Source organism: Ovis aries, chromosome 3, assembly GCF_016772045.2.
Source record: "Ovis aries strain OAR_USU_Benz2616 breed Rambouillet chromosome 3, ARS-UI_Ramb_v3.0, whole genome shotgun sequence".
Taxonomy (NCBI): domain Eukaryota; kingdom Metazoa; phylum Chordata; class Mammalia; order Artiodactyla; family Bovidae; genus Ovis; species Ovis aries.
In genome coordinates, this window is record NC_056056.1 from 15,584,466 (window position 1) to 15,656,554 (window position 72,089).

Here is a 72,089-nt window from a genome sequence, read left to right on the forward strand (position 1 = left end):
CTGGCGTCCTCATCCGGCCGAGGGCTCACCCCGCACCTCAGAGGGCTCACCCCACACCTGCTGGAACTGGGATGCCCACAGCCATGCTTGTGGCCCCGACCTCACAAGGACCCGATGCTCGGGGCTTAATGCTCTGCTCTTCTTGCCCTGAAATTCTTACCTATTTTTCTGGGAATGTGAGCTTTGAGAGACAAGTTGGTCCAGCAGAGCATCTGCCAGGGTCTTGGAGCCTTGGCTCAGGTGTGTCCTACTTCAGCCACTTTTGAAGCGCTTGAGAAAGGCTCCTGGCTGTCTGACCCTGACCCCTGGCTCACTGGACCCAGCCTGGCTCCCCCACAGCCCCGGTCCAGACTTCACTGCTCCGGGAGCCCAGGGAGGGTCACAGGTGGGAGCCGTCCCACCTGGGGGCTGCCCCGCTCACTGCTTTTGGAGGCAACTTGCCAGTCATGCACCCTGACCCATCACAGAAGGCAGGGGGCAGGTACAGTCCCTTGAGGGGCACAGAGCGTGAGACCACACTGCCGGGGATCGGAGGTGGTGGGAGACAGCCTGCTGTCTGTGAACCCCAGGTGGCAGAGTGGAGGTCTCAGGCACCCCCAGAGTCTGCCCTCACCTCACAAAATGCCCACTCCTAAAGGAAGAACAGCATTAAATTACAAATGAAGAATTCCACATCAGGTCAAGAGAGAGCTACCAGAAAACAAAGAAAATATATTTTAGTACCTCTAATTTCTCAGTTTTTTCCTGTTTTAAACAGCCGTCCCACTTTTATTTTACACTGGGATATTTAAACTAGCTACCTCCTTCCCTATGCTACACTACAAAAGACCTTTAAAGTCACTGGGTTTATCTCTTCTTCCACATTTTGAACAGTTCTGTCATGCAGAGCCACATTGGATGAGTCAAATCACTTAGTAAGCACTTTTCCCCCGGGTTTTCTCTTTTCCAGGTAAAGATGTTCACTTCTTAAAATGTCGTCATCTTAAGGTGACCGTAGACCACCATGACAAGCTCTTTGGATAGGACATCTCAACCAGTTTAGGTCATGCCAAGTTATTTTCACACTGGTATGAAAATGTAGGGAGAAAGTAAAACTTAAAGACAGATGGAGTTCAAGGTAACTCTTCCTGGGAGTGAAAAGTCACAGACACCAAGATTTGAACATGAAAGAGAGAAAAATGTCTTCAGGACACATCCTGTCCCCAGAGCAGCTTGTGCGTGCATGGCCCGGGGTGGGGGTGGGGGTGAGCTGTCTCCTGGGACAGCTGCTGATGAGGGGCATCCTGGAGAGGAAGGCCCCTTTGGTGCTGGACTCAGTGGCCTTATAACTCTGAGGTCTAGAAATAAGTGCAATTACTGTGAAATTACATTTACATGAGTAGACATATTTAACTAGAGTGAAATATATCCTCCGGCCTTTTAATCACTAACATATCTAATACTTGGAAACTCCGCTGTGTCTATATCCCCAAATGATTACGTAAAGCTAGTTCAAAGACATAGATGAACAATAGGGAAAAGGCACTATTAAAACCTCTGCAGATCTGAGCTGGGGTTGCAGGGAAGATTCAGTTAGTTATGAGCAGAAGCTAAAGAAGGAGCAACAGGAAAAGTTAGAGAAAGACACCTTATAACCATTAAGTGGGCTCCCAGGTGGCTCTAGTGGTAAAGAACCTGCCCGCCGATGCAGGAGACGTAAGAGACTCAGATTTGATCCCTGGGTCAGGAAGATCCCCTGGAGGAGGGAATGGCAACCCACTCCAGTATTCTTGCCTGAAGAATCCCATGGACAGAGGGCCCTGATTGGCTACAGTCTATAGGGTCGCAAAGAGTTGGACACGACTGAAGCAACTTAGCACACATGCACACAACCATCAAGTATCTCATTAATTCTGTTAAGTATCAACACTCGTATATTACTCCATGGTTGGTGAATTCTGAAAATAAGTACTTCTCTTCTGCCCTCTCCTTCACCAACAGAAATATCCATTTCATCCTCAGACTTACATTTTCTTAGCAAAAAGCCAAGACTATACAAAAGTGATCACTTTTCTGGCAATGCATGCTTACAATAAGAGAAAGTTAGAAAGGAAGTCAGATCTGCCTGCTTGAGGTTGCTAAAATCCACTTCACGTTGATTAATGCACCGAAATTACCCAAGACCGGCTCACTAGGGAACATCTGTCATAGAGCCAAGGTAAGTGAGACCTTTCAGGACCTGCTAGATGCCAAATACGCAAACTAAAATTGCTATAGGGTTCAACAGTGCTGGAGATCTTTGCTTTTAATTTCTTCAAGAAGTTTCTTTGGGAGCAAAGTACATGAAATTTTGCTAATAGAGACCCTTCCTTCGAGGGTAGCCCATGATATGGCATTCCGTTACTTTGATGTCTCCCCATGTATGCTCCAAGGTTTGATCTGATAACGACTTTGCACCCATTATCATGCAAATTCCACATATGGAACAGCACGCTAAGAGAGACACAAAGCTGTCTGTGTCAAAAGGCTTGAATAAACGCTAAGTGTCATTAGCAGGGTCTCTCCTTCTTCCCAGTCAATTCCCAGAACCCTGATTTCTTTTCAATCTTTCTTCAAAAATGATCTCATCCTGATCTAATGATGCTGATTCACAGACACGGTGAGGTAATGCACTTAAGATAATGCATCATCTCCATGGCTCACACAAGTGTGAATATTAAGCAGAATTTCAGTACAGCATTAACTTTTACTGTAACAAGAAACTGCAAACCAATATCACAGTGCAGCCACCAGCACAATGCCACACTGACAAGATGGCATTAGGAAATATCAGAGAAAATGCCTTTTCTTCATATTATAGAATGTCAACTAATTTTATAGCTTCCTCATTTAGAAGAGAGAGGGTAAATAACAGTTTTTAAATAGTAAATTAAAATGGTTTTTTATATAAAAAGCAATGTGTAAATCTTCGTAACCCAGTGATAAACTAGGCATTATATTTTTTTTTTTCAGGCTACCCTTTTCGAAGCACAAAGAGTTTGAATTTATGGATAAATGTATCAAAACCATCTTTGAAACATCTGACTATAGAATGAATTTTTACTGGTCCTAGTAATAGACACCAGACTCTCAGAGAAGTCTTTTACACTTTATAGCTGCATGCAGGTCAGATTGTGTGTATTCGTGGCACAAAGGGATATTTCTCCTTCAATTTTATATGTATAACTATTATACTCAATGTGCTTTCTCAAAATATGTGAACATGGATTGCAATGAAAAGAATAGAGATTGGGAAAAGTGTAGGTAAATGGAATTGCAGACGTCAGAACTCAGGTGGGGTCTTGGAGTCATCTTCTCTAGCATCCCTCTTTCATGGGTGATGAAATTAAGACCTAGAGATGATAAATGATGAGAAGTTGCAATCATGTGTTTGATCCCCTCACATACTAACTGTAGGGCACAATTAGTGATAGGGTTATGCTGATGAATGCAGCTTGGTTCTCATTCTCAAATAGCTTTCAGTGTAGCAGGAAACTCCAATATGTAAACAACCGATTATACTGGAGACAGAAAACACAAGTGCTATGAGTGAAGTGTCATGGGACAGCAGGAAGAGCAACTCACGGCGAAGGGGAGAGAGACAGAAATTTGGAGGTTCAGTGGAAACTGAGAGCCTGAGTGGAACGGCGATGATGGGAGAAGGCAAACAAGAGCACAGGGTGGACCGAGGTCCCAGCATGCAAGACACAGAGAAAAGATGGCCTTGGGCACATGCCACGGAGGGGCATGGTGGAGAGTAAAGTGGCCAAGAGTGAAAAGTCACCAGGTGGCAAAATCTTTTCAACCAGTTTGGTTAGAAGAGTTGTTAGGAGCACAGCAGAGCCTGCCAGGTATTTCAAAGCTGTTTACTAGTCTGGAGGGGGCTTTCACGAATTTTTGTATAATAAGACGGTTTCACTGGTAAAACAGGAAAAAAGCCAAGATGTAGAGGGTGCTCCACCATCACAAAGAATAGCATACTGATGCAGATACTGTGGCCACCTGATGCGAAGAGCTGCCTCATTGGAAAAGACCCTGATGCTGGGAAAGATTGAAGGCGGAGGAGAAGGGGATGACAGAGGATGAGATGGTTGAATGGCATCACCGACACAATGGACATGAGTTTGAGTAAAATCTGAGAGTTGGTGATGGAGTAGGAGGCCTGGCATGCTGCGCCTGGTCTGTGGGGTCACAAAAAGTTGGGCATGACTGAGCAACTGAACTGAACTGAACTGAAAGATACTTATTTTTTGTTACACTTTCTAGATTACCAATCAAGATCATGCATAGCATTTCATTTGACCTTCTCATTTTCTCTGGGAGTGGAACAAGTATTATTTTAATTGTAAAGATAAACAAACTGTGCCTTTATGAGTTTTCTGACTTGATTAGAAGCAGGTTTTGTAGACCAAGTCCAGTGATCTTTCCAATATATATTAAATCTCAAAAATTATGTATATTTATGCATTTATTTATTTGCATGATAGTGATAGTCATTCACTTGTGTCCAGCTCTGCAACCCCATGGACCAATAGCCTGCCAGGGTTCCTCTGTCCATGGAATTACCCAGGCAAGAATACTGGAGTGGGCTGCCATTACCTTCCTTGCATAAAGGTGCACCCAGAAGGTCAGAGTGAAGTTTGAAATGGCTGAGAACCTAGAGCTGTCCGAGAGAAGAGTCTCCAGGCTGATGAGCATTGCTTTCCCTCTGCAGGGGGCTCTCCTCTCCCACCCTGCACCCTTCACTTAGCCCTGGAAGCCTGGCTTTCATCCTGTGCTTTCAGCAACTGATAACCCCCTGGAGATCAGATCCAGGGGCCTTTTCTCTGTTCCCACCCCTTTGATCTCCGCAGCCTTTAAAGCTAGTCACATCTCCATTTCCTCTTCTTGAGGCGGGGCTGGTTCCTTCGCTTTCAGAGCTGAGTTGGCCGATTTGCATCCAACATCCCACTTCCCTGGGTGGTGGTTTAGCCACTCAGTCAAGTCCGACTTTTGCAACCCCACGGACTATATAGCTCACCAGGCTCCTCTGCCCTTGAGATTTCCCAGGCCAGAAAACTGGAGTGGGTTGCTGTTTCCTCCTCCAGGGGATCTTCCTGACCCAGGGATCAAACCCAGGTCTCCTGTATTGCAGGCAGATTCTTTACCAACTGAGGCACCATCTGCCCTTTGGTCCCCCTCATGGACGACACAACCTCTGACCAGGGCTTACCCGTGAGTCTGACTTTCCTGAGGATGTGAGCTTCTCTCTCTCTCCTGTTCTGAAAACTCTCCTTGGTGGATATCATTCATTCATTCATTAGTTCATTCACTTATTACCTACTCGTTTCATGCAATGGCACCCCACTCCAGTGCTCTTGCCTGGAAAATCCCATGGACGGAAGAGCCTGGTAGGCTGCAGTCCCTGGGGTCGCAAAGAGTGGGACACGACTAAGTGACTTCCCTTTCAGTTTTCACTTTCCTGCGCTGGAGAAGGAAATGGCAACCCACTCCAGTGTTCTTGCCTGGAGAATCCCAGGGACGGGGGAGCCTGGTGGGCTGCCGTCTATGGGGTCGCATAGAGTCGGACACGACTGAAGTGACTTAGCATAGCATTCATGTAAATAGCTCCTCTGTGAATTTCTAGATTGACAAGGAATAAATGCGGGATGTATCACCACTTTTTTTTTTTTATGGAATAAACTTCTCTTTGCAACTGCTGAAAACAAGCAAACCAAGGAAAAAAACAAGCAAAAACCTTCTATAGTGTATTTTAAAGCTTTAAAGCATATATTAAGTGTTTTAAAATATGTATAAGATATTGTAAATATTAAATGTATAAAAACTTATATAACCTTTCAGACATTCTCTTCAAAATGTAATTCTGCCCCACCCCCTACAGTCTCCAACCCCTTTCTCTGCTTCTCTTTTTTCCAAAGAATTAATTATGTCTGATGTCTATCCACTACTTGTTTACGTTATGTTATTGCTTGTCTCTCTGCCTTTGAATATAAACAACCCAAGGGCAGGAATTTCATCTGCTTTGTGCATTGTTATATCTCTGGTACCTTGAACTGCAACTAGTATTTTATGGATTCTCAGGAAGTATATGAATGAAAGAACAAATTTCATTTGGTTGAAAGAACAAACTGACTTTGAGGAACATCCAGCCAGTGGACTTTTCTACCAGCCGGGGCAGGATCAGTTTCACTGTCAGACCTGCTGAACTCCCCTGTTCTTCAGCAAATCCAATGGAATGAAGTTTATGGGAGGAGAAATGCCAGCACCGTGGAAGCAGCAGGAAAGGACTGTGGTGCTAAGTCTCCGCGATGTTGGGAGGAGAAACGGCACGCTGGACTCTGGGACTCTCTGTTCATCTCATTCCCCAATGAAGTAAAGGAAAGGCCAAAGCTAACTGTGCTCAGCTTCCCAAAGACAAACCCACTTCAGGGCACCTGGCAATGACCTTGGAAAGTGCTTCTCAAAGCATCAAGCGTCAGGGAGGGTTCCTTCCCTGGTGCTCCAACCAGATTTGGGTCTTCAAACAGCCTCATAAAGGCAACAGCCACATTGATTATTATTCTCTGTTGCGAAGTATTCCCACATGATTATGTTTAAAAAAGAACCCACAATTACCCAAAATTTCCTGAAAGGGTAGCTGAGCTGTAGAAAACAAAAAATTTTCACCTTTCTACAAGGAACTAACATGACTTTTTCTTTGTAGTATACTAGATGACTTTTTTTTTTTTCAAACCAGCATGTAGAATTGACCCAAGTATTGTCTGTCTAGATATTATATCCTTGTAAAACAATTCCAAATGATAACCATTTGACAGAGGGGCCTATCAAAATAGATTCCTGTCTCTCTCAAACATGCTGCTGCTGCTGCTGCTGCTGGTAAGACGCTTCAGTCATGTCCAACTCTGTGCGACCCCATAGACGGCAGCCCACCAGGCTCCCCCATCCCTGAGGTTCTCCAGGCAAGAACACTGGCGTGGGTTGCCATTTCCTTCTCCAATGCATGGAAGTGAAAAGTGGAAGTAAAGTCGCTCAGTCGTATCCAACCCTTAGCAACCCCGTGGACTGAAGCCTACCAGGCTCCTCCATCCATGGGAGTTTCCAGGCAACAGTACTGGAGTGGGGTGCCATTGCCTTCTCCATCTCTCAATCATAGTTAAGCACAAACGCAACACTTGATTAATGATTGCTTTTTTTAAAAGCAGCTCTCAAATCAGATAGGATAGGACCTTTATCATAGACACTCAGTGTTAAACAGCTGGTCTTCTGCTGTGATTGTCCTGGTGCCAATGAACTGTCAGGGCAAGGAGTGACTGAATATTGGCTTCGTTGGTTCCCTGCATCAGGGAGGGAGAAGAGGAGACACATGGGGTGCTGGCAGTCAGCCAGCCTTGACATTCACTCTCTCATCAAAGGAAGGACCCCAGTTAATTTATTAAGGCGCCCCTGATGTAACTAACCTGGGGACTTAAGAACTAAGCAAGTTCCTCCTCCAAGTCAACTCCAACATTTGCTGCAGAAAAGAACTCCCAACAAGATGATGAACCTTCTCTGGGAGCTTACAGAGACGTGATGTCTGGCTCACCCACAAATATCAATGTGTTCTTGACCTTGCTGGAAGATGAAAATAAATTAGCTAACCACAGCACAGCCGGCAGGACTCGGGGAAAAGTGAAGAAGCCTGTCTCTATGTGGACATAGAAGGAGAGAGTGATGGTGGGAATATGTCCAAGAAAAAGCCAAAGAGATCACTGTAGCTTCGTTAAGAAAATAATTTATACTCAATACTTTTCAAATAATGAAATAGACATCTTTTCCTTAAACTTCACCTCAGAGAAACTATTAATTAAATCACAATGGTGCATAAGAGGAGAAAAATAAAATTACAAATAAATGGCTCTCGTTTCTTGTTTTATTCTTAACGGACCTACTGTGTGGAATACATTTTGGTTGGAAAGACTTGTCCTCCTTACTGGCTACCTACAAAGAACAAAATGAAAGTGTCTCTGAGTTTCCCGTGTGGGACTGTAATCATGGTCTTCTTCCTTTTACCTTATTTGTATTTTTTTTTTTCTGTAAAGAAGAAAAAGCTCCAATGGAGACATATCAAGGGGATGTGAGGAGTGTTCAGAGGATGTCAATAGTGAGAGAGAAGGCAGAATGTGGTTCACTCCTTTCCGTTAGAGGGGAGGGGTGAGTTCTGGGCAGTATCAGGAGAGTGTTAGGGTCAAGACCTAGGACTGCCTGCGTCCAGACCCCCTCACTGGTCCTCTCTGAGTGACACATGAGAAATCCGAGCCCTCTTGCTTCAGTGCTGGGTTGGAGCGCTCGCTCATCTGGGACCCAGAGTCACGGATGAGATCTGTGACTTCTCTGACCACTAATCTAAGAAGGAAAACAAGGGTGGGTGGATGGGGAGGTTTGGAGTGACAGGTGCACACTGCTGATACTTTGTATGAAATGGATCACTAATGAGAACCTATTGAATAGCATAGGAAACCCAGTGCCCTACGGTGACCTCAATGGGAAAGAAACCAAGAAAGAGGGGACAGATGTACATGTGGGGCTCTCCCGGTGGCTTAGCAGTAAAGAGTCCACCTACAGTGCAGGAGCCGTGGGAGACGCGGGTTTGATCCCTGGGTGGGGAAGATGCCCCGAACTGAGCACTCACATAGGGATATATATTCACTTTGCTGTACGATGAAAACTGACACGACGTTGTTAAGCAACTATCCTTCAATAAAAATTAATTTAAAGTGAGGAAGAACAGGAACACAGAGGGGCTGGCCTCCCTCGTGGTGGCCGGTGTGCAGGAAGGAACCGACGCGAAGAGTTCTCGCCCGCTCTTCCCCACGTAAGGTACTCAGCTCCTACCACGTGTGCGCTGAGCTGGACCACAGAGGATGCTGTGAGCCTGGGGCTGACCGGGTACCAGAGGCTGAACTCAGACAGGCAGGGTAGTTAGGGGAGACACGAGCTCTCGTGCTTTGCTTTCTGTGAGGTGCAAGTCGTTGGAGGAAGAGGAGAGACAGGGTCAGACTTGGTTTTCAAAGGATCCCACGGCTGCCCCGCTGGGACTCAGTGGACGGTGAATCAGGACCGAAGGCGGGTGCTCGGGATGCTGACAGAGCAACCCAGCTGGGAGACAGCGGTGCCCGGGACCTGAGCGCTAGTCCCTTCCCCTCCCAGCTCATCTGCAGACACCTTGGTGGTTCCTCTCTTCTGCCTGCACAGTTTTCGCCCCTTACCCCTCCTTTTCCTCAATATCCACCCTTTTCTTCTGTTCTCTTGGTCAGCCTACCAGCCTGCATCCATGGTAGAGCATTTACTCTTGTACTTCTTATCGAGGCATTTACTTTTATTTTTAAATATAGCTCATTTTTTATGCCCGAAAAACTTGGTGCTGTTAATTTCCCTTAAACATTTATCCACATCACTGGCTCAGTGGACCTGAGTCTGAGCAGACTCTGAGAGCTAGTGAAGGACATGGAAGCCTGGCATGGGGCAGTTCATAGGGTCGCAAAGAGTCCGACACAACTTAGTGACTGAATTACAAAAGCAACAGTGGCGTGTGTGTGTGTATGTCTGTGTGTGTGCACTTAGTCACAGCTGACTCTCTCAGACTCCAAGGACTGTACCTCGCCAGGCTCCTCGGTCCTGGAATTTCTCAGGCAAGAATACTGGAGTGGGTTGTCATTTCCTTCTCCAGGGGATCTTCCCAACCCAGGGATCAAACCTGCATGTCCTGCACTGCAGGAAGTTTCTTTGCCTTTGCACCATCGAGGAATATATATTTGTAATGCATGTAATGTATATTTGATAAGCTATATATATATATATGATAAACCATATATATATATATATATATATATAAACCATATGTGTGTGTTCTAAGTCTCTTCAGTCATGTCTGACTCTTTGTGACCCTATGGACTATAGACCACCAGGCTTCTCTGTCCATGGGATTTTCCAGGCAAGAATACTGGAGCAGGTTGTCATGCCCTCTTCCAGCGCATCTTCCCAACCCAGGGATTGAACCTATGTCTCTTATGTCTCCTGAACTGGCAGGTGAATCCTTTACCACTGGTGCCACCTGGGAAGCCCATATAAACTACATATATATGTACAATATATGTATATACATATGCATATATACACATATATTATATGTATATGTAATGTGTATTTATGTGTGCGCATATATATACATATATGTATGTATGTGTGTATATATATGTATATATGTATAATTGTCTTCTAGACATGAAAGGGCCCTTGTGAGGTGAAATATAGTTTTAAAATATACAGAAATTCTTATTCTATATGTGAATTTAGATGCCCATATAGAGAGATTATACTTTCATATTATTATTTTTTGTTTTTAAGTGAGTGGAAGCAGTGAAATTATTCTGAAGGTAAAAATTGCAATTCTCGAGGTTACATATATTTTCTCTCAGCTTATTCTCTCGTCTTTCCTTGTTCATTCTTTCCTTTCCTTACTTAATGAGCACATTTAACATGGATTACATCTCAGATATTATGCAAAGTTTGATGGATCAAAAATCGATATTAATAGATTCACCCCATGCCCTCAAGGAGTTTACAGATGAATGAGGAAGACACTTAAAAACTGTAAACCTTTGTAGCAGCGCAGAAATGTACAAAGGTATGCAGTGTGTTTGAACAGGTGTGGCCAGATAATTTCTCAAATAAAACTTAAATGACCAAGTGACAGAGAGCAGGGAAAAGTGGTATTATGTACATAGTCCTAAACCAGGCTCTTTATAGAACACATTCAAACATCAGGAATTGACTTTTTAAGTTACCAAATTGTGCATAGCTCAGTCTTGACAAAATAAACCCCAAGTTGTTCACTGCGGCCTTCAGATGCATTTCTTTTTATTTCTGATATTTTTGAACCTCTGGAAGCCTCATATAGCCTGACTTAAACGTTACTAAATATGTAACAGAAGTAGAAATAATGGTTTTCATCCAACAGTGAGTTACTGATTCCCTTTACCTCATTTTGATATTGTTTCTAAGCCTACATAATTCCTGCCCAAAGGGAAAAGGATGTAAATTCATGTGCATTCCAAACAAGCATGAGTTGCTCTCAAATTGTAAATCTGGTCCTTTTTAAACCCTCTCACTCCTATCAAGTAAACAAGCCCAAATCCTTCATATTGCAAAGCACTGTAAAATTAAAACATGAGAAAGGCCTAAAGTTGGTCCAGGTTGCAAGTAGAACTTCATTGCTCTGTTCTTACAACATGTAATTCACTGGAGCTTGGACTTCAGCGATACTGTGTCAGATGGTGGGAGAGGAAAGACGTTAGTTCCAGTTTCAGAATTAAAGCCGTAGAACCAGCTCCATGGGAATGGTCTCAATGTCTCTCTCAACTCTGGTTGTTCTCCGGGAAGAAGATGTAACCAGAGCATCACTGGCCTCATTTTCAGAGGTGGGGTCCACACGTTCTTCTCAGTTTGCCTGATACTGCTAGTGCTGCTAAGTCACTTCAGTCGTGTCCAACTCTGTGCGACACCATAGACGGCAGCCCACCAGGCTCCCCCGTCCCTGGGATTCTCCAGGCAAGAACACTGGAGTGGGTTGCCATTTCCCTCTCCAATGCATGAAAGTGAAAAGTGAAAGTGAAGTTGCTCAGTCGTGTCCGACTCTTTGCAACCCCATGGACTGCAGCCTATCAGGCTCCTCCATCCATGGGATTTTCCAGGCAAGAGTACTGGAGTGGAGTGCCATCGCCTTCTCTGTCTCAGTTTGCCTACCTGACGTGTATCCTATGTCTGCCTGCCCCAAGCCCATGAGTTCCTGGACCCTAAGAAGGTCAGTTTAATAGTTTACACCTGGCTTCCCTGGAAAGAGAGCCCCTACCTGCCCAGTGAGGGGACCTCAGTTCTATGCCGTCTGCTGGTTTCTGGTGGCCTGATAGCCAGGGAGACCCTCAAGTGGTTTCAGTTACTGGCTCCTCCATCACCCTCTCCTTCCAGGTGTGGACCTCACGGATGCTACCTTTGGGGCAGCATGTGCCCTTTTCACCCACATTGGCTGCCTAAGTCAACATCCTGCCTACTGCTTCCAGAGCACCGTCTCCGTCTTCAGTCTCGATCACCAATCACCAGCATGTTCACCCTCCCAGGCCCCCAGTCCCCTGCATTTACGATCACTGGTGTTGCAGATCCCATGTTTGGGTTACACATAAGGTGACACTGAAACTCCCCTGGTCGCTGGTGGCTCTGAAGCATCACCATCACCTGACTCTAGAAGCATCTGGAATGGGGTCAGTGTTAGAGTTAAGGATGGAGCCCACCTGCCAGGAGTCTGAATTCTTGGTGCCATAGTCCTAGCTACCTTCGAGCAGCTTCCTCAGAGACAGAGCTGAGGCTTGGTATTCTTGCGCAAATTGTGATTTACAGGGGAAGCTTTCCCAGGAGAGGGAGTGCATAGAAAACAACAAATGAAACTAGAGAAAGAGGTAGCATCTGATGAGTTTATATTCAGGGTGATTCTGCAGGGAACCGAGCTGCACCAAGGAAATCGATGGTATTTTATCGTTAGGCAACAGAATCTGGGCTTGTGCTTTTCAGTCACTGATGGTCTTTGAGCGTGGGATCACCGGCCATGTATCTACAGGCTAGCTTGCCAATACTCTTGGACACCAGTTGGTAGAGGAGCTCTGGGCAGAGCACCAGCAGCTCATTATATAGACTTTCTACCACCACAGGCGCCTCTAGGGCCTGGTATAGGGCACATTTACGCCCAGCTCCCACTCCACTAGGCAGAAATAGCATGTAATTTCCACTTTAATATGACTGTTTGGTTAGGCTCTCTCTCATTCAGTTCAGTTCAGTTCAGTTCAGTCGCTCAGTTGTGTCAGACTCTTTGCGACCCCATGAATCGCAGCACGCCAGGCCTCCCTGTCCATCACCAACTTCCGGAGTTCACCCAAACGCATGTCCATTAAGTCAGTGATGCCATCCAGCCATCTCATCCTCTGTCGTCCCCTTCTCCTCCTGCTCCCAATCCCTCCCAGCATCAGAGTCTTTTCCAATGAGTCAACTCTTCTCATGAGGTGGCCAAAGTACTGGAGTTTCAGCTTTAGCATCAGTCCTTCCAGAGAAATCCCAGGGCTGATCTCCTACACAATGGACTGGTTGGATCTCCTTGCAGTCCAAGGGACTCTCAAGAGTCTTCTCCAACACCACAGTTCAGAAGCATCAATTCTTCGGCACTCAGCTTTCTTCACAGTCCAACTCTGACATCCGTACATGACCCCCAGAAAAACCATAGCCTTGACTAGATGGACCTTTGTTGGCAAAGTAATGTCTCTGTATTTGAATATGCTATCTAGGTTGGTCATAACTTTCCTTCCAAAGAGTAAGTGTCTTTTAATTTCATGGCTGCAGTCACCATCAGCCGTGATTTCGGAGCCCCAAAAACTAAAGTCTGACACTGTTTCCACTGTTTCCCCATCTATTTCCCGTGAAGTGATGGGACCAGATGCCATGATCTTCGTTTTCTGAATGTTGAGCTTTAAGCCAACTTTGTCACTCTCCTCTTTCACTTTCATCAAGAGGCTGTTAAGTTCCTCTTCACTTTCTGCCATAAGGGTGGTGTCATCTGCATATCTGAGGTTATTGATATCTCTCCCGGCAATCTTGATTCCAGCTTGTGCTTCTTTCAGCCCAGCATTTCTCATGATGTACTCTGCATATAAGTTAAATAAGCAGGGTGACAATATACAGCCTTGACATAATCCTTTTCCTGTTTATCTCATCTTATATCTGTGCAATAGCATTTTTATGTCTCTGCCAGTACATTGGAATGGTGCTTTTTAGTCAATTTGCATTCACAGGCTGGTTTTGATTTTTATCCCATGGGAAACCCATGGTCCCACACAAACCAAGGGATGTATTAGCACTGCTAATTTACAAGGAGGTCTTAAATCCAAGGAAGGAGTCAAAAAGTGTCAGATGCTCACTTCTTTGCATATGTAGAAAGGTCTGAATTGTAATATAATTGCTATTTCTATACAAAATATACAAATAAATGATGACAATTAGTAGCTAACTACCAGAGGTTTTACTGATATTTGCAGGGTGACATGGCAGAGGCTTACTTTTAAAAGTAAAGTAGGCTGACCTACTATAGTTGACTTCTGATAGAAACCGACCACACATGACCAACCTAGAGTAAGTGCCCTGGCAGAGTCTCGAGCCTCTTACCAACTTGACTTCCTCTGCTTCCTGAGCCCAAAGCACGACAGTGTCCCCACCCCATCTGACCACTTTTCTCAGAGTCTAGAGAGACCATGTGACCAAGCTCTAAGGAATGTGATGTGAGCTGCGTCATTTCCGGTGTGTTTGTTCACACTTTAATTGTCTTCCAGGCCATACTCCTGGGCACACTGAAGGTTGCAGGGCCCATATCATCCTAGATTCTGGGATGGCAAGTGTGCCCACCTTGTACTCTTTTTTGAGTGAGAAAGAAACTTTATGCTTGAGCCAATATCCCCGTATCACTCATCATAGTATTAATAATAGAAATGAGATAGCACACTCAAATTTGGGTAACTTAAGGATAGTCTATTGGAAAGGGACCAAAGACATTGGTCTGGGCAGGATGGTGACACCCTGGGGTAGCTCAAGTCTGGGGACAGACTTTTTTTTTGGGGGGGGGGGGGTCCAAAATCACTGCAGATAGTGATTGCAGCCATGAAATTAAAAGACGCTTACTCCTTGGAAGAAAAGTTATGACCAACCTAGACAGCATATTCAAAAGCAGAGACATTACTTTGCCAGCAAAGGTCCGTCTAGTCAAAGCTATCGTTTTTCCAGTCATGTATGGATGTGAACATTGGACTACAAAGAAAGCCAAGCGCCAAAGAACTGATGCTTTTGGACTGTGGTATTGGAGAAGACTCTTGAGAGTCCCTTGGACTGCAAGGAGATCCAACCAGTCCATCCTAAAGGAGATCAGTTCTGAATATTCATTGGAAGGACTGATGCTGAAGTTGAAACTCCAATACTTTGGCCACTTGATGTGAAGAACGGACTCACTGGAAAAGACCCTGATGCTGGGAAAGATTGAGAGTGGGAGGAGAAGGGGATGACAGAGAATGAGCTGGTTGGTTGGCATCACCGACTCTATGCACATGAGTTTGAGTAAGGTCTGGTGGTTGGTGATGGACGGGGAAGCCTGGTGTTCTGCAATCCATGGGGCTGCAAAGAGTTGGACCCGACTGAACAAAACTGTCAGTCACTGTTGTGACTGAACTGAACTGAGATGATGCAATTCGCAACCAGCTTTCTGGTTAGATGATAGGGGGAAAACCCAAGGAAAAGGGAAGAGTAAGGGCAGAGTACAGGGGAAACTGACACCTTAAGTTAACATGAGTGATGACTTTAGGGCCCTTTCTGCTCTCATGACCCACTGTGGCCAAATAAGCCTGGGGTCATGGCCTACACCCCTTGTCCTGGGACCTAATACCTATGGAAGCCTGCTTTGGTTTACTCTAACACTCACATTCTGAAAGAATAAACATCATTTGTTTGTTTGATTTTCATAATAAAGTGTGAGAATGTGTAGCCAGTGAATGTGATTTAAACGGTACATTCTGCTGTGGCTACCCACAGAGGAAGATACCTAGATGGTCTTGTGTATGTGTGTGTACATATATGAGTATTAAATTGTAGAAAATATATATGTACCTATATATATATATATATATATATATATATATATATATTTAATGGCCCAGTTTATAGGTTGGTAGCTTCTCTTTTTTTAATGGAAAGGACAAACATGATTCTCAGTGGGCTTTGGAGTATGGCATACATTCTATATTTTGAACCATCTAAAATACTATCCCAAAGACACGACTGAGCGACTGAACTGACTGACTGACTGGCAGAGGTCTGAAAGGATAAGGAGAGAAGAGGCTGTTGGAAACCAAGAAGAAGGCCTGGAGCCAGTTTCCTAACAGAAGTGATGTCCTGTTAAGGATATGACTAACCCAGGATGACTCCCCAGAGAGGGACCTGGAGCATGATACCTGGACCTCCATCTACTCCTTCCCTCTGGTCCCCCAGGGGCTCCCTGTTATGGGAAAATCAAAAAGGGGGCTGGGGGACTTGAGATTTATAAGTCAGTCTCCCAGAGCTAAGGCAGGGTTGAAGAGGAAATCTTCGGCAAATGGAATACATCAAAAAAGGTACTTTGGGATCTGTTTGCTACATAATTTTTTCCACCCTAACCAATACAGACTTTAAGAAATGGAGTGAGGAAGAAGTACAGAATATCCCAGATGCTGAAAGGGATTAGCTCACATGAATATTCAATGAGAGGAAGCTAACAATCTCATGGAAATTTTTTTTACTGTTAGCAATTCTATCTATTACTGTGTCAAATCTAATTTCCTACATCTTCTATCCACTGGGCATCTACTCTATGAGGTTACGTAGAATACATTGAAACCCTCAGGCACAATAGTCCGGCAAACATTTGAAAGCCGTTGTCATATTCCTCTCCACTGTTGTTTTTTTTTTTTTTTTTTTCTCTCTACTGGACCCCAGACCCTCAGTTCCTTTACATCAGTCTTCTGAATCCAGGATTCATGTTGGCTGTCTCCTCTGCATGGTCACTAGTTGAGGGTGCTCTTTATAAACTGAGCTGCCAAGAGCTGAAGGAAGTACTCCTGGGATGACATTTATTTTACATACAAAGAACCTAGTTCCAGAATTAATCCCTTAATTAAATAACGAAAGACTCATGTTTTTATTTTTATTCTTTTATTTTTTTAATTTTTTTTATGTTTTTAAAGTCATCATGTCATAGAGCAGATCAGATGGACTTTGATAACCATGACATCCTCTAAGTCAGAAATCAGCAATATTCTTCTGTAAAGAACCATATAGTAAATATTTTAGGTTATGTGAACCAGACAGTCTCTGAGGAAACCACTCCACTCTGTGTCTGGTAGACAAGCAACCACAGACCAGATGGAAATGCCTGTGTGAGGCTGGCTTCCAACACCATATTTATAAGAACCAGCCAGGCCACTGGGCAGGCTTGACCCACTGACCAGAGTATGCTGACGACTGTTCTAGGTCAGAAGTTTTCAAACTTGGCTCCATCCTAGAATCTCTGAGGAAGATTTTAAAATCCTCATCCCCAAGTCACACTCATATCAATTCAACCATTTTATCTCTGGGGGGCTGGGGGTGGGCTGGCTGGGGCAGTAAGTCCAGGCTCCTTGTCCACTCATCTAGTCTGGGTGATGGTTTCGGTTCCCTATCAGCCTCCTCTGATCCCCCAGAGAGCAGCTGGGACACCTCGTTGCAGCCTGGTGAGGGGCAAGAGTGGGCATCTGCTCAGAGTTTACTGCTGTTGCTGGGATCGAACCGCACAGCGTCCTGTTCTGTTTGCCTGGAATGAAGCAGGTACCGTCTAAAGATCTGGTGTCGGGCTCAGCTGTCCCTTTCCTGGTTCTTTGGCTAGAGACAGAACACCTGGTCTTTCTGCTGCTGTTGTCGTTTTGTTTTCTGCTGTTTTGTTTCTTTGTCTTCGCTCCTTGGCATCTGTTCAGATCAGTTCAGTTCAGTCGCTCAGTCGTGTCCGACTCTTCAAGACCCCATGAATCGCAGCACGCCAGGCCTCCCTGTCCTTCACCAACTCCCAGAGTGCACTCAGATTCGCATCCATTGAGTCAGTGATGCCATCCAGCCATCTCATCCTCTGTTGTCCCCTTCTCCTCCTGCCCCCAAACCTTCCCAGCATCAAAGTCTTTTCCAATGAGTAAACTCTTCACATGAGGTGGCCAAAGTACTGGAGGTTCAGCTTTAGCATCATTCCTTCCAAAGAAGTCCCAGGGCTAATCTCCTTTAGGATGGACTGGTTGGATCTCCTTGCAGTCCAAGGGACTCTCAAGAGTCTTCTCCAACATCACAGTTCAAAAGCATCTATTCTTTGGCGCTCACTCAGCCTTCTTTACAGTCCAACTCTCACATCCATACATGACCACAGGAAAAACCATAGCCTTGACTAGATGGACTTTTGTTGGCAAAGTAATGTCTCTGCTTTTGAATATGCTGTCTAGGTTGGTCATAACTTTTCTTCCAAGGAGTAAGCGTCTTTTAATTTGATGGCTGCAGTCACCATCTGCAGTGATTTTGGAGCCCCCAAAAATCAAGTCTGACACTGTTTCCACTGTTTCTCCATCTATTTCCCATGGAGTGATGGGACTGGATGCCATGATCTTCATTTTCTGAATGTTGAGCTTTAAGCCAACTTTTTCACTCTTGTCTTTCACTTTCATCATGAGACTTTTGAGTTCCTCTTCACTTTCTGCCATAAGAGTGGTGTCATCTACCTATCTGAGGGTACTGATATTTCTCCGGGAAATCTTGATTCCAGCTTGTGTTTCTTCCAGTCCAGCGTTTCTCATGATGTACTCTGCGTATAAGTTAAATAAGCAGGGTGACAATATACAGCCTTGATACAGTCCTTTTCCTATTTGGAACCAGTCTGTTGTTCCATGTCCTGTTCTAGCTGTTGCTTCCTGACCTGCATACAGATTTCTCAAGAGGCAGGTTAGGTGGTCTGGTATTCCCATCTCTCTCAGAATTTTCCACAGTTTATTGTGATCCACACAGTTAAAGGCTTTGGCATAGTCAATAAAGCAGAAATAGATGTTTTTCTGGAACTCTCTTGCTTTTTCCATGATCCAGCGGATGTTGGCAATTTGATCTCTGGTTCCTCTGCCTTTTCTAAAACCAGCTTGAACATCAGGAATTTCACAGTTCACGTATTGCTGAAGCCTGGCTTGGAGAATTTTGAGCATTACTTTACTAGCGTGTGAGATGAGTGCAATTGTTTGGTAGTTTGAGCATTCTTTGGCATTGCCTTTCTTTGGGATTGGAATGAAAACTGACATTTTCCAGTCCTGTGGCCACTGCTGAGTTTTCCAAACTTGCTGGCATATTGAGTGTAGCACTTTCACAGCATCATCTTTCAGGATTTGAAACAGCTCAACTGGAATTCCATCACCTCCACTAGCTTTGTTCGTTGATGCTTTCTAAGGCCCACTTGACTTCACATTCCAGGATATCTGGCTCTAGATGAGTGATCACACCACCGTGATTATCTGGGTCATGAAGATCTTTTTGTACAGTTCTTCTGTGTATTCTTGCCACCTCTTCTTAATATCTTCTGTTTCTGTTAGGTCCAAACCATTTCTGTCCTTTATTGTGCCCATCTTTGCATGAAATGTTCCCTTGGTATCTCTAATTTTCTTGAAGAGATCTCTAGTCTTTCCCATTCTGTTGTTTTCCTCTATTTCTTTGTATTGATCACTGAAGGAGGCTTTCTTATCTCTTCTTGCTATTCTTTGGAACTCTGCATTCAGATGCTTATATCTTTGCTTTTCTTCTTTGCTTTTCGCTTCTCTTCTTTTCACAGCTATTCGTAAGGCCTCCCCAGACAGCCATTTTGCTAAGTTGCCACAAAGTCTCCAGCTCCACATCTGGAATATACAGGCCTAACCAGGACACTCTCCACCCTTAGTTCCAAGTCTTCTCACTGGTCTGCCTTCTCTTTTCAGAAGGAAACATTTTTCAGAGTTGCTAGTGTTTGTCTTATTTAGCTTGATCAGGATTTTAGTGTCATATAGTGGGAGGAATAGGGAAACTGCCTCCATTTTCTGAGGTTGTTTTTGAATATTAAATGCTGGTAGGCTGTTTCCTTTCCATCATGTACCTTAACCATTTAAGTTTTACCTGAGAATAAGGCCGAGTCGACCTCAGGTAGGCAGCTTACCTTGGGAAGTGGTTAGGAACCACATTAGATGTCATCCTTTCCTCGGGAGACTTAAGGAGTGTTGCTTAAATTTGTGAAAGTCATTCCTGGAGACCCAGATATTCTGTGGAACCTGCTGTTGGAAGTTCCAAGCTCATCCTGCAGGTGAAGATCTTCAAGTTGACCCTGTGTTCACAGATACAGAATATATTCATTGCATCTTATTCCTCAGAATCGCATTCTCTAATCAAAGGGGTCTCCAGATGTGCTTTCCAGACCCACAGCAGCTCCTTGCTAAAAATGCAATTCTTTGGGCCTGCCAAGAACTATAGAACTGGGAATCTCATTTGAGGAAATTTGGGTTTCTCTGATGCCTCAAATGGTAAAGAATCTGCCTGCAGTCAAGACCTGGTTTTGATCCCTGGGTCAGGAAGATCCCCTGGAGGCAGAAATGGCAATCCAGTCCAGTATTCTTGCCTGGAAAATTCCAAGGATAGAGGAGCCAGGTGGGCTACAGTCCATAGGACCACAAAGATTCAGACACAGCTGAGTGACTAACACACACATCCTGGTGGTTCAGTGATTAAGACTCTGTGCTTCCAATGCTGGAGGGTAGGTTTGACCCCTGGTTAGGGAACTGAGATCCCACTTGCTATGCAGGGTAGCCAAAAAAACACTGAAACCCCACTTGAGAATCCCTGTCCTGATCTATCAATACTAACGCTATAAACTATTAACAGAATTTAGACTCTTATTCTTGCCTGGAGAATTCCATGGACAGAGGAGCCTGGCAGGCTACAGTCCATGGGGTCACAGTCAGCCATGACTCAGTGACTACATGCGTGTGCACACACACACACAGAGACTCATTTTATGTCCTGGATATCTTTATTCAGTGGTTCTCAATTTTTTCTGTCCACTGGAATCACATAAGAACTTCAAAGCAAGCAGGACTGCCCTTGTCACCCCTGGAGACTGTGAGTTAACTGGTCCGAGCGTAGCCTGCTTTTCAGAAACCTTAAAATGTCCTAAGAAGGATGAGATGGTTGGATGGCATCACCAACTCAATTGAAATGAGTTTGAGCAAACTTCAGGAGATAGTGGAGGACAGGGAAGCTTGGTGAACTGCAGTCTGTGGGGTTGCAAAGAGTTGGACATAACTGAGCGACTGAACAATAACAAGATACAGTAAATAATTATCACACTTGTGCAAAACCTTTCATCCCCTCTTAAACAGGAGCACCATCTTGTTTTACCATCAGTTAATTAGTGAGTGCTACATTCCAATCAAGCAGATCTGGTGGACATAGAAACCCCGTTTTTATAAGAATTTCAAGTCATTTGGAACAGCTGTGTTTAGAAATAACTGCCTTGCACCCCCAAAGAACATGAGATAGAAATATCTTGAGCAGAGAGAAAACCATTGACTTCTACATGTCATAGGGGATGTTTCTACAAAATCCAGAGATTCTGGGTCATCTCAGTTTGAGATAGATTCCTTCATCACAACCTCCTGGAACTTCCTTCAATTCGCCTCTGTGTCTGTGACCTTGTTTTCCAGGACGTGTTTCTCAGAAGGCTTGTAGCTGCAGAAGCCTTTCTGAAAACAAAGCTTTGTGTCAACTCGGCTACTTTTTGTCTAGGCTTTTGGGAAACTCTGGTGATCCCCCAGGAGTTGGTAATGAGAATTAATTTGCACCAGCCTCACATCAAGACTCATTCTCTTCTGCAAACACGATATTTCATTTACCTTCCCCACTACCTTCACCACAGTGCTTACCAGAGGATACCTCGTGAACACGATAACACTATAAAAACATGTCTAAACACCCAAATAAATCCCAGATGGATTAAAGATGGAAACGCTAAAAGCAAGAAACTGAAGCATATAAGCCTCAGAAATAATGCTTTAATCTTGAGGTTAGGGATCTGGCAAAACCCCAGTATCAATATCTTCATGCTCTCCACTGGAGCCTGTCACATTCCGCAGAGAAGACTGGCTCTCGTGCCTGCCTGCCTGCCTGCCTGGTGGGAACCAGCGGGAAGGGTTCCCAGGACATCAGCATCCAGGCTCCTATGTTCCCTGGTTACCCAGCCATCAGGGTGGATCCAATCTGGCAGGAAGGCAGGAAGTTGTGACACTTGTGTGATGAGACCCCTGGGCTCCTGCACGTGGGGGATTTCAAGTGGTCCTGATGCACAGGCAGAGAGAGTAGCCCTGATCCAACTGTCTTAACCTGCTCTCAGCCCTTCTTCTTGATTTCTGCCCCTGAATTTGCCCGCATTCCTCAGTGCCCAGGGCTGCCAGCTATGGAGATGGTCATGGTCAAGATGACTTTCCCAGGCTCCTCACTGTGGACTCAGGACACCACTCTTTTGAGTCCTGAGGTCTTTTTCAACTTCTCAACTTGTTTCCAGCTCCTGAATATTGTTCCCCTTGGACTCAATCAATGCCCTGGTGTATCTATAACCAGCTTTTACTCTAGTTTTCATAGTGTTTGGCAAGGGAGCAAAAAGGAGATGCGTGTATTCCTGTGGTCATTTTTACCTGGAGAAGATAATCTCATTTTTAATGTTTTATAATAGGGAATAAGTGCAACTGTCCTAGGAAAAGAATCAAGAGTACGCATTTAGAAAGAAAGAGAGAAGCCTTCTAAGTACGTCAGATTAGAGGGGTGTGGTCACCAAAGAGAACCGATCCTCTTGAATATCCACCTGGCTCAGAAGGAGGTTACCCTGCTGCTAAGCTGCTCAGGGAGGAAAACAGGTGCTGTTCCTATGAGATAGATTTCCTTTGCTCCCAGGGAGGACCACCCTTCAGTGTGACAGTGGGGGAGTTGGAGGGGGGGGCTCCTCCCTCCTCCAGCACCTGGCAAAAAATAATAAATAAATAAGTTCTCTTGCAAAGAAAATTCTAGATTTCCTCAGTCACACCCTACTCTTTTAAAATCTATCTTGTCAGAAAAAATTCCTCCTTCTGTTTAAGTAAAAGTATTCATGCACAAACTCAAGGCATCTAGTTTGCTCAGCAGCCAGTGTCTTCTCTTTATATATATAGTCTGTTGATTACATAAAGCCTGTTATTAGGTCTCTGCATTGTCTCTCTGATAAATGAAGAGTAAATATCCTTAATACATCCTGGTTCTTACTTCCAGGTTTTGCTTCATCTCGATTTTTTTTCCCCGCTCAACCTCCCCAAGCTGTCTGTGCCACTTCTTAAGTTGGTAATGCCTTACCTATGCTAAGGTCGCAGGCATAAGCTGACCCACCAGGCTATCCGCCACTCACATTCACCACATATTTATTGCTATTTTTGCATCTTAACTTATTGTTGCCCCAGGTATTGTTAATGAGTATTTATTTTTTTCAGCTTTCGAAACATAATTTAATGATTTTTTTGAATTATAGATAGCTTAAAAGAAAAGAGAACGGGGTTCTTTATATCAAAGAAAAAGAGGGTTAAAGCATCAACAATATTCCTGACAAAACCCACACTCTTGCTCTATCAATTCATAGAGTTCTGTGAACTAATTCTTGTTCTGCTTCATCTTGGGTTAGAAATCTCATAAAGCCATCAGTTTCTCTACGAGACTTCTAGAATTCCTGACTCAGTGTGGTAGCACGGTGAGCTAATAAGTGTTTCTTTTATCACCCATTATGACTTTCAGATGTTTTGCACCAGACTTGCTCACCATTCATCCTTTGGCTAATGTTTATATCTTTTCTTTCTCCCTTAATTGTACAACTGCAGCCTCAGAGGAGCAGTTTTTTTTCAAAACTAAACTGGTAGTGGTTTATAAACCATTTTTAAATTTTATATTTTGTTTAACATATATTATATATAATATATATGTTTAATATTTTATATTATATAAAATATAATGTTTATTATAAACAAAATATAGTTTTATTTCCTTAGTTTGTAATAAATTTCAACTGTATTTATGTAGCATTACCAAATCAAACATTGGTTGGTAGGGAGAGAGTGAACTGGTTAGATTTTCCTTCTTTTTAATCAGAAGCTCTAAAGAACATGTCTCAGGGCTCTGGGCACCAGGAGACCTGCCATGATTGAGAGCATCACAGAAGACAAAGCTGTTTTGACTTCACTGAAAAAAGTCTGACAGAGGCTGCTTCTATGTAGCCCTGGTAAGAAATATTAGAATAAAACTTGGGTAGTTACTAATAATAATTTAAATTCAGTTAATAAAGCTGTTATATAATACCTGTTGATCTAGTTATTTAAATAGTTGATCTATTTTGTCTTGACGTACAATTGTAGTATAAATTAAATAAAATACATAATGATGTGTATCAGTAGGTTGATCATAATATTTATTATCCAGCTTAACATTCTTTGAGAGTGAAAGAATATGCTATCAATAGTTACACAGGGTCAACTGGAATAAACCAGGACTATCTTGGGAGAATGGCAACAATTGGCCATGCTTTTATGAAGAGTGTTATTGTTGAAGAAAGCACAATTGACTGAATTGTGTTCTAAACGCCCCAAGACTGACTTGGCCATGGAGCAGGAAAATCACATCAACTTTCCCTTACTTTGTAATGAACGGCTGTTCTTTAAGTCTGAGAATAACACGGAGCAGAGAAGGACACTTTTCTGCTTGGCTATGTTGCAACCATTAGAAGCATCACTGCGGAGCAGGAGGTAGTTTGTGGATGGTTTTGCTTCTTCTATCAGGATCTTGTGAGGAGACGTAGCCTGACAAGGCTGCTCCTCCATTTAGCTGGAGCTCCTTCCCCACGGCCACTGCACAGTGCTCCAAATGCATGAGGCAAGGAGAATGTTGAATTCAGTGATGAAAAATTAAGCAAGCACTCATCATTTTGACGATAAGCTAGTTTTGAACTTGAATGAATTCTTTTTCTCCTCTGAGCCTCAACTACTTCATCTGCAAATTAAACTGGTTTGTTAAAATGTGTCTGCAGTGCAATTTGAGGGAGATAATCCATGTATTCTTGACACATAGTACATAATTCATATAATGTACAATTGTAAATAATCATACATTTGCATTCCAAGTTTAAGATAATGTATTGATTTAATCGTGATCATTTCTTTGGAAGATAGAAGTAGCAGTCATTTTGGTTTCACACATTATGTCTATTACTCTTTCTTGTGAATAGCTCAGTCCTGTCTTGATTCACAATTTCTTAGAAAAACTTAAATTAAAAAAAAAAACCCTATACGGTCCTAAAGTCTCTTATGCACTTTTTCAAGTTCTGAACAACTGATTGTCTTTTATGAAATCAGTTTCTCAGTACTTAAAACAGCTTTCTGTTAGGCTGATCTAAATCACATCTAGAATCAAAAATTATAAAATTAAAAAAAAATACAGGTTACTAAGCAGTAGCTTGCCTTTTAAAAGGTTTGGAATATTGAAGTACCCAGAGTTCAATTAGAAAATAAGGAATCAAAAGATGCTACAAATCTCATCAGAAAACAAAAACCTGGAAAGGATGTTAGAGTATATGAAAGTGAAATGTAAAATGTATCCTAAAAGACAAGTTTCCTGTTTCAACTCATCCTGCAGTTCATATTTTGTCAGTCTGACAACAATTTGTAATCAAGCTGATTGTAATTGACCAAATGAGATTAATAAGTGAATGAAGACATACCTTATGGTTTGATCTCTACTTTGATATGAAATAATGAGGTTAGAAAATTTGCAACTCTGATTGTATTTAACTTTGATCTATCTCGATTGGTATGTGGGGTATAAGGGGAAATTATAAGGATGCACTGAAGGTTAAGTTTTTTCACAGATAGCTGCCCCTACGTATTTCATATTTCTAAAATTTCCTAGAGAATATCTTTGGTCTTTCAAGGTGCAACAGGGCCATTTTTTCCAGAAATCAGGCAAAGTCAAACAACAGTTTCATTGTTTTGTTCATACCCTATGTGTATTCTCAGACCTGTTGGAGGTCTTTGTTCTGAAAGTCTTTTGCACATGGGGCGCTGTTTCTCCTTGCTGCTGATAAGGGAACCAAGATGCAGAGAGAACTGCCTGAGACTCCATAGGGTGGAGCTCCTCACAGACGGATGTCTTGTCAATCCAAGTCCTGTACACTCTCTGCTAAACCAGTGATTTTTCACACTGCGTTCCTGAGTTTTAAGGACTCTTCAAATCATGACAGGTGCAATGGGATGGAGGGAGACAAGTGCCTTCAGCCATGCTGGTTCCATGTCCCCCTGGCAGACTCGCAAGCACACACGTCTACCCACATACCCAGACTGCGAGAGAAGGGAGGTCAGCGCGATTCCAGGGGATCAATCCCAGGCCACCCTGTGCCCTGTGGAGCATCTTCTCAGAGAGCTAGGCCTCTTCACCATACCCTGCCACCACCGCCTCCCTGAGCCTCCAGGGCCACACGTGGGGCCCAGCTCTGCCAGGGCAACTCAGGGTCAGTGCTTTCTTTTCCACAGAATAAGGAAGAAGGGGAAATGTAAGAACCAAGGGGGACATCAGTTTCCCACCTTCTCAGCCTCATTAACGCTGAACAGCTAAAGCCTGGGCTGCAGCACCGAGGGGTGGGCGGGTATGGGCGGGTGTGGGCGGGTATGGGCGGGTGTGGGCGGGCGTGGCAGGTGTGACAGGTAGAGGTGTTCCTGCGGAGCATCTCAAGTTGCCTCTTAGTGACACACGGGGCTGAGGTGGGTTGTTTGGGGGTCAGCAGAGGCTGGGCTGCAGCAGGAAAAGAGAAGGAAACACTAGAAGCCAGGCTGGTCTGATTCTGGCCATGGGAAGCTGTGAACAGTTTCAGCCTCTCCGTCTGGCTTCCTGACCTGATTCTGTAACAGTGTTGACTTCCCTTCTAGGAAGCCACGCGCCGTAGAAGCAGCCCTGGCCATTCTTCACTGACCCCCGAGGAGCTCCCAAGGCGGGAGAGGATCAGGTTGAACAGGATGGTTGAGTTTACCTTTGTTTTCAGAGTAGACCAAGGCCTCGGCAGCACAGGAGGGCCAGGATATAAGCCAAAGGGATTTGCTCAGCTGGTAAAGAATCCGCCTGCAATGCAGGAGACCCCTGTTCGATCCCAGGGTTAGGAAGATGCCCTGTTGAAGGGTACAGCTACCCGTTTCAGTTTTCTTACCCGGAGAATTTCACAGACAGAGGAGCCTGGCAGGCTAGAGAGTCCATGGGATCACAAAGAATAGGACACGACTGAACGACTTTCATTTTCACTTTTCTCACAAAAGAAAAAAAAGACCTGTACAAAGAGCCCTAAAACTAATGTTGCACTGAGACTACATCACCTCATGCAGGACAGAAAGGGAATGTAACCAACTAGCTTGGAATATATGTGAAAGTGAAAGTGTTAGCCACTCAATTGTGCCCAACTCTTTGCAAGACCATGGACTATATCCCGCCAGGCTCCTCTGTCCATGGGATTCTCCAGGCAAGGATACCGGAGTGAGTTGCCATGCTCTCCTCCAGGGCATTTCCCAACCCAGGTCTCCCACACTGCAGGCAGATTCTTTACCCTCTGAGCCATATGTAACTGTTCCACAATCTGCAAGAGCATCCCAGAGGGCACGCAGTGAAGGAAGGGATCCTAGAATAAGATGTTTAACTCGGAAAATTCAGGATCATGGTTCCTTAATGGTCGATAGTCCTCACATTGACAAGTGGCTGCTGCTGCTGCTGCTGCTACTAAGTCGCTTCAGTCGTGTCCAACTCTGTGCAACCCCACAGCGGGCAGCCCACCAGGCTCCCTTGTCCCTGGGATTCTCCAGGCAAGAATACTGGAGTGGGTTGCGATTTCCTTCCCCAATGCATGAAAGTGAAAAGTGAAAGTGAAGTCGCTCAGTCGTGTCCAACTCCTAGCGACCCCATGGACTGCAGCCTACCAGGCTCCTCCATCCATGGGATTTTCCAGGCAAGAGTACTGGAGTGGGGTGCCATTGCCTTCTGTGTGACAAGTGGCATCTGGGTCAATTTCTGACAGACAGATCAGGTAGAAACCAGTGGTTGGGTGTCGTGTGTGTCTCCTAGTGCGGGTCATGCTGGAGAAGAAACTAGGGAATTCACAGCACTGGGAACGAAGTGTGTGTGCTAGTGGTCCCGGGTATATTTTTGTTCCCCAGTGAGGCCCCTGCAGAGCAGAGCAGCAAGCATAACTCTCACACAAATGCACACGCCCCAACACCTCTCCTAAATCTCGAGTCACCTAAGGATGAGAAAACACATTTTCATAGATTCTCTTTCAGGAATTTTTTCTCTTCTCACAATTGCCATTCCCAACTTGTATGAATTTTAATGCATTTAATAAATATAAGTAAGTAAGCTGTCAGTGTATACCAGTGCGCATACCTGCGCTGTTAATAGGTTTAACGAGAGGTAGTCAAAGAGGTCCAGTACATTTGACAAGGTGAAATCATTAAAAAATAGGAATTAGTATGTTATTTATATATATATATATTTATTTATGTGCAGCTCTGTTTATAGTAAATATTTTGCAGTGATAACTCATTTGAGAATTATTTTAAGTTAACTAAAACAAATTAGAGAATTCTTATTGGACCATCGGTAGAATTGGTTGGAAAAATGCAACCTAATAAGTCACCTTTAGACGAGTAAGAGGTTCTTTTGGAGCTAACTAGCTGTCAGATTTCCCTGGCTAAACCTTTGCAATTGACAATATGCTTTTAAGTGTTGAGGTGATACTAAGACCTAGTCAATGAGTCATGGTGCTACTAGAAATTTTAAATTACTTTTATATTCATTATATATTTATTTTGTTTCTCTATGTATTTAGTATATATTTGACACTTTGCCAAAAACCTTTAAAAATAAGACAGTTTTTCCACAAAATATGAATAACAGTTTTATTTAGAAAAGCTTCTTGATATCTAGGCTTATGATTTGATGATTATTTTTACAGAAAGTAAACAATCTTACTTTTAATTGTGGACATTTTAGATCTAATGTATATCTGTCTAGAGTGTATTTAAAAATGAATAGATTTGAATAATTAATGGAAAATACACCATTTTTGTCTTCAACTTGTTGAACATTTAAAATGCATATTTAGAGCTTTCAATACTATTCAGATGGATGTTCTTATTGTGCTTATTTGTAACATTTTTAAAAAAAAACAGAACTACTCATTAAGTGCTATTTCACAGAAAAATGAAAAATTAAGCAAAATAGTATTGATAATAGTTGAAAACTGTCGCTTGTGCATAAGCACAAAGATACAGCCTTCAAATGACTGTTGCTTTCCATCCATTTGAAGCAAACAACCCCTCACGTGAACACAAGACATACGCATATAAAACAGATGCTTAAAAATATATTTTGGTGACTGCAGATGCCTTTGTGTCTACTTTCCATTCAGGTGTCTAATCTTTATGGAAGTATCATTGTCTAGTTTTTAATAGAATGCCAGTATCTTAATGGCAATTTTCATATTCTCCAATACAATTCTACATTAAGTCTTTCTATGCATTTGTAGATAGATACCGTGCAATGCCATTTAGGAAACACCAAAAAGTCCTCTGTCCATTTGCACATCTAGTTCCCTGAATGTCAGTCATAGACCCCGGGGAGGTTTTGAATGAGTAACATTGACCTGATTTGAAGACATCTAAAAATCTGTTTTCTTACTGGCCACACATATGGGCACTGCTGGCTTGGGGTCGGGTCTTTGCTGCCTCCTAGGCCTCACTAGAATGGTCGGTGGTCTGTTAAGCATTACCATGGGAAAGTGTAGTGGCTTTTTTGAAGCTGTTGTGATCTGTTGGGTCAAAGCGTGCTTCATCGATGAGACAATTTTGCTTTATTTTACAGTCAGGCAGGTCTGTGGATCAGGCGAGACACCCAAAGCCTAATGAAATATTTAAGAAAGGGCTTTCTCCATGCCAACACCAATCAGTCTTACCAACCAAATGGCTGAGGCAGCTGTACATGTTGGGATTGGGAAGGTAAGAAACAGATAATAAGACAGAACGACAAAATCATGCAAACAGAGCATTTCAGATGAAAGAAATGGGTAGACTGTGGATGGGTAATAACCCTGTGAGTGTGGGGCTTACAGAGGTATTAGTGATACAGCTTTAACCATCAGGGGATGAGCTGGGTGAGAGGAAGTGAGGTGTGTATACAAGCACACGTACAAGTCTTCGCTTTTTGGTGGAGAAATATTTGCATGGACCCTGAGACTTAGGGAACCTGAAGATCTGTTCAAAAATACACCTTTCTGAACCATTGCATTTGTGCAGCAATTTCTAAAGGAGAAAAAAAAATATATAGTTTGACAAGCCCATCTTTGTGAAAACCACTGCCAAGCAGGAAGGGCCGAGAAGGTGATTCTCTAGTTTATACTCACCGTGTTCTCTGAAGAGAGACCAAGCCCCATCCGCCATCTTCTCTCTCTGCTCAGATGCTTCCCCTGACATTCAACCTGCTCCTTGACCTCAGGAGCCAGGATTCAGACTCAGAAACAGGCAGAGGGACCACAAAGACACCTATTACCCACGGGGAGGAGGAAGTGAGTGCAAGGGTGGGCTGGCTCTCCCTGTGATTTCTGGGCTTTGAGAGAGCAGCAAGCTGGATCTCTCCAAGGCAAAGAGATGACCACGCTAGCAAGGGTTTCTGGCTTTCTTCCCGTAAAATGGAAATGAGACATGGTCCGATCCTCAGGCTCTGGCTTTCTGAAAAGCCTGTACCCTTGGCCACCCGCCCCTCCCCCCGGGTGCCCCCGCGCCCATCTCCTCTACCATCACTCTGCATTCATTCTAGCCCAGCCGTCTTATGATAAAAGAAGGATGCCACGCAGGGTACATTCAGGCGGATTGTCAATGTATCCGTACACATTCTCAGTCTCTGCTCAGTGTTCCATGACAACAAGGTGAGACGGCAGAGGTTATCCGAACAGCTGCTGCCTAAGCTGGAAATTCCAGGCATTGAGCACCATCTGTCTATACGTTCACAGATGTATAGAAGAGCCATCTATCAGCCTGCAGCCCACAGCTGCGTCCCCACCGGGCTGCTTCCTTCCCGGCGAGGAACAATGAGAGCTAGTTCTTCACTTTGTGTCACACAGAATGGCTGATTTGATTAAGTCCCCAACTCTCATTATGCTAGGTAGGGGTGTAGAATTTCAATGATAATCCATAATGCATGACCAGTTTGTCACCATGGCAACATAAATTCAAGGTTACTAGCTCAGATGCATAATTGGGTGTGCATTGAGTGCTGAAGGAGGGCTGTTAAAATTCTTGTCATAGAAAAGTAACATCCATCATACTGTCTGAAATTGCAAAGTACTCATAATCAGACAGAAAAATCCTTGGAGAAAAATGTTAATAAAATAACTATTACAGCCTAATAAAATTATTAAGTTTAACCACTGTGGTTTTCAAAGTATTTCAGTTAAGAAGAATGGAGTAGACATCTCATTAAACATTGAAGACTTAGGTTTCACCTCCCCCACCAATATTTGCATTGAAATATGGATCTAAAGAATTTTTCGTCTCAGTGTGATTGATTGATCAAAATAAATCCCACATAATAAAATATACCACCACACATATTTATTTCATTTTTGTATTTCATATTGGATTTTTCTTAGCTGTGAGAATATTTCCTTAATAAAATGCTCTGGGGGAAAACTAAATCTACTTCTCTGCTCTAAAATGTTCAGAATTAAATTATGTATGTTATTTGCTGTATTTCCCAAAGTAGATACATGGAAACGAAGGTGGAGACAAAATGAGAAAGAGTCAGAAAGAGATAAGAATGCGTTACATTATCAGCCCATCCCACCATGGGTTCATTTTGGTATTTATAATTATTCATCATAGAATTTTTGCTCAAATGTAAGGGCCAATAAAAATCCAATGCAAAATAAAATGTGTACTCTGTAAAAGGATTCCATCTTGGACCAGAATGATTATGGTAATGACTTGTTTTGGTGTCTGCCTTTGCCAATGAAGTAGAACCAGGCAGAGTTATAAATGAGCCTTGCATAAATGGCTGAGAATTAAGCAGAGTGTTATTGGAGGGACACAGCATGGCTCACTGAAGGTCCGCCCTCAGTTTCTTTGATGGAGTGTAACCAATGCCTCCCCATGTTGTTGCCTCTTTGGATTTTAATTTGAGATGCTTTGCTCTGTAGGGTTATTGACTAGGATTTTTCATAAAACATAGCCCGTTTTAAATATATTTTCTCCTTTCACTATATGACCCAGTAGTGGATACATTTCTGAAACACCAATCTATTCTTTGTTAATGAGATTTAGCTCTCCGTTAATTCTATTGAAGAATGTAAGGTTCATTGACTTAAGCGATAAGAGAATCCTGCCAAATAAAATCAGACATGGCCACACCAGCCTGGAAACACTGCTGTGCTTCTGCTTAGACCTCTCAGGAAGAGAGACTGCTTGACCCTGCATTCATCTTCATATTGCATTTCATGCTTTCTTCTCCAGCGACACTCCAGGATATGCCCAAAGTCACTTCTTTTCCTGGATATCAAATCTGCCATCATTATAGAATAACTAAAATATTAGGTAAAGGCACAAACAAAACTAGTTTTCAGGCAACTGACATTACACTGTATATATCATTTACCTTCTAGAATTTCTAGTGCTGTCCTCAATTTTCTACAAAGCCAAGTGAGATTAGATGACGTTTTAAAGTGAAAACCAGAGATTTATTCTTTAAATGAAGATCACATCCCCAGGACCTTTGCAATGCTTTAAAGTCAAAAATAAGAGAAAAGCAAGAATCAAAATCAGATGACCTAATTCAGAATATAGGTGTAATTTTATATATTTTTTTGCATTGTGTTTAATCATCCTAATGGCTGTGTCCTTTGGAATTTTTTTTTAATGGAAGATACTTTGTGAGGGGCAATTTCATTTGAAATATGAAGGGGTTTTATTCTGAAAGAGCTTGCTTACAAAAGTCACATCTGGAAGTATGTTCAGCCTCAACTGCACACATGTAAGTCCAATTAACATCACGAAAGCTCAGGAAAATATCCCCTGCCAGCCAGCTGAGGGGGAGGGGCGGTGGACTGAAGAAAGAGGTTTGTGTCTCTGATTTAAATACAAGTGACTTTGTGGAGAACACACAGCTTGGGCTCAAATGAACACCCATTGTGGAGATCACTGAGTCTGCAGACAGCAGAGTTTCTGATTTGATGTTCAGGGAAGCGCCGTCGTAATCAGGAGCAAATACTGATCTCGGATGTTTGGACCAGAAGGAAGTCTCTGCAAACTGTTAGGGTGTGAGTCAAATTTAGTTTTTAAATCCTCTAAGGCAATTTATAACTTTATTATTTGAAGAGTTTGGCTTTAGTAGAATGAAAGAAACAAACTGATCAGCACTAATATGTACTGATTCAAAACATCCTATTGACTATTATTCAAAATTCTCTATGCCGTATATACTCATTATAAGAAAAAAAACACTTTTAATTAAACCAAAAGCGTAACCATCAGTAATGTGAATTTTGTCATAACCAACATTGCATTTTCAGTTATTCTTTTAAAAAACTGAATGACCATCCACGTTTTTGTTCATAGAATTAGAGACAGTGGAGATATTACAATATGAGTGACTCAGGTTCATTGAGTCTCAAAATTTTCATCAGAAAATCTAGTTTCCAGATTGCAAACATGCTGCAGTTAATTTTCATTTTTAACAAACTATAGTTTGATTTTAGTCAATCATTCCAAGCCTGAAAAGATTATGAAATGAACATATGATAAATATCTATGAATAATAATGTATCAAACCTTTAAATAAATTGTGAGACAGGAAGATAAAAATTCTTCCTGTGTTCACATTCAGGAGGAATTCTAATGCTCTAATTCTAATTAACACCAGTTAAGTAAAAGGTACATATTAGCTGAAAAGAGTGAGCAAATAAATGTATTGCTCGTGAAATCCACTATACACACACCCCAAGTCAGGCCTTCAACCTTCTCATCATTTCCTTCTGCATTTGATTGTTGTTTTTAATCACATCATACTCTGAGGCTTTTCCATTCATTGGTTAGCTTTACAAAATTCAGAAAAACTAACACCCAATATAGTTGAATATACTTGCTCTGAAAACCTGTTAAATGTGTGAAGTATATTTTTTATACATATGATGAAGACTGTTAGCAAGTTGCTTTCTGTGAGATATACTTTAGTAATATGATATTTTAAAACTTTTGGAAGCCATTATCTATAGCACTTCCAGAGGATGTGTTATATTCAAGTTAACAAAAAAATGTATCCCCCAGTGTACATGCACAGATGAGTATGTGCATAATTTATCTATGCATCTATGCATGATCCATTCATGTATGCAAATCTTAGAGTACCACTGCTGCTTCTCCTTTATCCTCATGGCATATACGAACACTTGCATTTGTTTTCTTGACTCTGTGGTAATTAGATACAAAGTTACATGTAGCAATCTGAGGACTAGCTCTGATCCATACATATCTCCATTTCTTTCAAGTTACAGTTGAGAACAAATACCAGTCGACCCTGATCTTTCCTTTTTTGTGTGGCATTTAGCATGATCTCTATGACACGGTGGGCTTCCTTGGTGGCTCAGCTGATAAAGAATCCACCTGCAGTGCAGGAGACCCCAGTTCAATTCCTGGGTGCGGAGGATCCCCTGGAGAAGGGATCTCCAGGACTGGAGAATACTACCCACTCCGGTATTCTTCGCTTCCCTGGTGGCTCAGATGGTAAAAATTCCCCCTACAATGCGGGAGACCTGAGTTGGATCTCTGGGTTGGGAAAGTCCCCTGGAGGAGAGCATGGCAACCCACTCCATTATTCTGGAGAATACTGGAGAATCCCATGGATAGAGCAATCTGAAGGGCTACAGTCCATAGGGTTGCAGGGAGTCAGACATGACTGAAGCGACTTAGAACACAATGTATGCCTCAGAATAACAAAGTGCACTTAACTGCCATCTTAAACAATTAAGTGCCTATTCATTCAGATAAATGCCAACCAAAAATCGAATTTTTTTCTTTGGCAGTGCCACACGGCTTGTGGGATCTTAGTTCACAGACTAGGGATTGAACTTGCGCTCCCTGCTGTCGAGCCATGGAGTCTTAGCCACTGGACCACCAGGGAAATCTCCAAAATTTGATTTTCTAATTCAATTTTTTGAAATCACAAAACACTACCAATACATGTGGTATTCTTACTAGACCATATTATGGAAATATACCAAAATTGGTGATTAGTACATATCCAATAAGAGCCGATTATATCTGTAAAAGTATAGTAACTTTGTGATAAAAGGGGAAACAGGCCATAGACAGAAAGACCTATTCCATATCTATTCCATAACTTCAGACAATTACCATACAATAGAATCATTATTTAAAATCGTGATGAATATGACTTCTTTCCAATGTTAAAAGGCAGTAAGTGTCTTGCACACATTTAATTCATAAAACTTTTGATATAAAATGGATGCAAAGTTTATCTGCATCAGTCATACATCAAAAACTTTAACCAATTATTTCAAAACTTTCAAAACTGATCCTTTGATTTATGTATGAACATTTATAGTGATGAATAACTTACCATTCCTTAAGGAAAGTCAAGATTATTTTATTTCTAACCTGGAATCTTCCAAACTTTTTGTTAATCAGCTGAACTTCTACACCTTGGTACCACAGAGAAGAGAAGTAAATAACTCGTACTCTACTATTCTCATGTTTGAGGAAAATGCCACTTTCACTTCTTAAAATAAAAAAATAAAGTGCTTTTCTAACATCATTTTCAGTTTTGGCTTTTTTTTCTAATTTCTTTAAAATTTCTTTTTTAGAATTTCTTAAATAAGTGTGATAGGCAATTTTATATGTCAACTGAGCTAGGCAACTGTGCCCAGTTTTGGTCAAACACTAGTCTAGATATTGCTGTGAAGGTACTTTTAAAATATGATTAATATATATAATTCATAGGCTTCAAATAAAGCAGATTACTCTCCAAAAAAAAATAAAAATAAAAAAATAAAACAGTTTCTTCAAACATCCCTCATTTGACTTGTAAGTCATATAGATGTGTTTTTAGGGTTCAGTTCAGCTCAGTTGCTCAGTCGTGTCTGACTTTTTGCGACCCCATGAACCACAGCACGCCAGGCCTCCCTGTCCATCATCAACTCCCAGAGTCCACCCAAACCCATGTCCATCGAGTCAGTGATGCCATCCAACCATCCCATCCTCTGTTGTCCCCTTCTCCTACTGCCCTCAATCTTTCCCAGCATTAGGGTCTTTCCAAATGATTCAGCTCTTCACATCAGGTGGCCAAAGGATTGGAGTTTCAGCTTCAACATCAGTCTTTCCAATGATAGTCAGGACTGATTTCCTTTAGGATGGAATGGTTGGATCTCCTTGCAGTCCAAGGGACTCTCAAGAGTCTTCTCCAACAGCACAGTTCAAAAGCATCAATTCTTCTGTGCTCAGTTTTCTTTATAGTCCAACTCTCACATTCATATGACTACTGGAAAAAGCATAGCCTTGACTAAACAGACCTTTGTTGACAAAGTAATCTCTGCTTTTTAATATGCTGTCTAGGTTGGTCATAACATTCCTTCCAAGAAGTGAGTGTCTTTTAATTTCATGGCTGCAATCACCATCTGCAGTGATTTGGGAGCCCAAAAAAATAAAGTCAGGCACTATTTCTACTGTTTCCCCATCTATTTGCCATGAAGTGATGGGACCGGATGCCATGATCTTAGTTTTCTGAATGTTGAGCTTTAAACCAACTTTTTCACTCTCCTCTTTCACTTTCATCAAGAGGCTCTTTAGTTCTTCTTTACTTTCTTCTTAGTGTCATCTGCATATCTGAGGTTTTTAAGGTATGTACATTAAAAACAGCCATCAATCAAAGTACAGAACTGTATATGGAGATGCTATAATGTTAGACTTCATGTCCACTCACAGATACATGTCCTCTTATTTGAGTTTAGGCACCAGATCACCCACGTCTTTCTTCTAACAAGGACCCCAAAACCTCTGCTGGAACTCTCTCCTGCTCTCTGTGTTTGCTCAGTGAGGGTGGAGATCATAACCAAATTACCATGGAATATTTAACACCCATTACAATGCCTGGAATACAGTAGCATTCTGTAAATATTAATAACTAAATAAAAAGTGATTGAATTATGTGATTTGTTTTATAGTACCATGATTCCATCATTGAAAATGTTTCCAAAATATGGCTCTTCCATTTCTCCTTAAGCCTTTACTTTCTCTCTTTATTTATAAGGTCTTCCCATGACACTGCTGCAGTAGAGATCCCAGGATACTCCAACAATGATGCAGTCTGCATTGGTGCCCCTCCTCACTGCATTCTAATACAAAAATGGAGCTCAAATCTGCAAATAACTAAATGGAACAATAGGGTGTTTTGGTTTTTTCTTTAACATTTCCCAGAATCATGTAGAAAACCAGAAGAGAAATATTACACGATAAGTTGAGAAACCTTACCTATTCAGGTGTCCTGTGGTTTTTGAAATGTTTCCGATTAGAGAAAGAGAATTAGCAATCCTTTTCAGAGCAAGCCCATGGAGTAGTCTAAGGCATCAGACTCATACTTTTAATCTGAAATAGCTTCTTTCTGTTGGGTCACATGCGCGGAAACCACAAGGCAGCTAAAGACCAGAAAACCTCTGTCAAGTGTTTCTCTGACCGACTTCACATCCAGTGTCAACTAGGGTTCAGATCCCACGTGAGGTGATGGAGGGACATGAGGTTCAATCCTGCAGGAATCCACAGTGAAGGTGGGGATACAAAAGGTAAACAGTGGCTACAAGATACAGCCCCTATGTTAAGGACAAAAAGAACAAGGAAGATGGTTTTCCCTGGTGAGGTAACAGCAAGCTCTAAGATATTTTCATTTCAGAAACGCTTATGCAAAGATTTTCACCAAGTACATCCCAAAGACTTTTAAATCTTGAAAAAAGATGGTATTGATCAAGTTGGTGTATTGGTTAGCCACTAAGTCGTATCCAGTTCTTTGCAACTCCGTGGACTGTAGCCCACCAGGCTCCACTGTTCATGGGATTTCCCAGGCAAGAATACTCCAGTGAGTTAACATTTCCTCATCCAGGGGATCTTTCTGACTGAGGGATCAAACCTGGGCCTTCTGCTTGGCAGGCAGATTCTTTACCACTGAGCCACAAGCCTGGTGGACTACAGTCCATGAGGTCCCAAAAGAGTTGGACAAGACTTAGCAGCTAAACAACAGCAAAATGTAGTTAGTGTAAAATTGACCAAGATGACCTCTAAATTCCCTTTCTATTTCAACAATCTCAAAATGTTAATGACCTGCCCATGAACAGAACAGCAGGGACTTTCCTGCATGTGGTACAATAGTCTTACTGCCCCATTGGTCTCATTTACACATTGGTTTATTGTTAAACATTTGAGTCTAAGAGCATCATTCAAAAAACTAGAAATGTTTGCAGCTTTCCCCAAAGCTGTGATTGAGGAAATAAATCTAAATAAACTATTATCTCTTTTTGTTTTGCTCCTAAGAAAATATTTATAACTAACCTCTAGTAGTAATATGAAATGCACATACTCCCAGGATTCAGAATTTGTGTTGTTCTAGTTTATCTGTATAATGAAAGGGTTTGTGTCTATCAAATAACTGGTTTTAATTTTTTTTTCCTAATCAGTGAAGTCCCTGAAAGTGTATGGTGTTCTGCAAACAATTTTTGCTAGGGAAAGACTATGGAAATCGTATATTTTTATTCTAATGCTCAATTGCTCTCAGTTCATAGTGAGATGAATTGGTGTAGAGTCATATTTAGATTTTCTTTACAGGTTATTAATAATAGCCTACATAATTAACAGCCATGATTTGAACTAATCTACCACCTCATGTTATCTCAGCTTTTTTTAATCCTATTTGTTCTAACCACATCCTGGTGAGAAATGGTGATCACTAATTAAGAAACTGAAAGGAAAGAGAGTTACCTTAACCAAGTTGGTCAACATCAGTAATGAGGCTGATGTTTAACTCCAGGTCCTGTCAAACGGTTCTCTTCCCATGAAGAACATGCTACCCACGAAAGATGCATTATTTGCTTACACCATCACCTCTTTTCATAGGTGGAGGTTGGCCTCCACAAGAGATGCTAAGTTCTAAGATACCTCATTCTGAGAGGACTTCTCCTGTGATCTCACATGAACCGATGACGGCAGAAATCACAGTGTTTACATAGCTATGTCCCGATTAACAATGCGTGCCTGCTGCCTTTTCCTATAGAGTACTATCATTTCCTATAGAATACCCAAGGCTTGAGTACTGTAAATAGAGATCAGTCACTCAGTCAGTTGCCACCATGTGCCTATGGAAGCAGAGAGGGACTTTGTGCAGTGGAAAGAGGATTGCCCTTCCAGTCTGGGCACCCTGGGCATCAGAACCTTGACCAAGGGTCAGCTCCTTTTTGTTCCTCTCTGCAACGGTTCTTAAAATGACTCCATTTCTCACTAGGTTTATAATGCATATACAATAGCGTGTCAGTGGAGAAGTGAAGTTTCACAATGTCCTTAGTAACAAGAAGTCATAAATGCATAGACTATAATGAACGACGTGCCGCTAGAACTTGACTGTGATTCTGGCGTTAGTGTAAACTAAGGTGTGGTTGTCACTTCTCAAAGTTGAATCTAAAATAAATTTTTCAGCCAGTTCCTTGCAGAGTTTTCTTTTCTCCTATGAAACCATTTTGAGTACTTCCATGATTTTCTACATAATGACCTAGTTCCCATTTCCTGGCAATTTCCTTGTCTAAGGACAAGTACAAACTGGACGAAACTGTCAATTTCTTTGTAAGCAATTGTTGGGAGGATGGCTTTTAAAGTGCAAAGTCTGTGTTAAACATGTTTTGGCAAATTCACTTACACATCATTTTCTAGGTGCAGTTTGACCTGGAGGATACCGGAGTGGGATTTCCTTCTGGATCAGTAAGACGTCCCAGGAATCTGTCTGTTTTTTACACTGCAAGGGCATATATATCATGTGCTTTCTGGGGAAATGGGAGACAAATTCCAGGCTGACTTCTCACTCAAAATCTACAAAGTGAATCAGATAAAGGACTGAATATCATCCTAAAAATGGTGGGTTTTAATTATTGAGGTGGAAGAATCTCCTTAAACGGAAAACAAAATCCAGGACCAATAAAGAAAGAAGCTGAACTGACTGCCAAACTAAAAAAAGAAAAAGAGAGAGAGAGACAGATTGAGAGGTAGTATGTAAAACATACAGAAGAGATGGCACTTAATATGCATTGAATTTATTTTTATTTATTTATTTTTTTAAATATGCATTGAATTTAAAACACACCTAAAACTGAGTGGTGACCACTTTCATTAAAGGGCTAATGACCAAAGTATGAGAGTTCAGCCCTGGTTCCCGACCTGGGACTTGAGGCTAAATAAGAGCTCCTGTCAACCTGCTGAAGGATACTTCTTTCCATACCCAAATGCATTTTGTCACTGACCCTCGCAATAATTCTGCCTTGATTCTTTTGAATTTAGGGAAGACAGATGGTTTTCTCAAGGCCAAATAGCCAGTAGATCACATAATAGGGAGGGGCTCAAATCCAGCATTTCTGATGTTAAATCCAGAGTTTATGCCCTTGTGCTGAACAGCAGAAGTCTTGTCATTTCTAACATCTTGCTCAAAGTTCTACCAGATTTGCTGTCATGCCTGAGAGTTCGGTGGTTTCAAAATCAATGTTCTTTCAAAATATTTCTAGCTATGTGTGCATGCTAGACTTTAGTCACTTCAGTCACTTCAGTCGTATCTGACTCTCCCCAGTCCTATGGACTGTAGCCCCCCAGGCTTTTCTGTCCTTGGGATTCTCCGAACAAGAATACTGGAGTAGGTAGCCATGCTCTCTTCTAGGGGATCTTATGGACCCAGGAACTGAACCCAGGTCTCCTGAACTGCAGGCAGATTCTTTGCCTTCTGAGCCACCAGGGAAACCCTCGATGGTTCACTCGATAAAACGTACTTCTCTCCTTTTAGGCTGTGCATTGCTTCTATCCACTGGAGTAACAGGAGATGAACTTCAAGCAGAACTTGGAGTGAGTTTCTCAGGTACTATTACTCTCTCTGGCAAGATCACTAAGCAGAAAAAAATGGAAAAGGAGTATATCCTGGCATTGTTGGTGTATTCTGTTGGGAAGTAGGCCGATTTTGCCAGACATGCACTGTGGAGGTAAGCATTCCTTCCTAAATACAGAAAGTAGCTTAGACTCAAGTGGCAGTCACAGTCTAGACATGACTCTTCACTGTCAGAGATGAGCCTTCCCGCCTCCATTGTAAGCCAAGATGTTTTTATCAAAATACAGAGTCCTTTAGTCAAATCAGATTAGATTCTCAATTTTGAGTCAACTGATAATTACTTCCATTTGCATTCTCAGTCCTTAGTAGTGAAAATGTAGCTTTTGCAACTCTCTGAATTTAACCAGTTATCCCTTCTTTTCATAAGATTTGGTGCTGATCCGTATGGCCAATAAATTTGCACCAAAGTATAAGCTTTTCTTTATATATGTATAGGAATGAGTCCCCACCTTCCCAAAATGAAAGGATTGAGTCTGAAAGAGAACCATAAATTCTTATTTGTACAACTAAAATTACAAACATCCACTCCATTAACTTAATAGCATTCACTTTTACAGTGGAAAATAACTAAAACAAGCAATCGAACTTCATTTAGCCAAGGGGCCAAGTCCTTCAAATTCAAGGCAAATGGACAGCTTTTCTCTGTCAATGGGCTATAGCACATCCTAGCACCCATTTGCAAGCGAAAAGAATATTCTGCAGAGTCTAAAGTCCTGAAAGTCTCAAATCCATTCCTACATGATCAAGTGGAACACAGCCTTGCGCTTCCCTGGAAAACGCAGCTTTTATTTCAAAATAAAACTGAAATCCAGTGTTTCAAAAACTCTACCTCTCAGTCAGTATTAAAGCATCACCCATGAACTGTGCATAGTCAGAAATAATCTTCTAGGAAGCTGGAGTGCTCTTGTACATGAACTTTCACCTCGACTGAATCCACCTCAACAGGCAAATGTGTTCAGAGCACCTTCCCAGTGCTGAGGACAAGGATACATTCCAATATGAGAATGATCCAGAATGTTTTACTTCTATGTGAAGTGCGATGACAGCCCACTTTTGGATATTTATTTGAGCACAGAGAAAATTCAAGTTTATTAATTTTATCTTGTTTCAGAAAAATGTGACGTGAATCACTTTGGAATCACAAGGAATATGAATTTAACAACATAATATTACAAATGTCCTTATGCTGCTTTCTCGATGCATCTCCGCCTGTATCTATACCTTCATCTGAGTCCACACACAGACGTAGAGATAGCATGCACATCACGTTGCCTGCCTGTGAGAAGTAAAACTGGCATTTTTAAGGTCCTGAAAACAAAGCTAATGTTTCATATTTTCTCCCATAAGAATTCTGATGTGTAAAAAACAGGTTTCTGCAGAAAAGGTATCATGTACTTTAAAAAAAAAATTGTGAAATAATATATGGATGTAAGGACATAGTTTGACAAATCATTGTAAACCTCCATTCCCCATCTCTAGATCCTTTTGGAGAATTTCCTTCATAGCATCTATAAATAATTACAGTTTTGTTTCTTCCTTTTGAACTATTTATTTTCCAGTTCTTGTACCTTTTTTATTTACGTAACACACTAGATAGTATTGACTTAGGATGTTTAATGAGCTGGATAGCTGCTCCATATTGTACTGAACAGAATGGTGATGGAGTACAGGTCTTTTTCTGTTAGAATCTAAAGGGAGCCACTAACATCTCACTGTTAAATAAGATATCTGCTGCTGCTTTGTAGCACACTTTTTACTAGTAAAGAAAATATTTTTCTAATCTTAATCTGCCAAGTGATGTTTATGAGTGGATTTCAAATTTCATTGAATGCCTTTATGCATCTATTCCAGTGAATGTATTAGTGTTCTCCTTTAATAACCATTTTTTAAAAAAAATTGAAACACATTGACAGATTTTCTAAAGATAGACCAATCTTGAATTTTGTTGTAAATTCAAAAGGGACATGTTTTAGAGTTTAGATTTAGCTGGTTAATATCCTTTTAAAGATTTTTTTTTAAAGCTGTATTTATCAGAGACGTGGCATGTGCTTTTATCTCCTTTACCTTCTTAAACAGATTAATTAGTTCAAAAAATAAATTCTAGAAGCAATGTATATAGTTGAAACTATATTAAATATTTAGGGAAAGCTTGGTTGCAAAATCATCTGGATTTAAAATTTGCTTAGCAAAATGGACTTTCTGTTTGTGCTTCAGAAATTTTGTTCCTTTTAGTAAGGCTTACTCACATTTTCTATGCTAAGAAGAGGGCAGTTTGGGTGAGTTAGATTTTTCTAGGATATTTTGTCCATAACAAGTGCATTGTCTATTCTGTTGGCTTACAGTTGTTTATAATTCACTTTATTATTTTTCTGATGGCTGCCTGGTCTATAGAGGCTGATTGTTTTCATCCATGATATTAGTTATTTGAGACTTCTTTTTTCTATTCTCCACCAATCTCACCAGAAATTTATCAATTTTGGTCATTTTAAAGAACCAGTGTTTGGATTTGTTTATCTCTGAATGTGTTTTCAACTTTAATAACCTCTGTTCTGGTTTTAATTTTTTGTGTTTTCCTCTACTTTCTTCCTTGTTTGGGTTTATTTTGCCAGGTCTTTTTCTTTTAAATTTTTGAGATAGATGTTTAGTACATTGATTTATATATTTTTATTTACATATTTAACATTATGAAGTTTTATCTAAATACTGCTGGAGTTGTATCCCATAAGCTCTGATATATAGAATTTTTATTATAATCCAATTCAAAATATTTTATTTTCATTATAATTTCCACTTTGATCAATGGGTTACTTAGAAGCATCTTTCTTAATTTACAAACACAAGCATATTTTGTTACATGTTCTTTGTTATTTATTTTCAACTTAATTGTATGGTTGTCAAAAACATACTCTGTATAACTTGAAACTTTTGAAATGTATTGAGAGTTGCTTTATGGACTAGGATGCATTCAATTATGGAAAAATATTCCTAAGCATGCTGTCAAAAACTAGGCATTCTACGGTTGAGTTTGGTTTTTTCCCTTCCTTCCTCCCTTTTTCTTTCACTCTTTCTCTCTTTCTCCATTACATTAGATTTCTTTGTTTAAATCTCTATCTCCTTCCTGAACTTTTATCTGCTTATTCTTTCAATTATTGAGAGTGGAATTGCAAAATCTCCCACAGTGATTATGAATTATTCTGTTTTCTCCTCTGATTGTGTCAGGTTGTTTTTTCTCTTTTCATGTTTTAAGGTCATAAAATTGCATGAAGCCGATGAATTGTTGTATCTTCCTAGTTAATTGCAACCTTTATCAGTTGAAACTTTCATTACTACCTCTCTATTTCTAGTGATGCTTTGTCATAAAGCCAATTTTATCTGATAATAAAATAGTTACACAGATTTCTTTTGGTTGGTATTTCCTTGGTATATCTTTGTTTCTGACCCTTCATTTTAGCCTTATATTTTACATATACATTATGTTTTAGGTATTATTTCTCATAAATTGCATATAGCTTGAATTTTATTATGGTCACTTCATTTGTACTTTTAACTAGAGTCTCTAGTTTTTAGTTCTTGCATTTAATTGAAATGTTTGGTTTTTACTAAATTTATCAGACATGATTTATCTCAAGTAATGAGAAATTTGAGTTAAGCAGAAAAAAAAATCTGTACAGGATTTTTTACAATATTCATTCACTGCTGACTTTCTTTTTGAAGAACCGAGACAAATAAATTGAAATATGGTGTAGAAAAGGGCAACTCTAGTGAAATCACTGTTCATAGTTGACTCAGGTGAAATAACTGCTTACAGGAAATGTCTTCCTAGAATAGAATATATCAGCCCTTACCCTCCTCAGGCTTTCATAGTTAGGAGATGATAGATAAATGAAGTTGAATGAGACACTAAATTATATTAGGAACAATAAATATTTTAATCAAAACATCAGCAATTGAAAAGCATAGTTTTAAAGGAGGCAGGAGAAGCCATTTCTATCTAACAATGTGCAGCCGGAAGAAGAAAACACAAAACAAGTAACACAGCCATTCCAGATAAACAGTCAATTGCTGTGTAGCTGAATGGGTGTGCCTGGGGGACAGGAAGTAATTCAGCACAGACTTCATACACCGAGTCGATTTCACAAGCCCTCAATTGACAATTGGTCTCTTAAAGCTTCAAGTTGTTCAATGTCTGGACACTATGCCAGCTTGCGTTAATTTCCACTCCGACTGCAAAAACTAAAAATGAGGTCTCTTAATTTTTGCGGTCAGTGATAGAAACTGATAGAGCTTGAGAACATTCATCCAATATGTGAGCCGGAATTATTTCATGATTCAAGAGAATCTAAAATATGTAGTCATCACCAGAATTTTTTTTTTTCTGAAAACATTTTTCAAACCAATAGGGAAAAAAAAAAAAAGTGTAGTTTATTCTGAGAGTAAACCCAGGGCCATGGGAAGTCTCACAAACAGTTTCATTATTTCACAGGAGAGGCTAGATGAATGTGACACTGGGTACTCTGCTATTGGTGATACTACTGATAATCCAATACACAACATTCTTTAATGACTGTTCCCAGACCAGTATTTCAGGATCTATTTAAATGCTTTCTTCATACCTAAAGCCAACCAAGCACACACACACAGACACACAGACACACACACACACACACACACTTTTTGAAAAGCCCAACTTATATCTCTTTGGAAAATATCACCAAAGTCTAACCTTGCAACACTTAATTTTATTTTTGAGCAAATCCTAAATATATGCACTTAATTGTAGTTCCCAAATATTAAGCCAGACTAATAATAGCACATTTGTTTAAGCAGCAGACATTCACCAGACTCTTAGGTGTAAAACAGACGTTTGTTCAGATGAGGAATGGTGAAATACCAAGGTTATAATAAAAATTCTAATAATATTATTACAAACACTTCCCAGGTGGCTCAAGTGATAAAGAATCTGCCTGCCAATCAAGGAGACACAGGAGAGGCGGGTTCAATCTCTAGGCTGGGAAGATGCCCTGGAGAAGGAAATGGCAACCCACTCCAGTATTCTTATCTGGAGAAACCAATGGACAGAGCAGCCTGGTGGGCTACATTCCATCGGGTTGCAAGTAGTCAGACATGACTTAGTGATGGAGCACAAATGCATTATTATAAACATTTTTATGTTTTAGCCAAATCATCACAGTTTCACTTAGGAAAGAATGGTAAAATCCAGTGAAGCTAGGCCACATGAGAAAAAAATTTTTAAAAGTTTAAAATGACTTTAATGCTGCGGTCGACTGAATTTCTGTATTATAAATATGCATTCTTTAAATATTTATTTATTGACTTATGCCCCACCACAGGGTATACAAGATCTTAGTTCCCCCATAAGGGATTGAACCTATACCCCTTGCAGTGGGAACACGAAAGTTTAACCACTGGAAGGACAAGGAATTCCCCTTATCAATATGCATTTTGATTTTGGTCAGTGCCTGTAAGTTGAGAACTTCTAAAGTTAGTTTCTCCCTGAGAAAAAAATTCCTGAGATGTCACTTTCAAATCTAAACCTTGTGCTTTGTACAAGTTTGTGTGTGTGTATGTGTTTGCATGCACGAATTCAAAATCATATACGTTTAAATTCTTTTACTCCTCCCCAAAGAAGTTTGGAAATCGTCATAGTACTACAAATACCAGATTCAAGTCTAAAAATATACATTGGATTTAAAGCTAATAAATAATAGCTCCCAGAAGAATTTAAGCCAGATTTGTTTAATTTTATGTCACATAAATTTGAAGATAAAATAGCACTACCTCTTTCCTGCTCTTGTGTAATGTAATCTGGGCTAGCCTTGCATATTTTTATTCTGGAAACATTAATCAGTTACCTATACCATTATGAAAGGCACTCAGAGCGTTTTGCAGAATTTTCAGTAGCTACCATACATCTCTCGCCAAGAATTTTGCCAGCAGTTTGATTTGATGATTTCTGTTGCCATCGATAAGAAATCTAGCTGAAATTAGCTTAGAAACAAGTGAAAAAGAGTCCTGGGGGGACGGGACCCTAGTCTTCAACAACATAAACAGGGCAGAGCTCTCCCCAACTCTCAGCACTATTGCATTTGAGTGAAGATCTGAAGTCCCGTCCCCGCAAAGAAGCTGGAGCAAGTCTCCTGTGTCCCCACTGCATGTTCTGAAAAGAACAAGAGTTCACTGTCCAGGGGGCAATACTGGGGTGGAGTCTCACTGGCCCTGAGAGGCTGGATTTGATCTTGTGTTTCTGTCTGGACACTATGCTTGGTGAGGGAGCTAAACATGTTCATTAGCACAAATGCCCTATCTCTACAACCTGATATTTGCATTGATTGATGGTAAGAGAAGGATTGCTTCCTGGGGACTTTTGTGCATGGTTATTTCAGGAGGAGTGGTGGGGTGATGCTATGCGGCCAAAAGAATATATCATCCAGGGTCAAGTCCAGCTTTTTGCAGCTGCTGCTTCCCATCCATTTGCATCCAGCAAAATGCCCTGTTCTTGTGAAACACACCATGTCCTAAGTTATGACCAAGTTTTACCACCCTGTTAATTCACTCTGGGTCAAGACTAAGGATCCCTGCAGTTCTTGAGGGTAGTCTTAACCCAGATTCTCATGTTTGGTGCTAGTTGTGGTTTAGTCATTCAGTTGAGTCTGGCTCTTTGCAACCTATGGACTGTAGCCCACCAGGCTCCTCTGTCCATGGGATTTCCCAGGCAAGAATCCTGGAGTGGGTTGGCATTTCCTTCTCCAGGGAATCTTCCTGACCCAGGGATTGAAGCTGGATCTCCTGCATTGCAGGAGGATTCTTTACCAACTGAGCCACCAGGGAAGACTTGTTTGGTGATCTATGGCTAAAGGATGAATTAAACAACTCCCAATGCACCTGATACACAAAAATAGAACCAGGCTTACTGTGCGGGGCCAAGGGAACACTTCCCTTTGGAGAACAAAAACAAAGCTCAGAGGTAACCGTTCCACAAGAGAACTCACCTCCTGATGGAAGGCAGGACCGGGGTTCCATGGGCCACATTTCCTCATCAGTCTTTTTGGCTGGTCTGATTTTGTTCTCTGGGAGAATCACCTTTGTCTATTATCTTCCAGGGCTACACATCTGGGGAGATGTCCTTTATGGAGCTATTTAATTTTAGCATTATCTTTTATTTTTACACAGGGCAGAGGTCTGTGGATTGTCTTAGGGGTGACCTTATTTTATATTGGAGTATAGATCTTGTTTTACACTGGGATATAGTTGATTGACGATATTGTGTTCATTTCAAGTGTACAGAAGAATGATTCTGTTATATATATACATGTATTATTCTTTTTCAAATTATTTTCCCATTTAGGTTATTATTAAGCCAAGTCCCTCTGCTGTACAGTAGGTCCTTGTCGGTTATCCCTTTTAAATATAGCAGTGTGTACCTGTCAGTCCCAAACTCCCTAACTCTCCCTCCTTTTAGCCATTCTAGGAGTTACCCAGTTATGCACCTCTTTAAAGCAACTTACAAGCCCCTAACCCATTTTTAAAATCAAATCATTTAGTTTTCTATTGAGTTACAAAAGTTTTTCTTTTTTTAATATTTTTTGGAGATTAGCCTCTTATCAGATGTAGGGTTTGTAAGTATTTTCGCCTGTTTTATAGGTTGGCTTCTCAATTTGTTCATTTTTTTCTTTGTTATACAGAAGCTGTTTAGTTTGATATTGTCCCATTTGTTCTTTTTCGGTTTTGTTGCTGGACTAAACTTTAATAACATTTTGTTTTACACAATATATCCCAAAATACTGCCACTACAACATATATAATACAATACAGAAGTTACTAATGAGTTAATCTACATTCTTGTTTTTCTATTAAGTCTTTCAAGTCTAATGTATGTTTCATACTTATAGCACATCCCCTTTTGGACTCAACCATTTTAAGTGCCCAGTCTTTGTGTCTAGTGGTACCATACTGGAAAACACAGATAAGCGATGGGAGCTAAGAAGGATTTCAAGCAAAAGAAAGAAATGTGGTCAGATTTCAGTTTCATCTATTCTCTCTGATGCTCTGTAGAGTATGAATTCATTGAAGAGGGTCATTAAAATCAGCAGAAGCAGATAATTTAAATTACAAGCTTTAAGGAAATTGCCTGGTAGTCCAGTGGTGAGGACTCCATGCTTCCCCTGCACAGAGAACTAGTTTGATCTCTGTTTGGGGATCTAAGATCCCACAAACCGCATGGTGCGGCACTAAAAAAAATTAAAAATAATGAAATGTATTGTAAGAACTAAACGACAGCCTTCAAGAGTAGAGGATTTGTGCTTTGTAGCAATTTTTCCCCAGTTGCTTATATGTGCTGCACATGAGAAATGCTTTATTTATCCCTCCTTTTTATGGCTGAGGTTACAGTGGAGAGGACCTCAGAAAAGAATCTGTACAACATTGAGCTTAACCATGTCTGTTTAGAGCCGGTGGGCAGAGTTCTATGTACAGAAGCGTTCCAAGGAGACCACAGACTAGACTGTATGTATTGTGAACTTTCCACTAAGAGAGACCTTTTCCCACATATAGACACTCAGATCACTCCGCAGCATTTAACTGGTAGTGGCCAGTTCAAGGGATCAACCAGTTTGCCTCTTATGCTCAGGAACCTTGACTACTTACCTCTTTCTCTTCAGGATTTCCTGTAGCATTTCCTGTAGCTCATCACAGTTTCATGGCAAAAAGAAGGGGGAAAAGTGGAAACACTGATAGGCTTTACTTTCTTGGGCTCCAAAATCACTGTGGATGGTGACTGCAGCCATGAAATTAAAAGACCCTTGACCCTTGGAAAGAAATCTATGGCCAAACCAGACAATTTATTAAAGAGTAGAGACATCACTTTGCCGACAAAGGTCCATACAGGCAAAACTATGACTTTTCGGAACTCGTGAACAGATGTGAGAGTTGGACCATAAAGAAAGTTGAACACCAAAGAATTGATGCTTTCAAACTTTGGTGCTGGAGAAGACTCTTGAGAGTCCCTTGGACTGCAAGGAGATCCAATCAATCAATTATAAAGGACCTCAACCCTGAATATTCATTGGAAGGACTGATGCTGAAGCTAAAACTCCAATGCTTTGGCTATCCTATGTGAAGAATGGGCTCATTTGAAAAGACCCTGATGCAGGGAAAGGTTGAGTACAAGAGGAGATGGAGGCGACAGAGGATGAGATGGGTGGATGGCATCACTGACTCAATGAATATAAATTTGAGCAAACTCTGGAAGATGGTGAAGGACAGGGAAGCCTGCTGTGTTGCACTTCATGGTATTGCAGAGCTGGACATGACTAAGCGACTGAGCGGAAATAGCAACCCACTCCAGTGTTCTTGCCTGGAGAATCCCAGGGACAGGGGAGCCTGGTGGGCTATCATTTATGGGGTCACACAGAGTTGGACACGACTGAAGCGACTTAGCAGCAGCAGCAGAGCAACTGAGCAACAACAATAAAGCACTGTTTACAACAGCCGCACCATGAAAGCAACCTAAGTGTCCATCCACAGATGAATGGATAAAGAAGACGTAGTACATATAGACAATGGAATATTACTCAACCATATAAAGGAACAAAATAGGTCATTTGCAGAGATGTGAATGGACCTAGAGTCTGTCATACAGAGTGAAGTAGGTCAGAAAGAGAAAAACAAACACAGTATATTAATGCATGTGTGTGGAACTTAGAAAAATGATACAGATGAACCTATTTATAGGAACAGAGACACACAGTGAACAGATATGTGGACACAGTGAGGGAAGGAAAGGGTGGGACAAATTAGCTCCGCAGCTTCTTAACTGTGTGGCATTCGGAACATGTCTTTCCTTCTCTTATTCTTTGTTTTAAACCTAGGAAACACTGTAATGATGCTCTCTTTGCCTGGTCCTCAGAGTAAAAAGTGAGATATCTAAAGTATCAAAATAGTGCTTGGCAAAGTGTAGGTGCCAAATACTATTATCAATTGTAGCATGGATAGTAGTCCTAGTGGAAAATCTAATGAGTTAGAGATGCTTATGGAAAATTTTCTTTAAGATGTAATCTCTCAGTGAAAAATCCCTTTACCATTCAAAGATTGATATTGACTTGGAAAAGAAGAGAGTAAGAGAAATTGTAAATGGTTTAAATGACATCACATAATACAGAAAACAAATTGAAAAAAAAAAAAACCCAAATGTTGCTACATGATGTCAATGCATGTGTGAAAATATCAAGAGATTAGTGACCTGGTTTTAGAAATCATTTGGAAGCAAATACAAATGAAAACACAAAATACAACACCGTGAAGAACATGGCAAACCCATTATTTTTCCCTTCCAACCAGATGGCATGGCTTGGCCCCTCCCCCGCCCCCAAGTCCTGACCAAGGTCCCTATGACATCATCACCCCGAGGGATGGCCTGCCGTTTGTTTATCGATTCTGCTGCAACCTGTCACCACACAGCATGATGGCACATGGTCAGAGAAACACTCTGGCCCTTTTCTTTCCATAGGCACAATGTTGGTGAAAAAAAATGCATTCTTCTGTTTGCTGCTGAAAATGTCGCTGTGAATTCTGACAGGTCAATGCATTGTAAGAAAAACCTCTGAGCTCTCGCAGAGCTTCTTCTGAGACAAAGTGCTTCCAGGATGTTGCTCTCTGCTCACAGGCTTTGCATTCTTATCTTTCAGGCTTCTGATCAGTTTTCCAAATCTTTGTTGTAAATAGAGTTTTGCAGGTGAAACTGAGGTTCCTTAGATGGAGGTGGATTCGCTCTCTCTTTTACATGACATGATGGGAAGTTTGAGTCAAGCAGTTGTCCTGGAGCTGAAAACCAGGGGAAGAGCCAGGGACCCAAGGGTGGCCTCTCCTGCAGACAAACATCTCAGCTCCCCTCCCTGCCTCCAGTGCAGTTACAACCCTAAGGAGCCGTGTGGTCAGGAACAGATGACTCGGACAAGGAAATCTCTCTCTTTGTGTATCCTTGTCTTTCTCATGTTCTGTCATTGTTTTTCACAGTATCTGCAATAACTTCCCACCACCACCCCCCACCTCCACAAGAGTTGACAGTGACAGATGTGAAGTCTTTCACGTTCTCATTCAAATGTCACGCTGTAGCATGCCATTACACCGTGGAATGAAACCCAACATGAACCACGACAAGCGGCAGCCTCACGGACTGCGCTGTCTCTGTGGTTCCTTCCCTCCAGGTGCAGAGATCTATGCACTATGTGAATAGGACCAAAGGGCTCCCAAATAAGTGTGATGTTTCATCACCATCCTAAATGGAACCAGGTCACTCAGAGTCCATCCCACCTTGTTGGGATCTTTGGGGAGTGTTTTTCTGACCCAGGATACTGGAGTTTTTATGAACAACAGAGAAGATGACACAGTCTTTAACATCAGTGTTTTTCAGTTTAGCGACTTGAACAACATAGTCCTTTTCTTTAAGGAGAATTTTTTTTTGAGGTGCACAATGACCTAAATTCTGGTATGAAAATGTTAAGGGCTTTCTCCTTTGCTTGCCATAACTGCTGAGGTGAGAGAGAATATCAGACACAAAAATATATGCCTACAGTGGATGAGATGGATCTAATTAACCAGACTCTTGACTGACCATGGGCTTCCCAGGTGGCTCAGTGGTAAAGAATCCACCTGTCAATGCAGGAGATGTGGGTTTGATCCCTGTGTGGGAAAGGTCCCCTGGAAAAAGAAAGGGCAACCCATTCCAGTATTCTTGCCTGGGAAATTCCATGGACAGAGGAGGCTGGCAAGCTACAGTCCATGGGGTCACAGAATTGGACATGACTTAGCAACTGAGCAACAACAACAAAGACTGATCATGGGGGAATCAGGCGCTTGGGAGTCAGAAAAAAATGTGTAGGATTTCTGGCAAATTACTTAGGCTGTCTCAATCTCTGACCTGTGAAATGGAAATGCTATATCTAATCTTATAGGATTGTACGAATCAGTGATGAAATGATCTAGCTTTCCTAAGGAGTGGTTTGGTTTGTATAATATAATATTGGTGGCAGAACTGACGATTTTAGGTGACACAGACATTAACTTTATAAAATTGTACTCATGCATTTGGTCATGCACGTATCTTTTCACCTTGCATTTATGACCAATGATATTGATTTTCTCATTTTGTTTTATTTAGAGTGAAAGATTTCTTTTTTCATGAATCCCTTTCAATGAAAGAGTGAGTTTATCACTCAGGGGTACCGGGGTATGGAGAGAAAGCATATCAGGGTCCTGTGGGAAGACTGATGTTTGAAAAATGTTGACACTTGGGATACATGAAAACCCAGCCCCAGTGCCTGGGACACTGTGATTGTCTTTGTCATCATATATGTTATGACATAGGAAATAGCTTGAATTTGGCTTTAATGCTGAGATCCTTCAAGACTGATCCCAAGCACACCACCACTGAGCAGGGTTCCAGCCCAGGCAGAGGGTGAGAAACCAGGGTGGTGTCCCCTCCCCCTCCCAGCCAGACCCCATGTCCATCCCTTCCAGGAACCTCCCTCAGACCTCTCAGAGTCACAGGAGCAACCAGTTGCCTTCTGCTCTCAAATCCTTTTAATCTCAGGCCACCCTTTTCCTGAGAGTCAGAGATAATATAAAATTTAGAAGTGAATTTACCCTTCCAGCAAAGGAGGTAGGTAGGATCTTAGGAAAGAGTGCGCCATAAAGGTTCAGACTTTGAGATTTTAACAGACTAGAGTTAGAATCCTAATTGTGTGTGTGTGTGTGTGTGTGTGTGTGTGTTTTAATTTTCCATCTGAGAAGCAAGATTTTTCATCTGTAAGGCTCAGTTTTCTTTTCTGCAACATCAGTCTAAAGGTATCCACTGTATGGAGCAGTGTAAGAATTATATCAGAAGACACATGTAAGGTGCTTCTGTTTTCTGCCAGATATATGTAAAGTGTCTGGTAGAAATAACTTAATAAATGAAGATTTATTAGGGGCTTTGAGCTTCCCTTGTGGCTCAGCTGGTAAAGAATCTACCTGCAATGTGGGAGACCTGGGTTCAATCCCTGGGTTTACAAGATCCCCTGGAGAAGGGGATGGCAACCCACTCCAGTATTCTGGCCTTGAGAATTCCATGGGCTGTATAGTCCATGGGGTCGCAAAGAGTCAAACATGACTGAGCGACTTTCACCTTGGCATATTAATGGATAATTCTCATTGACAATGCAGACATATGGGCCCAACTATAGACTTCAACTCCTAAAATATGAGTTACTGTGTAAGTAAAGGCTTGGGCTCTGTTGACGTTTTGTTCAGCTGGATTGCACACCAGGCTGTGTCTCCCAAGACCAGAGAAATGACTCTGTCCACATTGCACATGAGGACCCATGCCGTGGAGCTGCAGTGATTTGCTGGAGTCCTATTACTAGCTGTTACTAAATTCTAGTCTTTCACCTGCATACATTTCCTGTTTTTTTCTGGCCTCAGGCTTGCAGAATTTATAGCCTACAAGTTATGAAAATGTTAGCTGTACATTTATGAAACTAATGAAATCCACTTTTGCATCTATTCTCCCATAAGTACTACTTTTTTTTTTTTTTTTTTGAAGCACAGAGGGCTGAAGAAAGAGACCTAAGAAACCACACTGCAGACCTGGGCATCCAGATCAGGGGTGGCTTCATGAGCCAGATTAAGGAATTTGACTTTCACTTGGAAGCTTTGAGACACCACCAAAGGGTTTTAAATAGAAGATGATCATGTTCACATTGGTTTTGCAAAGGCCCTCCTGGCTGAAGAGGGGAGAATGTATTCAAATGGTATAAGACTGAGGCAGAAGACCAGCCAGGGGTTTCTGTGTCTCAGATACAAGTGATAAAGAACCGAAGATGCTTCTATGGAGAAGGATGGAGTGGGCAGATTAGAAAGACTCTTCCAATAGGATCAACGGGTCCTGGTGTTAAGCACCCTGAGAGGACCTTCCATGATATCACTGCATCTTCTCTGCAACCCTGTAAAGCTGTCAGCTCATCTCGTTATTTAGTGGGTGGTTTAGAACTTATTTAGTTTTGGAGAGTCGTTTTGCAGGCCCAGCTTGAATAGATCTAGGTGTGGATATACTTCGCACCTGCTTAATTCCACTCTCTTCGATTCGGTTCATCACTGATGCAAACCAAAGAGAAGTACTGACATGAGAAGCATCTTTTCTTCTTTAGAGAACTGATAATTTGATGAGGACAACATTGCATCTGTGACTATGAGGAGCTTAACGTCTCAGACAAGTCACATGCAGTTTCTCAGAACATCCTTCACCTCTTGAAAAGTAGTCTAATCATCATGTGACAGTGTGCTTCTAAAAACTGTTGTGAAGTCACAGCAGTAATAAGAAAACTTAAGCCCTGAAATGTATATCTAGACTCTAGACTTTTCTCTTTTCTCACCATCCACAATCACATATGCAAAATATCCATAAACTTTTTACCTCTCTATTTTCAAAAATAACCCACCGTACTGTCTGTGTACATTAAGAAACTGCAACGTAGATAGCTCTGTGAGTTCATAGTCCTGAGACAATCATTTCGTCATGGCTTTGAGGTGACCTAAATAGATTAAGTAGCATTTAATGTGTAAGAGAGCCATCAACAAGCCAATAACTAAACAAATTATCAAGTAAATGCCAAGTAAGCTTAACTACCAGATCGTTTTCTAAGTGGAGAAGAAAAACCTTTATTATAAGTAGAAACAACTTTGGGAGTTTTTATGGACTCTGAATTGTGAAATAAATTCATATTTACTCACCCATAGGTCACCATTATTCTGCTTAATAAACTCCATTATGAGCAAGAAGGATAGATGTGTATTTGAAGATTTTATTGACCTCGTTTTTTTAATATTGTCCATTAGCGCCTAGATAGGTCTTTTTGGTACTTGAAACCCAATTTTATGTGACCGAAGTCAACTTCATGGCCAGCAGGACTGCAGCATCTTTTTAATTCAAAGGGTTCCGTCTCTGATCATAGTTCTGAAGCGTGGAATGTGAGCCAGAGAGTTAATATTGAGACCAAGTGTCACAGTCACTGTGCTTCAACGAGAGGGTGCATCACTGACCTTGCTCTAACAGAGGACACGTGTGCAGAGACGCTCTTAACACTGAGATGTCATTACTAGAAACACCAAGGTCCAGCCTAAATCTGGATCACCCTAGGACTTCATGTCATTGCGGATGCAGAAAAGCATGAGGAAGGGGCTTCACAGGATGGACACCAGGATTTTCCGAGTGGTCCCTACCTCTTTCCTTGTACTGACTTCATCACCACGTGCCATCTGCCCTCAGGGCTGAGGCTACAAGTGCGGACCCAGCCATCCCTGTGGAAGTAGCTCAGCTCCCTGACATTTCTGTGATCTTTTTTCAATAGAGTAAGAAATTATTTAACCCTCAGCTGGCCATACCAGGGAAACAGACTCCCAGTCAAAACTCCACATAAAACCCGCACTAAGTCTCTTGGCCCGTTTCCATGCCTTTGTCCTATTTTGAGGTCAGATGTAGAGAGACGGACTTGGTCAGTTTGCAAAGCTTTTTGCCCTTTTTCACATCCTGGCTTGTTGGGCGTTGGACAGTCAAGTATCCTGTGTCAGAGCCAGTAAGTTCTTACTGGGATTCTAGGGTTCTGTGTTAGCCGACACTCTTGTTTAATATATTAATGTGTTATGGGTCTTTTTCCCATCTGCCTTTGTTGCTTGGTTCAAAACAAGATCATGATGACTTTGCCACTAGTCAACACCCTCAAAAGGCTCTATAAAGAACAAGAAGATCATGGTTGCAAATCACTTAACACCGTTGAAGAAAATTACTGTCTGGATTGTACTTAATATTATCTTTAAAAGCACTTCCTGGCATGAAAAATAATCTTTCTGAACATTATCCTCATAGATATTAGAACAACCCTTTAATAAAAGCTTTCCCAACTCACATCCCATTAGATCCATAAGTATTAACATATCTGAATATATTTTATGTTGACATTCTCCCTAACTTCATTGTCACCATTACTCATTTATTCCAGAATTTAAAGATCTGAAAATAACAGAGATTTTATTATGCTTAAAGGCTCAAAAATCAAGATGACAATTAAGAAGTGAAGATTTTTGTGTTTGGATGACATGTGTGGTTAAATAGATTCAGAGATGGATGTGGGACAGAGCGATGGAGGTGAGATAAGAATACAGGTCTGCAGTTGGATGTGGGCCATAGTAAGACACACACACAGATATAGTATATGCAAGCTGACATCAAAACACACACAAAAAAGAGAGCTTACTGCAGCAATCACATGGAGCTAATCCTTAAAAAGCAATCAGTCTTGAGTTTTTTTTTATTATCACAAGATAAAAATAAATGGGCAACCTAAGTTATAGTGTGGAGTGTAGCACACTTGGATAAAAAAGATATAAAACCATGAAAGGAGGGTACAGGACGTCTGTTGCCCTTCGGAGATGTCTTTCTAGCCCTTAACCTGGGCAGTCATTACCGGGGTGTTCAGTTTAGTTCAGTTACTCAGTCGTACCCGACTGTTTGTGACCCCATGAACCACAGCACACCAGGCCTCCCTGTCCATCACCAACACTCGGAGTTTACTCAAACTCATGTCCATTGAGTCAGTGATGCCATCCAACCATCTCATCCTCTGTCATCCCCTTCTCCTCCTGCCCTCAGTCATTCCCAGCATCAGGGTCACTTCAAACGAGTCAGATTTTTGCATCAGGTGGCCAAAATATTGGAGCTTCAGTTTCAACATCAATCCTTCCAATGAACACCCAGGACTGATCTCTTTTAGGATGGACTGGTAGGATCTCCTTGCTGTCCAAGGGACTCTCAAGAGTCTTCTCCAACACCACAGTTCAAACGCATCAATTCTTCTGTGTTCAGCTTTCTTTATAGTCCAACTCTCATATCCATACAAGACCACTGGAAAAACCGTACCCTTGACTAGATGGACATTTGTGGACAAAGTAATGTCTCTGCTTTTTCACACGCTGTCTAGGTTGGTCATAACTTTTCTTCCAAGGAGTAAGTGTCTTTTAATTTCATGGCTGCAGTCACCATCTGCAGTGAATTTGGAGTCCAAAAAAGTAAAGTCAGCCACTGTTTCCACTGTTTTCCCATCTATTTGCCATGAAGTGATGGGACCCGATGCTGTGATCTTAGTTTTCTGAATGTTGAGCTTTAAGCCAGCTTTTTTACTCTCCTCTTTCACTTTCATCAAGAGGCTCTTTAGTTCTTCACTTTCTGCCATAAGGGTGGTATCATCTGCATATCTGAGGTTATTGATATTTCTCCAGACAATCTTCATCTCAGCTGGTGCTTCTTCCAGCCCAGCGTTTCTCACGATGTACTCTGCATCAGTTAAATAAGCAGGGTGACAATATACAGCCTTGATGTACTCCTTTTCCTCTTTGGAACCAGCCTGTTCTTCCATGTCCAATTCTAACTGCTGCTTCCTGAGCTGCATACAGGTTTCTCAAGAGGCAGGTCAGGTGGTCTGGATGTTGACCTTATACAGCTCATTGCATTGCGCATACATCTTGTGTGCCTTTCTGTGGTTGCATTATATTTATGATATCTTTCCCCCAAAAGCCATTACAAGAAAAATCCTGCAATAGCATGGGAAGCAGGTACTTGACAAGAATGTGCTGAGTACACTCAAGCATGGTTTTGTTTCTCTAGAGAGCCTTCTCATAGAGCAGTGTGTGTGCAAAGCCTGCCCCAAGCACACAGAGAGTGCCCTTACCTGGTGTACAGAAGCCAACAACACCCATAGCAAGAGTAGAACCAGTGACATGACAGTTATGGCCTGCCAAGGGCCAGGGAGGTATTGAGAATATCATCTGGGCTGTAAAGACTGCTGTCATTAGGTAACCAGGCAATCAATGAAAAACACGGTGAAGTCTGGCTCTGGACTAAAACTGCTAATTAAAAGTCCATGATTGAGTGTACCCAATCATTGAAGTATTAATTAATCTAGAACCATTAGATCGGGTGTCCATGGTACCCATCTTCTTTGCTAGATGGTGTAAACCAGGCAGAAGAATCAGAGAAGCTCCTCAAGAAGGTGATGGTTCATCTATTGGAAGCGTTGACCCTGGGGAGTCATGTATGCAATTGCAAGGACCTGGTAGCAAATGCAAAGTAATGTAAGTCAAAATAAGGATCATGGAAGTATTGCTGGGACATAGTAAAGGAAAGATTGGCAGGGGGCATAATTAATCTCTGGCTTGAGAAGCATGAGTGAGTGACTGAGAGTGTGTGTGTGTATGTGTGTGTGTTGAAGGAGGACGCAGGCACTGATTCACAGGAAGGATGGGAATGAGATGCCAACTGGGCTTGGGAGAGAGTCTGCATGTTGATAAGAGAGTCACGTGATGAAAGGTGATTGAGGAAGGATATTCCAGTCCAGGAGAGCAGGATTGCAGGGAGAGAGGGAAGAGTCAGCAGTAACACCTGGAAGTTTCCATGGAGAGCAAGTCCAGAGTGAAGCAAGAGAGAGGGCAGCCATAGCTGTTAAGGACTGCTAACGTCAAGGTGAAGAGGGATAACTGGAATCAAGAACCCTCTAGAAAAACAATTTAAATCTCCTATTTATACTGCCTGGCTCTAATAAATGGATATGGCTGGAGTAGACTTTATCAAGAATATCAGAGGAAATAAAAATAGTGCCTTTGAAGTCACTGATTCTTCCTGAAAAGCAAAGAACCTAAAGAACACAGCTTTTAGGCAGCTGCTAATAACCAATTCTGTTAATTATTGCTGGCTTAGTACATGCTTTAATAATTCAATTTTTGTTTAATGACTACATAGAGCTTACCCAACCGTGGTGATCATTTAATACTTCAAGCTCTGTTTTATTATCAAATTTGCATAGATATCTATAAAAAAGCAAGGAGGAGGAGAGGCAACATTTCTATGCATCTTCCTGGAATAAATTGCAATTTTTGTTTTAACAACATGAGGAACTATGCGGGAATCACTTTGAAATTAGCAAAAGTTATAATCATTTAAGCTGCCTAATGTAAGAGGAAGAAAACACAACCCCCCAGCCCTTCCCGTTTATATATGCAGGTTCCCAGCTGTGTTCATTGTGAAAGGAGAAAAGGGAAAATGAAAAGATACTGGGTTTCTGCCAGGGAACTAAATGGAATCTCCATATTCCATTTATTGCCATGGCCAGCTTGATTTCTCCTCATAATATATTTAGTTAATGCAAATAAAATGACTTAGTCCTGGTTGGAATGAATAATCGTATTAATGATCCAACTTGGGATGTCAAAATCGTCAGCTTCTCCGTCGAAATCCCAGATGCTTAGCTGTTTAAGTACAACTTCTGAAAGGCCTTGGGTTGCATGTAGTCTTCACTTTAGGGATGCCAGTCCCCACTTCTCTCTTGTTGCAGTCTGCGGCTTGCTTCTCAATGATCCCTGTAAAGGAAATACCCAGGGAGCCATTTTCCTCACTTCCCACTCCAGCTTTCCATCTGGAATCCTGAATGCAATTATAAATCCATTAAAATGCATATGAGTGACTGAACCCATAGCATGCCTTTTCAGAGCTCGGCCACTTTTCCTGGCTCCAATAAGAGGACCCTAGCAATGGACTGTGAGTACTAAATGTTTGGACAAACCATCATTTTAGAATCTGGTTTCTATACATCAGATTATTTTTTGCTTTTTAGATAGCAGCCTACCATACCTTCCACTATTATTTTTAATAGAGGTTCTTGAATTTCAAACTCATATATTTTCAGCCACATGAGAGAGCAGGCAAGCTGCTCTCATTTGTAAAATAAGGATGATGTAATGACAGATTTGTCAGCGCAGATCAGGGCATGAATATTAAGGGTGTGGAAAAGATCGTCTGTTCAGGCAGACATACTAATTTACAAAAGCTTCTTAAAGGCTTTTAGGCCAATAGAAAGAGAGTTGTTTACAAAATATTTTGCCCAAGATGAATCGTTTCTCAAGGATCTTCACTAGACTTCATTATATCAGTTTTCTTCTATCTGTTCAAAATAATATCTTCATATCCACTTTCAGAGCCTCTAGACAGTTTTTCAGCTCTTAATTAAGGAAGACAGTTATTTACTATTTCAAAAATTTTAAGGTAAAATTTTTTTTTTGGTAACTGTTACTACTCAAAAAGAGAGTATATTTGCATATTTGGTTTGGTTTAGAGGTGCATGCATAGAAAGAGAGAGACTACATTTGTTTAGTGGGCCCAAGGCACCACTCAGAGGAATAATACGGTAAACCTAGGTGACGTAATTAGCTGCATCAGACAGAAACATCGAAGGAGGCCCACAGACATGGTCAGTTGACGAAACAGCAGCATTAAATTTGGCAAGCCAGGCTATCATGGTGTCCGTGAAAAGAGTTGTTTTGTTCTAAATCCTAAGACTTTATTTTGTCTGGAGGAGGTATTCCAAATTTCTCAGCCTGCCATTTAAAGCTCGTTGAAGCTCTCTTTAGCCAAACTTTACTAGACTATTCTCCCAGATCTCTAGACTACTCGAGTTGTCTTCTGCTTGTTCTGAACAGATCACTGCAAACACAGGCAGAGCTGTGCCTAATAATTACTGATTAATTAGTTACTAATTAACATATTAATTACTGAATTAATAAAATCTTACTCACATTTCCAGATGCATCTTGACTCCTGTATCCACCAGGGCATCTTCCCTGGCAAACTTAATTGGGAAACTTTTTCTAAAAGCAGGCAGTATGCCATTTATATCTATTTCGTAACATCATCAGGCCTCCCAGGTGGCACTAAAGAATCTGCCTGCCAATGCAGGAGGCTCAAGGCACTCGGGTTCAATTCCTGGGTCAGGAAGAATCCCTGGAGTAGGAAATGGCACTCCACTCCAGTATTCTTTCCTGGAACATTTCTTGGACAGAGAAGTCTGGCCGGCTACTGGCCATGGGGTCAAACACAGTCAGACATAACTGAAAGGCTGAACACACGCACATAACATCATTAATCACTGAGACTTGATTACAGTTTATATAGACGTCTTTGTTGTTGCTGACTTGCTCAGTTGTGCCCGACTCGTTGTGACCCTAAGGACTGGAGCAGGCCAGGCCTCCCTGTCCATCACCAACTCCGGGAGCTTGCTCAAACTCATGTCCATTGAGTCAGTGATGTCATCCAACCATCTCTTCCTCTGTTGTCCCCTTCTCCTTCCGCTTTCAATCTTTCCCAACATCAGGGTCTTTTCAAATGAGTCAGTGCATCGCATCAGGTGGTCAAAGTATCGGAGCTTCAGCTTTAGCATCAGTCCTTCCGATGAACATTCAGGACTGATTTCCTTTAGGATGGACTAGGGCTTGATCTTGCAGTCCAAGAGACTCTCAAGAATCTTTTCCAATGCCACAGTTCAGAAGCATCAACTCTCTGGACTGTCTTTATGATCCAACTCTTACATCCATACATGACCACTGGAAAACCATAGCTTTGACTAGATGGATCTTTGCCAGCGAAGTCATATCTCTGCTTTTTAATATGCTGTCTAGATTGGTCATAGTTTTTCTTCCAAGGAGCAAGTGTCTTAATTTTGTGGCTGCAGTCACCATCTGCAGTGAGTTTGGAGCCCAAAATCACTAAATAAAAATCACCAAAATAAAGTCATTTTGAAGCAGACTGGTGAGTCAAGAAAAGGTTTTCTGAGATCACACTTACAGAAGGAGGCATGAGGCATGCTGAAGATGCAGGCCCAGAAGAGAGACCAATCAATTCAAAACCCTCTCGGAAATACAAATGAGTCTGGCATTTTAAATCTGAAAGTTGGAAATTTATAAATATCAAATAAGCGATACATCAGGGGTGTTGCAAGCAAGTGTGGCAATCGAGACTGTGTATCACATTGCCCCAAAGGCCCCAGCATCATCTTCGCAGCTTAGAGTGTGGCAAGAGCTAGCTGGAAGAGCTGAATTCAGGATGCTTTGGCCCAGAAACCACAGCACCTACAGAAGTTCAGAGCAGGCTGATTCGAAGCAGAGAACTTGACTTCTGCATCGTAGACTCTGTTTTCCCCTGGGACCCTGTGGCAAAGCCAGGCAGAAGTGTGTGTGTTCCATTTTGCCTGCTGGTGTCCACACCTACGGTGGGAGCCAATCCCAGTGCCCTGATACTCATCTCTAAAGAAACTGAGGACAGAGCAGTGCTTCTACCACATCCACCTCCCAGGGTGATGCCAAGGGATTCAAGTTACTGAGTCCAAGATAAAAAATACTCTCTCTGGCCTGAGTGACTGGGTGAATGAATGCACACCAAAGAGCTTGAATAAAAAATACTGTGGTCCAACACATACTATTATCTCTTACCTTTGCTACCCAGAGAGCAAGAATAGGCAATAGCAGGACTTCCCTAACCTGATGTGAACAGTCAACTCATTGGAAAAGACCCTGATGCTGGGAAACATTGAGGGCAGGAAGAAAAGGGGGGGTGACAGAGGATGAATGAGTCAAGGAGTTTTCTGAGATCACACTTACAGAAGGAGGGTGGATGGATCGTGGACTCAGTGGACATGAAAACTCCATGAGATAGCCAAGGACAGGGATAGTGTGCTGCAGTCCATGGGGTCGCAGAGTTGGACACAACTTAGCAACTGAACAACAACAAGGACAGGACTTCCCTGGTGGCTCAGTGGTAAAGAATACGTCTGCCAATACAAAAGACCTGAGTTCAATCGCTGCTCCGGGAAGATTCCTCATGCTGTTGGGCAGCTAAGCCCATGCACCACAACTATACTGAGCCCACGTTCTAGAGCCCACGCTCAGCGACAAGAAAAGCTATCTCAGAAGTCCACACACCACAACTAGAGAGTAGCCCCTGCTCGCTGCAACTAGAGAAGACCCGTGTGCAGTAATGAAGACCCAGGCCAGCCAAAAGTAAAAATAAATACATTAAAAAGAATCCACGCTACCATCTCTCCTCTATTGCTGGTGTGGTTTCTGTGCCCCAACTATAAATAAGGACTTTCCCTTCGGTGGGCTCTACTCCCCACCCCTCACCATTATTTCTCCCCCACAATACCCAGAGCTGTCAGGTAGGAATTTCTGGACCAGATGAGTGGAAAGCGTAACACAGATCAGGCCCTCAATACCTTGTGAATGAAAACACGATTTACAACATTTTTATGAAACGGAAATCACTGGTCAAAACTCTCAGGGTTCTTTTTACGTTTGATGTTACTGATATCCCAGAGTGAAAAAGAAGAACCCTTGTCGTTTAAAATTAGTTGAATTGAAAGTAGGATTTTTCAGTTGTGTTTCCATTATGTGTTTCACTTAGGAACATCGGCAATCGTGTAACTCAGGGGACAATATTTAAGACAAGTAGCTGCCCCTCTCCCCAGTTCTGTCCCTCCCTTTCCTCTCAGGCTCTACAGTATATTAGAGGGAGCTCCATCAGACCTATTTTTAGAAAATCTCATTTGACGTGGAACAACCTGCATCCTGTAACTTACCCTTGGACAATCTCTTCCCTCTGTCTTTACACGCATCCATTTGTTAAGGGGGGTGAAGGTTTATACTGACCTCTAAAACATTTATTCCTCCAGCTTTCTGTTGCTCAATGAAAATGGCTATGTAAACCATTCTATGCCCTCAAAAGTAATTGATTAACTGATTCAGTACAGCACTTTGTGCAGTTGGTATCTTAAATCTTTAATTCACATTCCATTTTTGGCTGATTTGTAACAGGGCGTTACGGTGTGTTTGAAATAGGGATACATCCAGAGTTTTTTTGTTCTGGGTTTTGTTTGGGGGCTTTGGGCTTTCAAGTGGAAGGGGCCTACTTTCTGTTCCTCTGTGGCCTGTCCTGGGGTCATTAGAAGGTGATTTTACTTGGCTGTGGGGGCCAGGCTGACAAACTCACTGCATCCTTAGCTTACACACTTGCTCACACATCACCACCTACCCTCCTTCTAATATCCTCTTCCTTAAGCTCTAGGGACGCTGAGCTGCAAACATGACCCTCAAATCACATCTCATCCAGGGCTACTGGTGAGTCCAGCTGCTCTCTGCCTCTGGTTTTCCCTCTTCTTGGTGGGGGTTCTCCTGTTCATAGCCAGAGTTGACAGTCGTAGTGATCCTCTTTTCCTGCCTTTCCTCAGACCTGGCAATTATTAGCTACCTTCCATCCTTGGGGAAGCACCTCTAGCTGCTGGCAATGAATTAGAAAAGCATCCGCCAGCCTCTGGGGATGCTTTAGGAATCACCCACCTTTAGGAACCACCGCTCACTCTTCAAGAAGGGTCCAGTGGCAGTGGAGCAGGCGTGGACATGCCTCCCCAGCCCTCAGCGCCCCTCCCTGACCCAACACCAGCAGGTCAGTAACCGGCTCTAGTTCATTTCCGACAGCAAACATGGCCTAGTGCTGATCTGATCTGCTTCTGAAATTCAGTTTCACAACAATAAATATCTGCATGCCCCATGTGCTTGGGCTGGAACACAGGGTCAGTGGGAGCCAGCAGTGCCTTGACTCACCTTCACAGTCACGGGCTGCCCACAAAGGCTTCCTTCCAGGGATGGAGCGGGTGGGTGGTTTCCCATGGGCACCTGCGCCTGGGGACAGACAGGCCTTGAGCAGGGTGGTCTCCAAGTTCAGGGAGAGGGTTAACCTCCCCCAGCGCAGAGCTCCTGTTCCTCGGGGTGCGGTGATGTGAGGGGTGTACCTGCGCATCTCGTGGTGATGACGTAAGTCCTGGGTGCTCGGCCGCCTGGGCCAGAGCAGAACCAGGCCTCCACGTGGGTGTTTGTTTATTTGAATCCCGGCCAGAAGGCAGCTCTGCTCTATGTATGCCTTAAGAACATGTATGGTGATTTGAGGGCCCCAACCAGAAAATTCCATGGACAGAGGAGCCTGGCGGGATATAATCCATGAGGTCACACAGAGTTGAACACAACTGAGCGACTGACAGTTTCACTTCCCCCAGAAAAATAAAGTGTCAGGCTGAGAACCAAGTAATTTTTTTTTCTACCTCTCAAGGCCATTCATGAGAATTATTTTGAACTTTTAAGACACCTGGGTTAACTCTTACCAGGCTACATCCTTCTTGTTGAGCTAAATTTGCATGATGGTGCTGGGCGCTAACAGTAATTAAAAATGATCAAGTTATAATCAAAGCACAATTAAGGCATCATGTTATTTCAGCTCCTTTAATTAGCCAACATTCTTAAAAATATAAATGACGGTGAGGATGTTATAAAAAAAGGCATGCTCATCCACTGCTAGTGAAAGTTTAAATTGTCATAATTCTTTTCTGAAATAATGCGGAAAATATATTTCAAGATTCTTAAAAATATTCACATTGTATTACTCAAGGAATTGATCTTGAAAATTTAATGCGAAAATTACAGCTCATAGTTTCATACACAAAGCTGTGCATATGACAAATAATAAAAATCAAACAATTTTCAGCAGCTGTAAATAAACTAAATGTATTAGTATACATTCACATGATGAAATTGCTTGCGATCACTAAAAGTTGGATTCCAAATTGTTCATTCAATATGCAAACAGGTAAATGAAAACATCAGAGGCTGATACAGATATATATATATATATATATAAGTTTAGTGTATTATAAATGTTGAATTTATGTCAAATAAAGATTAGCTATGTTGATATAATTTGCTATAGAGATGGAAATAATAAAGTTCTTACACCATACTTTTTCCAGATGGATTATATACACACACACATTTATGTATATATTCAACTGTATATATACACAAATAAAGTTAATTGTACATACATATATACACATAAATTACTGCATTTTATATACAAAAACTTATATATGTATATATACATTTGTAACTTTTCATTAATTAGAAGAAAATATTAATATTTTTGTAATTTCATGAAATGTGATCATAACCTTACAAGCAACAGTAATACCTAGTTGTCATAAAGCATAGGTCAACAATTTGTCTATGTAAAATTCAAATATATATATGTCTCATATTCAAAAGATATTATGAATAAAGTTAAACTAGTGACAGTATGTTTTAATAGAGACACAGTATTTTCAAGACAAATAAGAGATAAAACACACTTCCTCATATGTAAGCAATCTTCTACACATCAATAAGAAAAAATATAAACAATTCAATAAAATCTTACAGAAAGCACCTGAAAAAGTAATTCACATAAGAGATGTCAACAGATTTTACAGGTGTGAAAAGGAATGGAAACTTGGTATCACGTGTAATAAATAAGTTAAAAGGTTTTTTTTAAGTTATTTTTTTCTGTCAGCGTGACAAACTTTAAAATGATTGCTTATACACATGGTTAGAAAAGGTAGGAAAACGGTGTTTTCCTAACGTATCTGGGAGTCTGATTTGGCACGTATTTCAGGGCAATTTGTTAATTCCGTCAAACTGAGCTGACATGTAAAATTCTCAGTACACTTTGACTTCAGACTCCACTCGAGAAAATATTGTCGTAGCTATTCCTCCAGGCATGCAAAGATACTTGATAAATGTTTCTTATGGCATTATTTCTAGCAAGTAAAGTTTAATGAACGAAAATATCTAAACTAGGGAAACTTAAATATGGTATAGTGTGCCTGATTTATATTCACCAGATAACTGAGAGATGTATTCATTAAGGTAATGTCGGCCATGTAACAAACACACCCTATCAATTCAAAGCTTCAACATATGGAAGTCATTCTCCCATAACGCCCCAGGGGAGCAGGAGTTTCTGGGAGCAGAAGTTCTTCCTTCACTGGTTGAGGGAGCCATCACCCACCTTCCTGTCTGTCACGGTGCAGGGTCTCAGAGCGCTGCGTCCAGCCTTGAAAGATACACCCAGCCACCTGCATGGGCCTAGGCAGGAGGGGGGCCCCTAACTTCTGCTGACCTTCTGTGGGTCCCGTCACCGGGCCACACTGACAGAGACCCTGAGAACTCTTGGCTTCCTGTGTGTCCAGGTTTTGGGGACAGCCCCCTTGTGGGATGTCAGCTCGCTACTTGCCCTGGCTCCCCTGCCAGCAGAGGAGGAAGAAAGGCGTCCCCACCTCCCCAGTCAACAGTGTCCTCCTTCTGGGCCCTGGCTTCCTCACACCAGCGGAATCAAATGTTTCTTTAGATTTCAGGGGGTTTCTGGAAACGCACAGTCAGAGGTATTAGATTGCATAAGCCAAGGATTTTCGTGTGCTCTCAAGGGAGCAGGTGCAAAACCCCAGACTGAGATTGGACTTTCAACCAAGCTAGGTAGGCGGCAGCCACAGCAAACTCAATTTAAACATGATTCAAAGAGTCAATATCGTGAAATAGCCTATAATGGAAAAGAATCTGAAAAAAAATAAATAAGTATATATGTATGCATAACTGAATCGCTTTGCTCTATACCTGAAATGTTGTAAAGCAACTGTACTTCCATAAGACATTCATTTATTAAAAAATAAAGATAAACAAATGAAAGCAGTTCAAAATGTAAAGAAACTGTTTTGTTTCTTAATTTTCTGAAATATGTTACCTGAAGTTAACAGTTAGATAAGGAACCAAGATATAAATTTCTATCAGCTTGGGGTAACTTATATCAGCTTAGGGTAAAAATTTAAAAGAATTAGTGAGAAAGAAGTCAAGAAGCGGCCAGAATGTGGGTAGGCTGATTAAATGGAAGTAAAAAAAGGAAGGAATAGAATTCCTCACCCCTCAAAACTGCTATTTTATATTCTCCAAAAATGCATGTGCCCCCCAAAATGTATCATCCTTGATAAAACATATTTTCTGGATTTTTTTTCTCTTATTTTAGAATTCTATTTTCTTCTAGTCATCTGAGGGAAGTGGAGGATGTTAAGTGTGAAAGTGTTAGTCACACAGTCATGTCCAACTATCTGTGACCCCCATCGTCACAAAGAGTGACCCCCTGTAGCAGCCAGGCTTCTGTGTCTGCGGGATTCCTCACGGACCTTCCCGACCCAGGGATCAAACCCAGGTCTCCTGCATGGCAGGCAGGTTCTTTACTGCCTGAGCCGCCAGGGAAAACCTGGGGTGTTGGTCAAACCTTAAACGCTGGTTAGTATTTGCTTTCAGTAGGGCCCACTCCAGTATTCTTGCCTGGAGAATCCCAGGAACGGAGGAGCCTGGTTGGCTGCTTTCTATGGGGTCGCACAGAGTCGGACATGGCTGAAGCGACTTAGCAGCAGCAGCAGCAGCAGCAGCAGCAGCAGCAGCAGCGCTTCCCCTGTAGCTCAGTCGGTCAAGAATCTGCCTGCAGTGCAGGAGACCCAGGTTCGATCCCTGGGTTGGGAAGATCCCCTGGAGAAGGAAATGGCAACCCATTCCAGCATCCTTGCCTGGAAAATCTCATGGACAGGGAAGCCTGGTAGGCTGCAGTCCATGGGGTCGCAAAGAGTCGGGCACGACTGAGCGACTAACACTAACTAAGAGAGCCACAGCTTAGCTCCAGAAAAGGAGCCAGTGGTCGGCAGCTGGAGTGCAGAGGCAGAAGGTGCCCTCTGTGTATGCTTAGGGAACAGGACGATGTCACCTGGAGATTCCCAGAGAGACCTGGGAGATAGAAACAGACCAAACAACATACAGCCACTTGGTGGAGTTCGGTGTATTGTCCCGTGGGTATTTAAACAGAGTACGCGCATACTAAGTCACTTCAGTCGTGTCCAGCTCTTTGCAACCATACTGACTGCAGCCCGCCAGGCTCCTCTGTCCACGGGATTCTCCAGGCAAGAACAGCGGAGTGGGTTGCCATCCCTCCTCCTATTTAACAGAGTAATATCCCTGAAATTTGATACATTTGCATCATAGGATCTACATTTACATTACTTTGTATTCTGATAGGCACCCTTATCAGGTGTAAACTGATATGTACCTTACAAATCATGTCCACACTGAATGAGATGGTGTTTACGTCCTTTCCTTTCCATTCTCCTTTTTTTCCAAAAAGCCCTCTTATCATGACAGGGCATTTTGTAATCTATAAAATCTTAGAACTGAGGAAATAATTTGTTCAATATATTCAAAGAAAGCCTGGAAAATAATGCACAGAAATATTAGCTCTGGTTATCTGTGGGTGATGGGATTATGAGCTATTGTACTTTTCTTTGTACTGTCTCATATTTATAAAATTTCAATAGAGCAAAGAAAAGCTAATACATGTTATTAAAAGTCTGGAGAGCATTCAAAACAAGGAATCTGGCCAGAAGTTCAACGGGACTGCAGATTGCAAACAGCTGACAGTCACTAAACTGTATCCACGTCATGGCTGCGCTCTGGCTAGACACCCCCCCGGGGGACTGACAGAAAGAGCCATGCTAATTGTGCCACTGGGGAGCTCACCTCACGGCTCCACCCAAATTACCCTCCAGCTCATTCGGGAGGGCGAGGTGCCCAGAGCCACGAAAGCAGCGCACGAAGCTGGGAGGAAGAAGGAAGCTCCGTTCTGGGGCTTTGGGGGCTCTCTTTTATTTCTGCTGTGCACCAACCAAAGCTTGATCCCTGCTGGGCATTCATTCACTCTGCCACCCCCCAGACCCAGAACTGTCTTCTCCCCTGGTGCTGCTTAACTTGAATCTCCCCTTCTTGGGGCGAGAAACCCCAATGACCCATTCTCTGCCAACTTTAACTTGCTTGTTGGTCTCATTCCCGGATGCAACCTGAGACAGAAAATCTGGGCTCTTGGGGCTTAGCTAACTACCTTTTCCCTGAAACACACCTGCCATTTAATAGGAAGAGACTCCAACGGGAGGAAATTCAACTCTGCAAGAGCTTACTGGAGAAGATAAAACAGGGGAGATATTTTTAGCTCTGTTCGTGCTCCCCAAAATACCCGTGCAGTCGGCTCCCGCAGTGAGGTCTACTGCACCATGGCAAGCCTGCGGGCTGGGTAGTGTCAGCATTGGAAAGCTAAATTGCTGGTACAGTAAATGTATCTAATGTGACCTTTAAGAAGCATTTAAATGTTTTTTCTTCTATTCATGCATATTTTTGTTTCTGAAATAATTGTTTAGGTAATTGTATATTATTTATATCATCTTTTGAATCACATATATTCTTGAAAGTAGACCTATGATCAGTAGAACATGCTTTATTTACAGTCTCAGCTCTCACTTGAAATAATCAAATAGATATTGTGATATTGTGGATTTCTTTCAGGGTCGAGGGCTCAGACAAGCTCGTGATGCTGCAAGATTCTTAAAATTTAGTGTCATGAGAACTGGGTGTTTTCGACTCTGCTGGTGTCTGTCTGTTTTTGTGCTGCTCCTCATTTTATTTACAGCCTAGCTGAACACCTGACACTCAGTGAATGCTTTTTGATTTTTGAACAAACCGAGTTGAACTCAAGCTGGGGTTCCTCTCTTTAGGAGATGATACTATTGTTGAGAAGATGGGAACCATGATTGGGAAAAGCAAACCAACCATTGAAAAAGCATGTGATCAATGCCAAAGACAAGCGACTTAGCTATATTAGCTACATTTTAGAAACGGAGAAAAGCAGATATAATCTCAAAAAATGCGGTATACAAAGGTCAAGGGATTATTTGGACACCTAAAAAAAAAAACTTACTTATTCAGTGTTCAAGTTAGATGAAAACAGTGTAAGGTAGCATTGTCCAGCAGACAGATAACATGAGGCCATCACATAACTAAGTTTTCTGGTAACCATGCCAAAGAAAGTAAAAAAGAAGAAATGCAAATAAGATATTTTATTAAACTAAATATATCAAAAATATTATCATTTCTATGTATTTGTTGTTGTTGTTGCTTAGTTGCTCAGCCATGTCTGACTCTTTGTGACCCCATGAACTGTAGCGCACCAGGCTCCTCTGTCCATGGGATTTCCCAGACAAGAATACTGGAGTAGGTTGCCATTTCCTTCTCCAGGGGGATCTTCCTGACCCAGGGATTGAACCTGCATCTCTTGCATTGGCGGATGGGTTCTTTACCACTGAGCCCCAGGGAAGCCCTTTCTATGTATAGCTTACATTAAAATATCAATGATATATTTTATAGTAAATGATATATTTTTGTAGTGAATGTTTAAAATCTAGTATGCCTTGTACCCTTACAGCACATTTCAGTTTGGACCAGCACATGCTCAGAAGTTACATACTACAGCC